The sequence below is a fragment of the Lactuca serriola genome, chromosome 8 (assembly GCF_051521515.1).
Source record: "Lactuca serriola cultivar US96UC23 chromosome 8, Lser_US96UC23_V15, whole genome shotgun sequence".
Classification (NCBI taxonomy): Eukaryota; Viridiplantae; Streptophyta; class Magnoliopsida; order Asterales; family Asteraceae; genus Lactuca; species Lactuca serriola.
This window is the reverse complement of record NC_136415.1, coordinates 92,941,749-93,013,837: the sequence shown is the minus strand read 5'-3', so window position 1 is coordinate 93,013,837 and position 72,089 is coordinate 92,941,749. Positions and strand designations below refer to the sequence as shown.

The 72,089-nt window shown below is 36.0% G+C and overlaps 3 protein-coding genes across 4 annotated transcripts in view; all 3 read left to right on the top strand.

Moving 5' to 3' along the window:
- Window positions 1–37,091: 37,091 nt before the first annotated feature.
- LOC145066310 (synaptotagmin-5-like) lies at window positions 37,092–42,701 on the top strand. 2 transcript variants are annotated; one of them, XM_079013532.1, is made up of 13 exons: window positions 37,092–37,453; window positions 37,863–38,009; window positions 38,078–38,128; window positions 38,199–38,319; window positions 40,291–40,412; window positions 40,599–40,700; window positions 40,796–40,870; window positions 41,056–41,135; window positions 41,242–41,392; window positions 41,462–41,692; window positions 41,776–42,060; window positions 42,178–42,291; window positions 42,387–42,701. In XM_079013532.1, exons 1-13 carry the CDS (start codon window positions 37,349–37,351, stop codon window positions 42,531–42,533), a joined length of 1,731 nt encoding a protein of 576 aa, XP_078869658.1. In that variant the 5' UTR covers window positions 37,092–37,348; the 3' UTR covers window positions 42,534–42,701. The 2 variants fall into 2 exon arrangements, with proteins under 2 accessions (XP_078869658.1, XP_078869657.1); XM_079013531.1 differs by lacking the exon at window positions 37,092–37,453 and having other exon boundaries at window positions 37,959–38,128; window positions 41,501–41,692.
- A 3,040-nt stretch (window positions 42,702–45,741) lies between these two features.
- On the top strand, window positions 45,742–48,190 carry LOC145066311 (synaptotagmin-5-like). The gene is made up of 5 exons (XM_079013533.1): window positions 45,742–45,929; window positions 46,238–46,409; window positions 46,483–46,974; window positions 47,224–47,337; window positions 47,451–48,190. The coding sequence occupies exons 2-5, from the start codon at window positions 46,278–46,280 to the stop codon at window positions 47,583–47,585; spliced, it is 873 nt and encodes a 290-aa protein (XP_078869659.1). The 5' UTR covers window positions 45,742–45,929; window positions 46,238–46,277; the 3' UTR covers window positions 47,586–48,190.
- Window positions 48,191–71,990: 23,800 nt separating this feature from the next.
- The window catches only part of LOC145069320 (synaptotagmin-5-like), a 2,200-nt gene continuing 2,101 nt past the window's right edge, over window positions 71,991–72,089 (top strand). Inside the window, exon 1 of the mRNA XM_079016252.1 lies at window positions 71,991–72,089. This exon is cut by the window's right edge and continues 154 nt beyond it. The gene's annotated coding sequence lies outside the window, so the exon portion shown is untranslated.

Sequence of the window (72,089 nt, the reverse complement as noted above, 5' to 3'; positions counted from 1 at the left end):
CTGTAGCTACAATAACATGAGTGGTAGTTGGTGTAAATGGCAAGCCTTGAGACAAGCTAGAATCCAGAGACCCGAACCTAGGATCTCTTCGTCTTCTTTTGGACGGAGGCTGTGAAATCTGGTATGTTGAGTGATCACCCTGAAGTGGTTCAGACGTAGGTGAGACAACGTCAAGGGGAGGAATCCCTGACGCTGTCACCATTGGAATTATAGAAACAACCACTTGTTCTGAAGTGATGGGAGTTGATTCGAGAGCGTATTCTGTATCCCTACTCTCCGTTGCCGTGTGAGCAACATCACTGAGATTATCTAGCAGCGAGTTGAGGTTGACATTTGACAGAAAATCATCATTAGTTCCAAAATTAGTTGGAATCTCATCTCTATCGAAACTTGTGAGATTAAGGTCTTCATATTGATCAGGCTCAACAGTATTCTTGGAAGACCCTTCATTGTAATCTCCTTCAACTTGAACTGTTTGTAGGTCATGCTCCTTGGCTACTGACACAGCAGGAGCAACAGTCTCTTATCCTTCTTGAGCTGACACGGTGATCACATCTCCTTCTGAGATCACCTTTTCCGACGAAGTGGGCTCCAAAGATATCTTATCTGAAGATCCATGAGACTCGGTGGCTTCATTCGGCTCAGCAAATCGTCAGAACTTAACCAATGATTACAACCACTGAAAGTTCACCTTCCCCTTGCGGTTTTGTTTAATGAGCCCAATGGTGCGAGGGCCCAAGGACTTCATATCGAGTGTTTCTCCCTCCTTTACCAAGTTAGGAAATTGTTTATTGATGAAGAGCTTAAAGAACCGAGGGTACATTAGGAAGGTATCCCGAGTAGTGACATTAATGTTGATGACAAACTCGTCCAGGATAAACCTAGAGAAGTTGAAGTTGATCCCCGCAACAAGAGAAACAATAGCACCAGTGTTTCTCAGGGATATCTCATCTAGACCGGACCTTCTACCAGAGATGCAGCTCACGAACACGTAGATTAGAAATCTCCAATAGGGCGGCAGAAGCTTCTTCATTGTAAGTGGAGAATCACCTTCGTACCGCATCTTCCTTAATATCCTTTGAGCATCTTCGATACCAATCTTCGTGGGAAAGCTCGGAAGGTCGTTGATCAGCAGGGTCTCTCTCACAAAAGGCTCATCGATAACAATCTTGCATCCTTGAACGATCGCATCCATAGTCACAACTCCATCATTGTCCCTTGTCATTTGGCAGTCTGCGAAAATTCCCGAATGATTTTCTGATAGACAACAATGTTCATAGTGATGGCAGAGGCCAGACAACATTCTCGTAATCCATGAATCATTGACTTGAAGTCCCCATGAGCCACCGGAGGATCAGCGAGAACCATCGCCAGGTTGTGCATATCTGCAAATTTTAATGTTGCCATCTTGTCTGCACTAAAACACACCAAGTAAGACAGCAGAAAAATTTGAGCAAATAATATTTTAATTTTGAGCCCAAGAGTGAATTATTAATTTTAAAATTAAATTTCAGGTCAATGGGGAGTTTACGGTCAACGAGAAGTTTACGGTCAACGGGAGTTTACGGCCGTAAACTCGTGACCGCAAGCCTGTGGCCCCAAACTGAGTTTATGGTCGTAAGCTCTTCACGACCGTAAGCTTGAGCCGTAAACTCCGACAACCCTTTTTCGTCGATTTTAGGCTTAAAAATTGTTTAATCACTGAAACAAACACATACTCACGGTCGAAAACATGATACCTTCGAAGCTATCCGAGCAATTTCACGAAAAAACGAAAAAAAATCGAAGAGGGAGAGAGAGAGAGAGGAGGAGAGTTTGCGGCCGGAAATCGAAAAGTGAGGATGATTCCGGTTGTAAACTCCTTAAATATCCAAGATTCTTTTCCTGCTGGCCACACAGTGTAAGACAGTCCAAGATTTTCAAAAATTTTAAAAACAAAACTTTTGAGGATTAAAATTAAAACTAAAACTAAAAATAAAATAAAATTAAATTAATTATCCAAATTTAAAAATTAAAAATTAACGGTTAAATTTTAACAATTAACAAAATAAAATTAAAAATAAAAAATAAAAATAAAAATAAAAAATAAAAAATAAAAATAAAATAAAATAAAATACACAACAAGACCAAAGAATCTAATTACTGAATTTTTTGATACTGTGATCAAAGTTGTTGGACAGCCTTATTCCACTTGTTGGTACCCTTATTTTCACGTCTTCGTCTGATCGATCGTCGGTATTGTGGTCCACTTAAGCACGAAACATTTGTGAAAAAATTTGGACAATTTACCAATAACATGACATTTTTAGCCCTTATTCTTAAATAAATTTCCTTGTGGCCATTTAACTAACTACAACCAGGGATATTGTTGTCCACCTAAATTGAGCAGCGAGATCTACAGACAATCTGTATGTGTTCAATTTTAATTGTACTAGAACGTGTTTCCCGCTTCCTGATATGCTCCAGCCATCAAGGACTTCCAGAATACTCCTTACACCGGGTGAGCAGACAATTATTGAGAGAGAAGATAGATTTAAAATGCATATGCTATACATCCAGGTCGGATCTCTTCCAATCACGCAGAGGATGAAACATATGACTAACTGAATTTTAGAGGGATTGAGAAGAGAATGTTACATATACTGTGTACTAGGTCGGATTATGAGTCACGCAGAGGAGACAATATATGACTAACAGATAGAAAGAATTGCATAGAGAGAAGATGCAGAGAGACATAACTGCATATGTTACAGTCCAGGTCGGATCTCTCGATCACGCAGAAGAGGCAACATATGACTAACAGACAGAAAGCAAAAAAATAACCTTCTACAGACCTAGTTTATCGGAATTCCCCAGTCACCCCATCAAAACCGGAATTAAGGACAGAATCCGCACATCAAGGAAAAGTTAATCGACAGTTCTAGATACGGGTTCTTTTAATTTGACCGGTAGATTCTCATGTATATATCCCTGCTCAACCTATCCGAGCGTCGTAATGTCAGGCTAAACGGATCTAACTAGATCAATGTTTGTCAAGTCCTTGAATTCCTTAAGTTCAACTCTCCCTAGTCAAGTCCATTTAAAATCTTTCGTGCCTACCAGCGCATCGAGCACAAAGCGTAGACAATTCAATTTAGGTACATTACACAGATTCAGATTGCCCGTTATCACTTACTAATATCATTTCCCGTCACAACACCTACAAACAAAATTATCATCAATATTATTAATTTTCTGGATTTTTATTGTTTTTGGATTTTTGGAATTTTATTGTTTTTGGATTTTTGATTATTTCCCCCCCTAAATTTGTGCATGGGTGAGAATAAAAATAAAAAGAGATAAAATGCACAAATTTAAACTAACCTACCTACAGAAACAAAAATAAAATTTAAAAATTAAGAAGAATTAAGAAAACAAAAAAAAATAAAACAGAAAAACTTAATCCTCAAAACGAATCATTTTTAGAAATCCCACAAGCACATCGAAGCGAGCTTTGTTAAAGGGCTTGGTGAACAGATCCGCCACATTATTAGCAGTGGGAACCTGTTCCAGCCGAATAAGTGAACGTTCATAACAATCTCTGACGAAATGAATTTTAATGTCGATGTGCTTGGTTTTAGAATGTTGGACAGGATTTTTGGCAATTTGAATTGCGGCCTCATTATCACAGTAGATGGGGGTTTCTAAGTAATTCAAACCGTAGTCCAACAACTGATGTTGGATCCAGATAACTTGAGAACAACAGGCAGATGCAACAACGTATTCCGCCTCCGCTGTTGAGGTTGAGACAGTGTGTTGCTTCTTGCACTGCCATGACACTAGTCTGTCACCAAGATATTAACACCCTCCTGAAGTAGATTTCCTGTCAAGCTCACATCCTCCATAATTACTGTCAGCAAAAGCATCTAAATCAATTTCAGAATTCTTAGGATACCAAAGACCTAATTTTAGGCTACCTTTGATATACTGAAAAATTCTTTTGACATCAATAAGATGTGAAAGTTTAGGATTAGCCTGATAACGTGCGCATTGACAAATTGCAAACATAAAGTCTGGACGGCTTGTAGTAAGATACATCAAAGATCCGATCATCGATCTGTAGAGAGTCTGATCTACGGAGTCGCCATCAGCATCTGGAGTCAGAAGAGGTCTTTCAGCCATTGGTGTCGATGCAGATTTAGCGTCGTGAAACCCGAACTTCTCAAGAATATCCTCCACATACTTGGCTTGATGTATCAGGATTTCGGTTGAATTTTGTTTGACCTGAAACCCCAAAAACATGGTCATTTCCCCCAATGAACTCATTTCTAACCTCTTTTTTCATAACACCTTCGAATTCCTTGCAAAGCTGCGGACTGGTCGACCAAAAGATAATGTCGTCAACATAGATTTGAACCAGAATTTGATCACTACCGACATGCTTAATAAACAAATTTTGATCGATAGTTCCATGAGAGTATCCATGCTCGAGCAAGTGCTTTGTTAGAGTCGCATACCACGCTCGAGGAGCTTGATGTAACCCATACAATGCATTGTCCAACTTGTAGACATGATTAGGAAAATTCGAGTCAACGAACCCAGTGGGCTGATCAACGTAGATTTCTTCCTTCTCCTTGTCATACAAAAAGGCAGTCTTGACGTCCATTTGGTAAACGGTGAAGTTCATGTAAGAGGCATATGCAAGGAAGATACGAATAGCCTCCAAGCGAGCTATTGGAGCATAAACTTCAGTGTAATCAAGACCCTCGACTTGTCGAAACCCGCGAACCACCAATCTAGCTTTATTTCCTACAATAACCCTTGAATCATCATGCTTGTTTCGATAGACCCATCGTGTGTCAAGAGACTTTTTTCCCTTTGGCAACTCAACTAACTTCTAAGCCCCGAGTTTTTAAAATTGATGTAATTCTTCATGCATTACATCTACCCAACTGGGCTCATTCAGAGCCATTTCAACATTCTTGGGCTCTATTTGAGAGATAAAGCAAGAGTAAAGACAGGTATTGACATCTCCACTTTGACTTCTGGTTTTAACGTCGTCTCCCAGCTGACCAATGATGTTTTCGATCGGATGATCGCGTTGAATCCTTGAGGTATCTCTTGGCTGATATCATTAAGCGAGACATGAAGATTGTGAATAGTGACACCTCCTTCATTTGCTGATTGAGACGCGCCAGACGACTTTGCTACAAACTCATTTGAAATGTTTTCAGGAAAAAGTAGTTCCATAAAGGTTGAAGTAACAACGGAAACATCTTTAGACATGAACGCTCTTTCTATAGGAGTGAGTGGTGTAGTTTCAGCATCAGGAGTATCATTCTGAACTGGAGATTTTGGACTATCAGGATGTACAGATGACTCCCCCTCAGGTTGTGAAGAGGATACCGTTGGAGGTCTGTAGACAACTTCTTCGTCTTCGTCTTCAGAAGCATTCTTCAAACCAGAGACAGATCCAGACGAGCTACCCGAAAACACGTTTATGGATTTGAAAATAGATGTGTAATCAAATAACCAATCCGGACCCACACGAGCATCCGTCTCATTTTCTTCCAACCAACGCACGTCATAAGATTCCACAATCTTCTTTGTCTTCTTATTGTAGACCCTATAAGCGCTGCGAGCAGCATACCCTACGAAGTAACAATCATCAACTTTAGCAAGAAACTTCGGGTCGGTCTCTCGGTGAAGAAAGGTGCAAGGGAAATCAAAAACACGGAAATGACTGACTGAAGGCTTGTGACCATATAAAATCACATACGGGGTCTTCATCTGAGCTTTGTTAATCAACACGCTATTCTAAACGTAGCAAGCAGTGTTTATCGCCTCGGCCCAAAAGAAAACTGGTAGTTTGGAGTCACAAAGCATCGTCCTTGTAGCATCTTTTAAAGTTATGTTTCTCCTCTCAGCAACACCATTTTGTTGAGGTGTGTGATTGGAGCTGTATTGACGCATAATACCCTTTTCTGCCCAAAAATGATTGAGTACAGAATTCTTGAACTCTGTTCCGTTTTCGGTACAAAGCGCCTTCACCCGGTAGTTAGTTTGGTTCTCAATCAACACAATGAATTTCTTAATAAGATCAGCAACCCCAACTTTGTTGGATAGAAAGAAAACCCACGTAAAACGAGAGAAATCATCAATCACAACCAGACAATATGAATTTCTGTTGATGTTGAGAATGTTTACTGGTCCAAACAGATTCATATGTAGCAATTGAAGCACCTGACTAATTGAGTTGACCTGTTTTGGCATGTGTGGTTTTCTGTGATGCTTACCTTGGGCACATGACACACACTTTTCAAACATGATAAAGTCTTAGACAGGCAAACCACGAACCATCTCATTCTTTGCAAGACGATTCAAGTTCTTGACGTTAGCATGACCGAGTCTTCGGTGCCATAGCATTGCATTTTGTTTTGAGATCTTTGAAAAGAGGCACGTAACTTGTTCTAGAAGATTGATATTCATATCAATGATGTAAGCATTCCCATCCCTTTTAGATTTTACAAGAATCCACTCTTCTGGGATGACAAAGCCTAGCTTGAGAATCATGCATTCCTTTTCAGTGAAATGTGTAGAATAACCTTTGTCGCATATCTGAGACACAGTCAACAGACTATGCTTCAATTCGGGTAAAAAGTTGACATTCTCGAAACTTAACACCCCATTTGTGATGGTTCCTCTTTGAGTGATTTTGCCACCTTCTCCACCCGCAAAGGAAATATACACCCCATTAAAAGATTGAATGTTATGCAGTTGGGCGATATCTCCTGTTATATGCCGGGGGCAGCCGCTGTCTACGAACCAAGGTCTGACGACATTCCCCCGCAACTGTCCCTGCAAAATGTGCGGGTTTATTTAGATTTGGGAACCCAGGTCAATATTTCCTGGGCTGTCCCGATGCCTTTTCAGATCTATCATTATATAATATCTTTTCAGAGGACACAGATGATGGATTGGAGGCTAATTTGGGCAACCATTGATAATTAGGTTTTCTAACAGTCCCGGGTGGTTTTGAAATTGGATTTTTATCAGTTTGCATGGAGCACTTGGGTTATCTACCAGAATTGGTTGAAGACCCATTGCTGCTTCTTGATGAAACCGACCTTGGCTTGGCCATGTTCGGTTTTGGCAAACTGTTTGGGACTTTGTTATGAATAACCTTTTTATGCTTTTGAAAAACAACCCGTTTTCTACTCCGATCGTCCTTCCAGTCATCATTCCGAGAACGATTTCTAGAGGACTTTCTAGTTAAAGACCTTACTCTAAATTCGTTCTCTCCTCTTGGTGACTCAAAATGTACAAACATTCGATTATGACAATTCCTAGCTATATGACCACCAATACCACAATTGAAACAAATCTGTTTGTTATTGTTAAAACTTTAACTACATTGTTCAGATTTGTTTTCCATATCGACGCCCTTGCTTTTCTCACATGAACAAGAACAAGAATTAGGTTGTGAGACAAGTGAGGGTGAATCGGATGGAGAAGCTTGTGAAATTGGTGGTTTTTCATTATTATCATCACAAACATTAGAATTGGCAACCACATCATCAAACACTTTAAAACATTGTCACTTGCAACATCAGAAAAATTATTGTCTTTATTTAAAACTAAATCTTCAGGTTCAGACTCAGTTTTATTTTCAGAATCAGATCCTTCAAGTTCGTGCTTTGACTAATTTAAGGATTGATCTGCAGGAGAAGTACAGATGTTAGTACTTTCAACATTAATAAATCCTCCCAAAACAAAACCAGATGGCTAGCCATAAACCATTGATGGTTCATTGGCAATCTCTTCTTTGGACAAAGGTTGAAACTGATATGAATGATTGAAAGGAGGAGGCACTTGATGATGGGTTTGTAGGATTAATGTCTAAGTCCATAACTATAATTGGTAAGACTTGACCCGACCCGGCATGGTCCATTTGGGTTGCATGGCATCATGCACTTGGATAGACTATAATGAGAGAAATAAGACACTTATGGTTATTAATATATTATAAGTTCTAGTATATTAATAATAAGAATAATAAGATTATTTAATTAGTGTTGATCAAGAATTAATCTAGGATTAATTAAGTGATCAAAAGAAGACTAATTAAATATATGGGTTGATTGTGTAAATCATCCATACTTGTATAGTGGGCTAATGCTCCATGGATAATCAAGTTGGGTAAAAACCCATAGGATGGTCCATGGATGATCCATGGTGTATTTGAACCCATGGATCCAAGGAAATGGAAAGTCATGACAATTAGGGTTTACCCTAATTGTAACACTATATAAAGATCTTATTCTTGACAAAATCGGTCACTAGTGTGAGTAATAGAAGGGCTAGCCGATTTCATGAAGTGTGGATTTCTCTCAAGTTATTCCAAGTGTATTTGGTGTTGTGTGAACCATTTGAGGTGTCACACTTGGGGCACTTGGCACTCAAGCTTCATGAAGACTTTCTACATGAAAGAGTTATGTATTCTATGTTGTTATATTCATTAATTTATATGCTAGATTAGGATAATACCTTGGATGTTCATATTTGTATGTATAATAGAGAAAACATAGATCCAAGGTATTTGGGGTTGCATGTACACTTAGGAGTGTTAGAATGCTCAAAACCCAACAGTGGTATCAGAGCCTAGGCTTGTTTTCTTGTTATACTTGCAAAAGTAGCTAAAAAATCGAGTTTTGATGCTGTCTGCCCAGCAGACTCGCCAAGTCCATGAATGGACTCACCGAGTCCAAGGCAAAATGCATCCAACTCGCTGAGTTGGTTCGTGCACTCGACGAGTTGGACCCCCAGACAGCATAAATTCGACTTTTTTGGCTGGAATTGGACTAGGAACATTACCCTAAGATGTTTTTGGACTTATAAACTTGTTTTTGATGTGGTAATGTTCATGCTAATCCAATTTCAAAGATAATTATCAATAGATTCATGTTTTGTATTAGTTTAAGGTTTAGACTAATTACATGAAAAAGTTTGATTTGAATTATCTTGTTCTTATGAGTTGCTTAGATTAATAGAAAAGTTGAGTGAAATAGTTGTTTTCAATCCAAATTAATCTAAGAGTTGATTCTAAAATGTGTTTTTGTAACTTGTCCTCAAGTTATATGAAAAGTCACATTTAAGTTTCATAAAACTCATAAAAGTTGGCAAAGGTTACAAAAATGAAGAGTCTAGTTCTAATTAAATGGTTTTATGACTCCATGACTTGTCCTCAAGTTATGGAGGACCAAGAGTCTCTTCATTAAATAATAAAAAAAAACAAAAAAAGTGTAACCTTAATTAATTCCATAAGTTATAAAATAAAGAAAAGTTAATTCTTTTATTAGTTTAAAGTCTTCCATAACTTGTCCTCAAGTTATGGAACTTGAAGAGTTTTTGGATTAAAACTACTTTAAACACATAAGTTATGGAATTAATTAGTTTTGAATAGTTTCAAAACTTGCCCTCAAGTTTTGGAATTTGTAAAGTTTTCTCTTATGAATACTTTAATTCCAAGTTAGCCCTTAGAATTTTAAAAGTTAAATTTCAACCATTATACTTTATAATATTATAAGTTAATAATATATATATATATATATATATATATATATATATGTATAAGAGTAAAGTCAGTCTTACCGCTAGTACGCCTCATTCACGAAGCCAGTCTATAAGGTGGGTATAAGGTTGTTGCCTATAAAATGGCAACTTAATGGGTGTCCACTCTCACCCACCGCTTGCTTGACTGGTGGAGGGTCGTTAGCCGAACGGGTTTGACAAGACTATAATTCTCCCTTCATTAAAAGTATTAATGATAAATACTAAGTAACTAAACTCTTAATAATACCCAATCTTAGTTACTTAGGAAAATGTGAATAAGGTGCTAATCCATGAAATTACACTTTGCACTTTGTTTAAGTCGGTTAGTGGAGCGTGTGTGGTTAACCGGCACACTAACGCGTATTTAACAAGGTAGGCAAAGGGTAACTTGATGTTTATCATAGTATCGATGGAGCGTGTGTGGTTAATCGGCACATCGACTGAGGGGTAAACACTTAAGGGTACCAAGTAATTTGTAAGGTTACTTCACACCTTGTTTTGTGATCCTCGGCATCCCAGTCACAAAACCTGAAGGGCACACTCGAGATTGAAACATGCCATTGAACAGTTCAATGAATCTCAAAAGATCTAGGAGTTTCAAAACCAATTAAAACCTAATAATACATTTCGTTTATCTTGGTGGAAATTGGTGAATCTTCATTCACCTACCTTCAAATATTTTATAGCTTGGATTACAGCATACCTCTTCTAAGTTATAAAATAGTTTGTTGGGTCCTAGCCTTAATATTTCATATTGGGTGTCATATTAAGGACTTAAGATCAACTATCTTGAATATCTCCCAAAAGATGTCTGGTTTAGACATTTATGATCTTCCCAAATCTCTTGAAACAAGCTTTCCTAAATGAAGATGATGTCCCATGGAAATCATACTTCTTTCACCTCCTCCAGTTATTCTCCCTAACCCATAAGTTCAAGGTCACTCAAGCCTTATTGGCAAGGCAAGGTCTAGGTGTGATCACATCTTGGAGATGTAGTCAAATATTGACAAGCCGGGAGAGTTGGGTGTCAAAGTCTTGAGAAAGTTGGTGGTTCAACTACTTTCTAAGTCACATAGTGAGTTCTTTTGGAACACCTATGAAACAGACTATGACAAGACCCTTAATGATCTTATCTATTTGTTAAGATCAACTTCCTTAAAACTTGATGGACATTGACAATAGTGACACAGGAAATCCAGGAAAGCTCTCTCTTCCCAGTGGAAAGGGATCGACCATAGTCAACTCGGTTGACCAAATGGTAAAGAGAAAAGCTAAGAATGTGATAGTCCCGTGTACCATTATCAAAGGGTCCATATGTTTATATTGCCAAAGAAAGGGGCATTGGTTGCGAAGCTGCCAAATTTACCTAAGGATGTTAAAGTCAATAAGTTTGACTCTACTTCAGGTAAAGTCCACTATCTCTATTAAGTTTCTATTATGAGATTCTTGATACATGATGTGACTGGGTCACATGGTGATGTTTTAAGAATCAAAGAAAAAGTGAAGAAACTTAAAGGAAGAATATGCTGAATCTGATCGCATAGATGGATTTCTATCGCGTAGTTTGAAGATCGGATTCTTGAGCTACTTCTTAGGAGTTATGAGATATTGCTTAGGAATAGATAACAACAAATTTTCATATGGATTGTAAGGATAAGTTTTTCCGCATAGTTTTAAAATAAAAGAAAATTTTTGATTTTATTTATTTTAAAATATCCTTACAATGGCATTTGAGGAAAAAATTGTTGCTTATATGATTCCATTAATAGCAATAGTGGAAATATGAAATTGATTCTTTCATTTGTGATAATGTCAAAATTTACCAAATAAGGAAAGATTCTCATCACCCAAGTTTCAATTGGACCGGAACTTGGAATCATGCAAGTTGTATAGCATGATGAATGAGAACTTTCAAGTATTGGAAAAATTAAGACTAATTACTCGGTCAAATGGATGTGTGAGTCAAGTAAAGGACTAAGTGATCGAGTACACATTCTTGTGCACTGATTAAGTCCACCACAAAATTCGTCATAGTTTACTAAAGCTCAGTAAACATGATTATACTTACAAGCTTAAGTGTAACTCTGAGACATTGGAAAAGGTTCCAATGTATGGCAAAGCGAATAAGAAGAATCAAATTAGGCAGAAGGATAAAAGTTTCTCAAATCTGAAAAGATGGGAGAGTACTTTAGTATCAGTTTTGTGATCATCTTAATGATTAAGAAACCATAGCACAATTAGTTCTCTAAGGAAATCTTAGTGCATTCTTATGACTAAGAAGAGGGATCTTGAATTGTTGAAATGGTTAAATCAAGAAGATGAGTCATACTTCGTTCCAATACAAGTCTTAGAGTCAGACTCCAAGATTGTAACTTGAGTGACATGTTTTAAAGAAGGTTTAAAACACTTGTCAAATGTAAGAGTAAAAGTTTTCTACTCTTGTATATTTGAAATTGGTAAGTTGTGATGTTTTGGATAAAACAAAGACCAACTTAGGCCAATTGTGTGAAGTGTTTGTCTTGATTAGAATCCACACTATCTCTTGAATATCTGACAAGAAAGTCTTATATGTCAAGAGGACAGTGGGAGTCTTAAAAGTCTTGAAATTCTCAAGAACTAATCAAGAATAAAACCTGAAGTTCTTCACTAGCACACGACTTGAGGTTTATAACCTATCGTGTTGACATATTCTGTGCCCATTCCAGTTAAAGTTGGCTTTGCATATGAGTTCTTAGAGTTCTCAATTAGTTGCACAACAACTTGGAAGCAATGGCAGGCCCTTGAGCTGCCAGGTGGCAAGAAATTAAGATTGAGTTCAGTCCATATGAGTTTGGATCTGTCATTATCCTTGTCTTGTGACTATGGTTTTGACAATTCACATGGATAAGAACACATACACCATTAAATCTAAGTGTCATAAGGTTTCTCTCTGATTCATGAAAATGATGGTGACGAAACACTCTCACTAAGTAGATTTTAGCTAGATAGCAATTGTAATATTTGCATTCTCAAAGTCGTTAGTGGAGCGTGTGTGGTTTACTGGCACACTAACCTGGACTTGTGAGAAGTGGCAAAAAGGTCTAACCATTATGATTACGGCATCCCTCTTCATAATTGTTTAGACACACAAGTGTGCTATCTAAGGGAAGGTGTATGATTTTGATAAAGTCTTATCAAAACAATCTAGTATCAGAAATCTAAACTTTGGTAAGAAAGTCAATGAAGTATTGATTTCTAGAAGTCCAGCTGATTTCTGAGTACATGTCAAAGCTAGTGGGAGCATAAGTGTTATGCTAATAATCATCATGTTAGTGGGTGCATGATAATTATGATAAGTATTGCAAGTAAGCAATGTTAATTATAGAAAACAAAAGTTTCAATTGGGAAAGAGTTGTTTTGCTATAATTAAGGGAGAGGAAATTATACTTCATCTCAAATCTATAAGCTTAGATCGTGAGGTTTTAATCATTTAGTCAAGGAAATATATATGAATTTCATGTTGGAATGGCTCAACATAAGGAAATTCTGTATATGGGTCCATTATTTGCGTTCTAAAATTCGATTATGATTACGGCATCCCTTTTCATAATCTGAATTATGAGAACTTGGCAAATTGAAATGGACATATTATAGCAAAAGACTTGTTTAGTCTTTATGTGAGACATCATGAATCGTGTCCCATATGCTTCGGATATAGGATCGATTACATGTGTTATATTCATCCTTTCTAAAATTTTCCAAATGCCTGGGGCATTAAGAAGGGAAAAGGTTTAGAACTGGATATGACTAAAAGGATTAAACAATTGTCGAGGAAAATCTAAGGTTTACCAAAGATTGGTTGCTCAAGGACAGTTGGAAGTATAGTGATAATTCTGGAAGGACCATATTGACATAATCTGGAAGGAGGCAACTCTTGTTCAGAAGTGATAGTCAAAATGGAATATGGAAATGTTTCAAGGTTAGAAATTATTCAATCTGTGTAAGATTAGGAAACTTAATGCAAGAAGGATGTTTCCAAGGAGCTGATCTCCTTTGGAATGCTCTGTAATGTTTGTTGTCAAGTCTTTCTGACTTTGTGCATAATCATTACAAGAGGATCAATGCATATAAGTTTAGAATCTAACAGATTTCAGTAAATGACATGAATTTGGAATTCTTGTATTTGCAGTAAGGATTTGGGAGTGTGAAAAGAGAATCATTGAAGTTATGTTCAATGGATCTAGTTCACAAAGTAAAGATCATAGACAAACATAGTATGCATACTTGGTGTATGGCATGACTAGTGTTTAGAAAACATAGTGTACATGCTTGGAGCATGGGACAACTATTGTTTTAAATTCAAGAATAAAGTTGATAGCTGAAACAGTATACAATGAATAATGTGTAATCATATGGTGATAAATAAAAGGTGTTTTATTTATGTTCATAGGTTTTGATACCATATTGGATTCAATTATTCTTGTGTTTCACTTTGCATGTTTTGACTTCCCGAATAAACTGGGTTATTCATCCAGAATGACTAAGTTATTCAAACCATCCACAGTCGGTCATATGTTGGAAGTAGATATGAATTAAGACTGTCATGGGTTGGCTTGTAGAGGTCTAAGGTGTTGGAAAAAGGGCTACAACACTCATGAGTGCTCATAAGTTCTGAGTATTGGATTCAACCCGCGCTCATTGGAATCACTTCATGGATTTTATCACGAGTGATCATGAGACGATAATATCTTATATTCTTCAAACCTAGAGATATGAGTTGTTACTATGAGTTGATAGTACATTGATTGCACGAAAACGCATTTTGCAACTCGGTGCTATAAAACGTATCTTTGTGTATGATTCAACAAGTAGTAGAACAAGCCATATGAGTCGAAGTTTATCCATTCCTTTTACCTTCGGGATAAAAGCGATATCTGTGGTCCCCTCGATGATTTGATGATGACAAATGGAAGTGCTCGGCCGGGCCAGGACTGATTTGATTTGTTCAATTAGTCAGTCATCATAAATCGGAAATCGGGAAACAACAAATGGACAGAGAGAATGATTATAATCCATGTCTCAGTTCATATGATATCTAGAATGGAGGAATATATGATCCCCTATCTAATGGACAAGTCACTGACAAAGGTCAGAGTTCATCTACAAGGTCAGAGTTCGACAAAAGCTTTTGAGAGCTACAATTGCCAGTCGGTTCCTGAAGTCATACACAATATTAGTTTTAGACTTATCCAAGTGGGAGACTGTAGGATTAATGTCTAAGTCCATAACTATAATTGGTAAGACTTGACCCGACCCGGCATGGTCCATTTGGGTTGCATGGCATCATGCACTTGGATAGACTATAATGAGAGAAATAAGACACTTATGGTTATTAATATATTATAAGTTCTAGTATATTAATAATAAGAATAATAAGATTATTTAATTAGTGTTGATCAAGAATTAATCTAGGATTAATTAAGTGATCAAAAGAAGACTAATTAAATATATGGGTTGATTGTGTAAATCATCCATACTTGTATAGTGGGCTAATGCTCCATGGATAATCAAGTTGGGCTAAAACCCATAGGATGGTCCATGGATGCTCCATGGTGTATTTGAACCCATGGATCCAAGGAAATGGAAAGTCATGACAATTAGGGTTTACCCTAATTGTAACACTATATAAAGATCTTATTCTTGACAAAATCGGTCACTAGTGTGAGTAATAGAAGGGCTAGCCGATTTAATGAAGTGTGGATTTCTCTCAAGTTATTCCAAGTGTATTTGGTGTTGTGTGAACCATTTGAGGTGTCACACTTGGGGCACTTGGCACTCAAGCTTCATGAAGACTTTCTACATGAAATAGGTATGTATTCTATGTTGTTATATTCATTATTTTATATGCTAGATTAGGATAATACCTTGGATGTTCATATTTGTATGTATAATAGAGAAAACATAGATCCAAGGTATTTAGGGTTGCATGTACACTTAGGAGTGTTAGAATGCTCAAAACCCAACAGGGTTTTGGTCATAAGACATCCTATGTGCTCAGACAAACCCTAATGCTTGGATCTAGGTTTCTCTATTGTACATGCAAGTTATCCAAGGCTATAAACCCTAATTCTAGCATATGGGAATCAATATTAACATATAATTAGGTTTAAGATATTACCTTGATTATTATGTAGCAATAACAATCCCAAATCTCCTTGAATTGACTTTGGAAGGCTTAGAGTCACAAGTGTCACTCCTCTAATGGCTTACAAACACCATAAGCAAGTGGAGAAGGTATAAAGATAGAGGAGAGAGGTAGAAATTCGTCCTTAGATGCTCTAGGGATCAAGTGTACGAAATCCTAAGGCCTTAGGGGTCTTTATATAGGGTTGAGATTAGGGTTTCAGTCCTTATCCTTATCTAGTTACTTGCCCATCAAGCAACCATAAGATAAGCCTATGAAAATCCCTATCTCTTGGACCTTGAACGATTTTAAGGATATCCTTATCCTTGAATCCGTCCATCCTTCAACAAGGATAACCATTGCCCTATTTTGCAACTATCACATAATTACAATTCAACCCCTCTAGTTTAATTAATTACATTTGATCACAAAATTAATTCTTAATTAATTATTGACCATTATTAATTAAACAAATATGATTTCTCCTTTAATATATTATTCTTATAACATATTAATAAATCATAATAACCTCTCTCTCTATTTATTTCTCCAATCAAGTTGCTTTGGTGAAGGCAACCCAAAAGGACCATGCACCATCGGGTCAAGTACATACCAAAATAGTTATGGACTTAGACACTAATCCAACAGTCTCCCACTTGGATAAGTCTAATAACTATTATGCGTATGACTTCGGATCCTAATCTGCAATCGTAGCTTTCCAAAGCCGCTGTCAACTCTGATCATATCAGATACGCGTGTCCTTAGATAAGGGATCATATATTTCTCCATTCTAGATATCATATGAGATATGATTTCAAATCATTCTCTTTGTACTATATCTCGATTCCTGATTTATGACGACTGACTAATTGAACAAATCAAATTAGCCCTAGCCCGGCCGAGCATTTACGTTTGTCGTCACTAAATCATCGAGGGGCCCAAAGATATCGCTTTTATCCTACTTTGGATAAAAGGAACGGATAAACTTTGATACAATGCTCGCTTGCACTTACTAACTGAATCACACACAACAATATGTTTTATAACACTAAGTTACTAGTGCGTTTACATATTATCAATGTGCAACCGATTCGCAAGATACAACTCACACATCTCGGTTTCAAGAATATAAGATGTTATCGTCTCACCAATCACTCGTGATACAATTCATGGAGTGATCCAAGTGAGCGTGGGTTTAATCCAATGCTCAAATCACATTCATAAGCACTCATGAACGTTGCAGCAAACATTTGCTTATGTCTAATGCTCTTTAGACAATCCACACACCAATTCACGACAGTCTTCATTCATATCTACTTCCAACATAGGAACGACTGTGGCCCGTTGGAATAATTCGATTATTCTTAATAAACTCAATTATTCTGGAAGTCAAAACATGCAATGTGAAACACAAGAATAATACTAATCCCATATGGCCTCAAACCCTTGAGCATAAATAAAACACCTTTCATTTATCACCATATCGATTACTCATTATTTTTCGTTTCGGGTAATCAACTTCTTACTTGAATTATTACACTTGTCGCATGCTCCTAGCATGTACACAATGTTTACCTATGGTTCTTACTTTGCGAAATAGACCAAATTGAGCACATTCCCAATCATTCTCATTTCACAACTCCAAATCCTTTTTCCATAAGTGAAAGAATATCAAATTCTTGCTACTTATAGAATATGCTAGATTCTAACATTTTATGCAATGATCCTTTCGAAATGTCACTGCACCAAAGTCACAAAGACTATTGCCAATGATATTACAAAGTACTCTATCGGAGATTGTTACAAGACAATTCCATAGACGTGATGTCTCTCACTTAAAGTGCATTCTTTGAACATCCTTTTGCATAGAAGTTTCTAATCTAGTCATAGATTTCTCAATATTCAGTTCCTAATATGGACACACTTCCATATGTTCCATATGACAACTCATTCTTAATAGAATCTTTTCTATTCATAATAACGTCGATATTGTCCATCCAATACCATGCTTCCAACTACTCACAAGCGACCAATCCTCGTCAAACTTTGGATTGTCCTTTGATAGTTGTTTAATTATTTTAGTCAAAACCAATTCTACTCCCTTTTCCCTCTAAATGCGCTCGACATTTGGAAAATTTTAGAATGGTCAAACATTAAAGCATTTGCAATCGATCCTATACCCGAAGCGTATGGGACACGATGCATAATGTTTTATTTGGTATGTTCTCAAAATTCGAATTGTGAAGAGGAATGCCGTAATCATAATCGAAGTTTTAAGAACACACTATGTACCCTTGACTAAATTTATTAACATTTCTCAACCTAATCCTTTAGATTTTAAATGAAGCATAATATTCTCTCCCTTAATTATAGCAAAACAACTTTACAACCCTTACGACTTTGCAAGGTATAACTCTTGTTTTCTATAATTAATATTGTCAACTTGCAATATGTACCTTAATAATCATACAATCATAACATTTATGCTCCCACTATCATGATGATTATTATAAACATAACACTTATGCTCCCACTAGCTTCGACATGTATTCAGAAACATCTTAACTTTTCAAAAAAACAATGCTTATTGAATTTCTTAAGTTCATGTTTCTAATACTTAATGCTTTGATAATCTTTTATCAAGGCTTCTTGAACTTATACACCTTTGCCATAGATAGTTCATATGAGTGTCTAAACATTTAAGACTAATTGCCAAACCTCACAATTCAAATCATGGAAAGGGATACCGTAACCATAATTGAATTCGAGAATGCAGTTTTACAATCACTATCTTCTTAAAATCTTTCTTAGTGAAAGCATTTCCTCACAATCATTTTCATGAAGGAGGAAATCTTATGACACTTAGATTTAAACGGTGTATTTGTTCCTATCCATGTGAATTTGTCAAACCCAAAGTTTACGACAAATTCAAACTCATATGGATCGAACTTTCTTGATCTCGATTTCTTGCCTTTATGGTAGCACAGCTGCCCACCATGTCTTCCAAGTAGTTAAGCAGCTCGCCTTTTCTTATCAATGTACTTTCCATTGATCAAGATCCTTGCCTTTTATGCATTCAAATGAGAACTCATAGGACTCACATGCATAATTAACTCGATTGGATTGGCACATAAACTAAATAATGTCAACACGATAGGTTGTAAACCTCAACTCGTGTGCTAGTGATGATCGATAAGGTTTATTTGATTTGTTCTTGAAACCTTTCAAGACCAATAAGACTCCCACTGACTCCTTGACATATAAGATTCTCTTGTCAAAACATTTCTTGATAAACAAATATTCAAGAGTTAGTGTAGCTTTTATCAAAACTCTTCATAAATTGGTCCTAGTTGGTCTTTGTCTTATCCAAGACATCACAACCTTCCACATTTGATGAATGTTATAAACCTTCTTAATACTTTTCCACTCAATGTCACAATCTTAACTCTAAGACTTGTTTTAGAACGATCTATGATTGACTTCTTGATTTAACCATTTCTTCAATCCTTGATTCCTTTTCTTAAACATACAATTGTACTAAGACTCACTTAGAGGATCAATTCAGATATAGTTCTTAATCATTAAGACCTATCATAAAGCATAAAAGGTATTCTCCCTTCTTCTTAGAATGGAGAAACTTTTATCTTTCTGCCTACTTGATTCTTCTTATTCGTTCTACTATTGATTTAAACCTTTTTCAATCAATCTAGAATTACACTTAATCTTGTAATATAATCACATTTACTAAACCTTTAGCAAATCATGACGAATATCTTTATTACTCTTATGGTGGACTTGATCGACACGCAACTTTGTGTGCTCGATCTCCTAGTCCTTCACTTGACACTTTGTCAATGAATTAGTCCAATTTCCAAATATGAAATTTCTCATTCATCGCGCAACCAAGTTGCATGATTCCAAGTTTCTTTCCAATTGAACCTTAAGCGATGAGAAACTCTCCCTATTTGGTAAATTCTCGACTTTCCATAAATAACATGATAAGAACCAAATCCATTATTGCTAATAATAGAACCATTCAAACATCAATTTTTCATATACGCTATTGCAAGGATAAATAAATAATATAAAATCAAAATTTATTTTATTGCGGAAAAATTTGTCCTTACAATGCAACTCATTGAAAAACTATGCTAATACATATTTCTTAGCAATCTAATTCTAACTCTAAGTAGTAGCTCAAGAATCTAATCTTCGAGAAATGCGATTGAAATCCATTCCTTCACGGTTAGATTCTGCTCACTTCTTCCCTTAAGCTTCCTTTCTTTTCTTCGATCCTACAAAACATCAATTGTAATCTTATCACATTATGTATCTAGAATAGAAGCTTAAAAGAGTTAATGGATTTTACCTATATTAGAGCCATACGTTTCGACTCTCCTGTCTCTTAGATCTCTTAGGTAAATGGGGCAGCTTCGTCTCCAATGCCCTTTCTCTTGGCAATAAAAGCAAATTGACTCTTTTGGAACATGACATGGAACTACTTCAGATATTGCCTTTCTCTTATGATCAAACTTTTCGATCATAGCATGTATTTCGTTGCCATTATGTATATCCATAGAGGTCTTGAAGGCAGATTCACCAATCAACTTTGCTTTTCTATTGCGCCAAACCATTTCTGATTCAGCAACAATAAGCATATAGGTGAGATCTATAAGGGTCACGTCGCGGTTCATCATATAGTACTCTCTTACGAACTCACTATATGAGTTAGGAAGTGACTGAAGAACCCAATCAACAGCCATTTCCTCACAGACAACGGATCCCAACATTCTTAACCTATCAATGTGTGACTTCATCCCTAGGACGTGTGCACACACCGGTTTTCCTTCTTTATGTTTACTTGCCAAAAGGGCTTGAGTGATCTTGAACTTTTCATGCCTTTGAACTTGTGGGTTAGGGAGAATAATTGGAGGAGGAGGAGGAAGTGAAGTATGATCTCTTGTTCCTCGATCGAATCGTGGAATATCATCTTCATGTGGAATGCTTGTTCCACGGGATTTGGGAAGACCATAGTTGTCGAACTTTGACATCTACAAAACGGGAGAAAACGAACTCAAGTTAGTTGATTGATTGAGTCCTTAGTAAATCACCCAAATGAGATACTAAGGCTAGGACCCAACACAATATTTCACAACTCGAGAGAGGGATGTCGTAACCCTAATTGCAGAATATTTGAAGGTAAGTGAATGATGATTCACTAATTTCCACCATGAAAAACAAAAAAAAAATTTAAGTTTTAAAATCTATGAAAACTCCTAGATCCTTTGAGATTCATTGAACTTTCAATGGCATGTTTAAATCTCGATATGCCCCTCTAGTTTGTGACTAGGATGCCGAGGATCACAAAGCGGGTACCATGCAAACTTACATGGTGCCCTCACATGTTACAGTCACCTATTAGATGTGCCGGTAAACCACACACGCTCCACCGAACTATGACAAACATTGAGTCACCCTTTGCTACCTTTGCTTAGACCCATTTAGTGTGCCGGTAAACCACACACGCTCCACTAACGTCTTCGTAAGGGCACAAAGTGTAATTTCATGGAATTGCATCAATTCACTTTTGCCCAAGTAACTAAGATTGGGAATTTTATGAAAACATTTAGTTACTTTAATAATTCATTATACTTATAATGGAAGGTTTCGTCCTATCCTACCCGTTCGGCTAACGACCCTCCACTAGTCAAGAGTGCGGTGGGTAAGAGTGGATACCCATTCAATCGCCATTTTATAGGCAATTTCCTTAAACACCCCTTATAGACCAGCTTCGTGAATAAGGCCTACTAACGGTAAGACTGACTTTTACTCATACATATATATATATATATATATATATATATATATATATATATATATATATATAATGTTAGACTTTTAATGCTGTATAGGGTGTATTTTATACTTTCAAAATACTAGGTGGTCAAATTTAACAATTATACTTTTAATTCAATTAAATTGTAAACCAAAACTTTTATGGATTTATTAAACCTCTTTTAATAATACACCTTAATTAATTAATAAAACCATAAGGGTGTGATTTGAACTTTTTCAAAACTATACTAGAGTTTTAGAATTTCACATTCCTAATTAAACTTTTAATCAACTTTTAAGTTCCAAAACTTGAGGGCAAGTTTTGAAACATTCCAACAGTTTAGGGTTTAGAATTTAAATATACATCAAAATTAAACCATTTAATCAAAATTTAAATTCCAAAACTTGAGGGCAAGTTTTGAAACCTTTTTCAAAACATTAGGGTTTTAACTATTTAAATTTCAAAACAACAAAACTTTTGGGTTCAAATTTAAACTATAAAACCTATGGGGAAAATATGAAACTTTTCATAACAACAAGGATCAAATAACAAATAATTTAAATTAACATTTAATCACATAATTATCCATATTTGATTTATTTAATGATTTCTTGCAAAACAATTTATCAATTTAGTCAAAATAATTAAACAATTATCATATAAGGAAACAATTATCTTATTAATTGATAAATATCTCCAATTAGATCAAGAATATACTCAAATATATTATAAAATCGGATTTATATTGATCTAACATGATAAGGTAACTATCCATAATCAAAAACAGCAAGAAATCGCGAAAATATCCCCATCTGATGAGTTGACTCGTCGAGTCAGGCTTGGACTCGTCGAGTCTGCATGGACTCGGCGAGTTCAGCTATGGACTCGGCGAGTCCAGCCTCCAGAACATCAAAAAACGAATTTTTCAGATATACAATGCATCAATACAATTGAAACCAGTCTAGGCTCTGATACCACTGATGGGTTTTGGTCATAAGACATCCTATGTGCTCATACAAACCCTAATGCTTGGATCTAGGTTTCTCTATTGTACATGCAAGTTATCCAAGGCTATAGACCCTAATTCTAGCATATGGGAATCAATATTAACATATAATTAGGTTTAAGATATTACCTTGATTGTTATGTAGCAATAACAATCCCAAATCTCCTTGAATTGACTTTGGAAGGCTTAGAGTCACAAGTGTCACTCCTCTAATGGCTTACAAACACCATAAGCAAGTGGAGAAGGTATAAAGAGAGACGAGAGAGGTAGAAATTCGTCCTTATATGCTCTAGGGATCAAGTGTACGAAATCCTAAGGCCTTAAGGGTCTTTATATAGGGTTGGGATTAGGGTTTCAGTCCTTATCCTTATCTAGTTACTTGCCCATCAAGCAACCATAAGATAAGCCTATGAAAATCCCTATCTCTTGGACCTTGAACGATTTTAAGGATATCCTTATCCTTGAATTCTTCCATCCTTCAACAAGGATAACCATTGCCCTATTTTGCAACTATCACATAATTACAATTCAACCCCTCTAGTTTAATTAATTACATTTGATCACAAAATTAATTCTTAATTAATTATTGACCAATATTAATTAAACAAATATGATTTCTCCTTTAATATATTATTCTTATAAGATATTAATAAATCATAATAACCTCTCTCTATTTATTTCTCCAATCAAGTTGCTTTGGTGAAGGCAACCCAAAAGGACCATGCACCATCGGGTCAAGTACATACCAAAATAGTTATGGACTTAGACACTAATCCAACACTTGATTATACCCTATAACCTTTGACTGATTATGTTTAAATTGCATGCAGTGCTCTATCATATTGGCAACTACCTCACTTGATACATCATATTTTCGAAAATCAAAATCAGCAGTTTCAAATTTGCCCTTTAATGTTTCAATTTCAGCCACTAACTCAGCGTTCTGTTTCTTTATGTAGTCATAATTTTCACATTTATTACTATAGTCTTCCTGAAGTCTCCTAAAGTCCTTTATTTTAGATTCTAACTGGGCCTTAAGATGTTTTTGTCCTTTTCTAAGTTGGTAACCTTCATACCTAAGGTCCTCTACTTCCCTTTTGAGCAAGTCATTGTGTTCACGAAGAACTGTAAGATTCTCTACTTCTCTACTTAGTGTCTCAATTTCCTCATGGAGAATTTTAACATAATCAACACAAGCTTGAGAGCATTAGGGTAGACTTACCTCGTTTTTATTTGGTTCATGAGAAGAGGATATCATCAACGCAAACTGCAGCTCCATCATTTGATCTTCAGCTGCAACAATCTTCGCGAGAGCATCATCACTAACCTGTTCCAAATGAGCATTTTCAGGTCCTGATATGTTCAGGGCCTGCATCTGATCCTCCCATTCAAACGATTGCGCAACCATGACCTTCTCGCTATTGACCTGAGCACCGCTTCGATTGTTTCCAACTGCAACCATTGTCCGGTCATTATTCAATCTTCTATCCGGCTGCGGGCACTCACGAGCAAAATGCCCTGGCTTGTGGCAGTTGAAACAACGTAGCTTTCCCTTGCTGAACCCTACCTTCTTGTCAGCACTCATCCCCCAGTTGTTTTTCCCGGTCTTCTTTGCAAACTGTTTCACCCTGAAAAATTCCATGGCGATTTGCCATGCAATATCCATTTCTTCTACGTCTTTAGGGTGAATTTGATCAAGATCAGCAAATGACAATTGGGGAGAAAGATCTCCAGCTACAAGTGCATTGTAGCAGTTAACAAGCCCTATAGCAAGAGCAAGATTTTCATCACCCTCCTTTCCATTTGATGAGGAAGCCACATTGGAGAGGGAAGCAGCTTGAGCAGCCACGAATGATTGGTTCTGAGAGAAAGGCATGGCTGATGCAGCAGGAAGAGAAAAAGCTGATGGAGTGGAAAAAGACTGAATCTGAGCTTGCTGAGCAGCAAAGGGTTGACCTGCAGAAGAAAAAGTGAGAGATGAAAGAGCATTGTTAGAAGAAATCCCAAGGTTTGCAACTGAGTATGAATTCACATGATTTATCTCCCGCTGTTTGTCATCAATATCACAGGCCTTGATGACTGCCATCACTTCAGCAAGAGAGAGTCGGCTTAGATCCTTAGTTTTCTTTATAACAGCTACATTCATGCCCCATGAATTTGGGAGAACATTCAGTAGCTTCTTGTTTATTTCAGGCTTGGTGTAAAAGATCCCGACTACAGTCATCTCAGTGGTAAGATTTGTGAATTGTAACGCCCGTAGATCCAGGCTAGTCAATTTAGGGATAATATGGGTCGAAAACGTTTTATCGGCAAAAGATTATTTAGAATAAATAATCTTAACCAAGTTGTAGTATATGTTACAAGGTTTCCGTACATATAAAGAGCGCCGAAATCTGAGTTATAACGAAGAAGTTATGACTCGTCGAAGTTTCGCGACGGAACCGACACGACACGACACCGGGAAGCGTAAACCTTGGCGACTATGCAGACTTAGTGCCTAAGCCCTGGCGACTATGCAGACTTAGTGCCTGTTGTGTAAACCTTGGCAATGATGGACTTCGTGCCGATTCCTTAGGATGATACTTAGGAATGAATGAACGAGGAATAGCTGATTCTTAAGGTAGATCCTTAAGACTAAAGATGATAATGAGGATGGGTAATTGGGTTGATTGTTTGATTGTTTAAACATAATAATTATATTATTGTGGGTTGAAAACCCTATGTACTCACCAGGTTTCCCAACCTGACCCACTCAGTTTATTTATATCACAAGTATCGATATGAAGTGACATTACACTGAGAGATTAATGAGATATAGACCACTAGTGATAATGAATGTAAGTTCTGTTTATGCTTATGTTTCTGTATTGACGATGACATCCCAAATGTTTTCAATTGAATAAAAATACTTTTCTTCGGAAATGCTTTGATAGCTTATTTATCTTGTTTTACTGGGAATAAATTCCGCAACATTTTTATTAAAAGAGGTACTCTGATTTTTATAAAGCATAAACAAAAAAATCGGTCTTTTCTGGCCATGAAAATGGGGATGTCACAGTTGGTATCAGAGCATTAGTTTAAGCGAACTAGGAATATGGATTTATTTCTAGACTTAAACTTAGAATGCTAAGCGATGATTGTGAGGTGTGGGCACTAGATTATTTTAGGGATTGTGCTTAAAATGCTTTTATGTGCTAAATGATTTGTGCATGATATGCTGTTATTTGTTCGGATCTATGGTCTATTGCCGACTGGATCTGGAAACCTTATGTGTTTAGGATTCTAAGCGTTTAACTACGATATTAGAACTAGCATATAAACGTTTCGGAGTGATAAGGACGATTTAAACGTCAATCCTAAATAAAGATCTAGATTCACCTTATTCGGTATATAGATCAAGATGGCAAGGACCCGTAGCGGAAACGTGAATGCAAATGGGAACCGAAACCAAACCCCAGTGATTGAGCAAATACCGGTTGTGGTAGCTGCTGCTGAGCCAATAACAATGGTCGGAGTGCAAGTGATGATCCAGGCGATGTTGGATCGTCAAATGGAGGAAACCAGACGTTTGCTCCAGCAAAATTGAGAGGAAGCGGCCATACAGATCGAACAGCCCGAGTTAAACGAAGGGCAGATTGAGGAGGGAAACTACAGTGGGACTGTTGGCTAAGCCAACCCACCAATAGTTAGCAAAACCACCAGGATGGAGGAAATGACGGACGTGGATGCAAATAAAAGGATTTCATGGCATCCAAACCACCAAGTCTATCCGGAAGCCCGACGCCGTGGAAGTCATGAACTGGATCTCTGAGATGGAGACGATGTTTGAGAGTTGCGAGTGTAGCAACAGACAAAAGACCACTCTCTTCCTCTGTTGAAATCTGGAGTACTAAGCTGGTGGAAGCTACTAGCCGATTCGATGCCCAAAGGAGAAGCAAGCAAGATGTCATGGGAAGATTTTCTGGTGCAGTTAAAGATGCAGTACTGCTCTGAGCAGGATCTTCTGCAGATCAACAATGAGTTCCAGAATCTAAAGAAGGGAAGGATGAGTGTCATCGAGTATGCTGCAAGTTTTACGGAGAAAATGAAGCTTCTTCCTTACCTAGTTCCAACTGAGCTCTCCAAGGTCAACAAGTTTTCCCATGGATTACCAGTAGACTTTGGACCAATGGTCAAGCAAGCAACCACTTTGAAAGGAGCCATCTGGGCAGCCAGGAATGTTGAAACCCAGATTAGGGAAAAGGGTCTGGAGAGAGCGGAAGTTGGCGAGAAAAGGAAGCATGAAGGATCTTCAAAATCCAACAAAGAAAGGAAATTCTCAAAGACTGAAGGAGGAGGAGGAGGTGAAACCAAATGGTGCGAGAAGTGTAAAAAGAAGCACTTCGGGAAATGTAGCGACGAGGTGACTTGCTACAAATGTGGAAAGACAGGGCATGACGCCAGCAAGTGTGCGTCCAACAAGAAGGTGTGCTATAGATGTAACAAAGAAGGTCATATTTCTAGGGACTGCCTAAAGAAAAACGAGGCAGCAAGGCCAAACACGCCACCAAGGCCAAGGGCATTCCATATGATCCTCGACGAAGCAGAAAACAATGCGAGAAACCAAGGATGAGGAATTCATACCCGAAGATCAAGCTATGAGGTAGCCAAAGAGATAGAACCATATGATGTAGCCTATTAGAGGCATAGTCTAGGGTGAACTTGAAAACCTATGTAATAGTTTCAAGAAATAATAAAACCTTCGTTTTGTTATCTGATGTGTTAAACTGTTATGTGATTTTCCTATATGGTGACTTGGGGACTGCGAGACAATACTTGGGACGAGTATGAGTAGGTGTGAAAGGTAGTAGATGCATATACTACCGGAAGCACAGGACTCACGCTTGGATCAGGGAAAGTCAAAAGGTTACCAAGAAGCCAATAATTAAGTCCGTTTTATTCAAGCATGTTGTTACCATCGTTTCGGTAATGACTAAGAAGATTGTTGTTATTCAGATCCTAGTGGTCATATCAAATTGAGTTCGACTACGATGAGTATGTTACGTCGTTCAGAGAACCAAGTTCGATGTAGCATCTGACTTAAGCCAGAACATTGAAGTGAGAGATAATCAAAGCGATTAATAGAAGTATCACGCTCGTTGTTAAAGAAGTTAGTAGCTAGAAATGTTACATGTTAAAATGTGATTCTATCACATTAGATCATGAAGGAAGGTATATTACATTCTGGAATTTGACTCTAAGAGAACTGAGTCTGAGCGTTGCAACATACGATGAGTGGTCATTAGAATATGACACGTCGATCCATGATAGTAATAAAAGAACTTATCTTAAGTTCGCATCTAGTGAGGATCGAGATTTTGACTTAAAGGTCATAATTTGGAGTCTAACGTGAGACAGGTAGCAAGTGCAAGATCGAGCACCGCCTGCAGTCAGGAAGTCTTAGAGTTAGATACTCGTTCGAAGAAACATCAAAGTTACGGTTATAACTTAGGATGAAGAGATAACGTATGGAGTCATCATGTGAGCCATGTTTCTTTGATGATTCCGGGACGTAATCATCCTAAGGGGGAGATAATTGTGACGCCCGTAGATCCGGGCTAGTCAATTTAGGGATAATAGGGGTCGAAAACGATTTTTCGGAAAAAGATTATTTAAAATAAATAATCTTAACCAAGTTGTATTATATGTTACAAGGTTTCCGTACATATAAAGAGCGCCGAAATCTGAGTTATAACGAAGAAGTTATGACCCGTCGAAGTTTCGCGACGGAACCGACACGACATCGGGAAGCGTAAATAGTGAATTTATGATAGAGCGGGATTTAGCCTTAGCCCTCTAAACAAAAGTCATAAAATATGTTAAACTAAGAACATCGATAAAAAGAACGCCCAAATCTGACTTCGTATGAGGAAGTTATGATTTTTCTAAGATTTAGCATAGCAGTGCACAGCCTGAAATCTGAATTTTAGATCGGTCGATTTTTAGCCGAAGGGATCTAAATGAAAGTTTTAGTACTCATAAATACCAACGCGTGGATATAAATAACGTCGATAATAGAGCTCGTATGCGAAAGATATGGACGAAGCTTAGTCCCTACTTTTCGAGCGCGGCGAATTCGATACAGTTTTGTAAATCCGAGATAAAATAAGAATTAGCCAACGAGGTCTAAATGAGAGTTGAAGATCTCATTAATAGGAACTCAATGGTAAAAAGACAGACAAAAACGGAGCTCGTATGTGAAAGTTATGGACGAAGCTTAGTCTCTACTTTTCGAGTGCGGCGAATTCGATACAGTTTTGTAAATCCGAGATAGAATGAGAATTAGCTAGCAAGGTCTAAATGAAAGTTGAAGATCTCATTAATAGGAACTCAACGGTAAAAAGACAGACAAAAACGGAGCTCGTATGCAAAAGTTACGGACGAAGCTTGGAGACTACTTTACTATACACTTCCTATAAATAAGAGATGAACTCTTCATTATTTCCTCACACCTTCAAACCTTTCTTTCTCTCTCTAACTTCTCTCTAACCTCCTTAAACCCCTCCCAAGTCTAGGGAACCTCCCTATCACGAGAAGAAAGCCTCGGAGCGCCCGACGGCTCCGAGAAGAAAAGCTTTCGGCTCAGAAACGCTGCTCCAGCGAATCCCGGTTTTTAATAAAAACTTGTTGTAAGTGAGTTACGCCTATACTATATTTAATATAGCTTTTATTTAATTATAGTAACATTATTAGGACCTTAAAATAATTATCTGGGCTATTATTATGAGTTATATTGAGTGTTATTTAACGCTTATATAATAGTAATAATAGCTAGACTATTAATTAGTCGCGATTAATGTTAAAACTAAACTATAGTGGTATTAATACTAGGTTTTGGTCAAGGAAAAATTGTTTTAAGAAGTAACGAAGTGCTGTCCGAGTGTCGAGTCACCACCTTACCAGGTGAGTGCATGGTCCCTTTCATCTTACACATAGATATGAAGTATTTTATATAAATTACGTGCTATGTGTACATATTATCTGAGTACTTGCTGTCTATGCTAGATGAACGATTTTATACATGTTTTAAATGATTTAAACTATATATGTATTTTATATCTACGATAATGTTGGGGTAAAACATGGGTAGATGTAATAGATGGAATATGAGTTGGATGATGAGATGAGAGGTGTTATAGACCACGAGGTGAGGGTGAGAGGTGGACGATGTGAGAAGCCTTTCCCAAATGATGGTCCCGTCATTCAGCAGAGTATGGATGACAACCACGGACTATTCTAGACAGTCCAGTGGAACACTAGCAGGCTCGCAACCTGTACGTGTTGTGAACGATGTGTTCACCCGGTGTACTCTAAACCATGGCGTCCATGCAGACTTGGTGCCTAAACCTTGGTGATCATGCAGACTTGATGCCCAAACCGTGGTGATCATGCAGACTTGATACCTAAACCTTGGTGATCATGCAGACTTGATGCCTAAACCCTGGCGACTATGCAGACTTAGTGCCTAAACCCTGGCGACTATGCAGACTTAGTGCCTAAACCCCGTCGACTATGCAGACTTAGTGCCTAAACCCCGGTGACTATGCAGGCTTAGTGCCTAAGCCCTGGCGACTATGCAGACTTAGTGCCCGTTGTGTAAACCGTGGCAACGATGGACTTCATGCCGATTCCTTAGGATGATACTTAGGAATGAATGAACGAGGAATAACTGATTCTTAGGGTAGATCCTTAAGACTAAAGATGATAATGGGGATGGGTAATTGGGTTGATTGTTTGATTGTTTAAACATAATAATTATATTATCGTGGGTTGAAAACCCTATGTACTCACCAGGTTTCCCAACCTGACCCATTCAGTTTATTTATATCACAGGTGTCAATATGAAGTGACATTACACTGAGAGATTAAGGAGATATAGATCACTAGTGATAATGAATGTAAGTTCTGTTTATGCTTATGTTTCTGTATTGACGATGACATCCCAAATGTTTTCAATTGAATAAAAATACTTTTCTTCGGAAATGCTTTGATAGCTTATTTATCTTGTTTTACTGGGAATAAATTCCGCAACATTTTTATTAAAAGAGGTACTCTGATTTTTATAAAGCATAAACAAAAAAATCGGTCTTTTCTGGCCGTGAAAATGGGGATGTCACATGAATCACTGCAGTTATGCTTCAAGAGTCTCTCCAGGAACGTAGTTGAACATGTTAAACCGTTGTCGCAACATATCTTGGTGACTCTCCTTCATGTCTTGATTCCCTTCATAAACCTCGATTAGGGCTTCCCACAAAGCCTTAGCAAAAGTGTACTCCCTAAAACCTTAAGTTATATCAGGAGACAGGGCCATAGTCAGAGTGGCCAAAGCCCTTTCTGGCTCTTCAACCTTCTCAAAGTCTTCATCTGTGTAATTCTCAATCTTCTTGTCAACCACTTGCCCTGTAACAGTGGTGGTTATTCTGGCAGGATCATTTATGATGCTTCTCCAAATTTTGAAGTCCTTCATCTTGATGTACTTCTCAATCCTATACTTCCATTCAGGGGAACCTTCAGCGGACAACAATCTTGGAATTCGAGTGGTTGTGCCCATTACAGTATCCAGCTCGTGGTGGTGTGTTTGACTTTGTGAATCCATTAATATTAAATAGAAATTAAATTATTTAAAAAATAAATTAAGTTTCCGGTCAGACAAAGGTTCACGGTCAAAAACGAGTTTACGACTGTAAACTCTATTCACGGTCCGGAGTTTACGGTTGTAAAGTGTTTGCGGTCTAAGTTTACGGTCCAAGAATCTAAGTTTCCGGTTGTTGAAAAATCCTTATTCACGACCTAAGAACCAGGTTTACAGTTCAAGAACTGAATCGAGATTGCGGCTGTAATCTGTGTTTACGGTCGTAAGCTATGGCCGTAATCTCCCAGAAATTCGAGAAAAACGTAGTTTTTGAATTAAGCTTGAAACCCTTTCACAGCAAACACCAACTTCAGTTGTAAACATTGAGGAATACAATCAAAAATTCGATTGTAGAAAGCTTTGACACTGGTCTCGCTCTGATACCAATTGTGAGGTCCTGAAACGGATCTTACCAGTGATCAAACAACAAACACAATCGATAAATATAAAGAACCAGTAGAAACAAGAATGAAAACAAGCTTGCACACGCTTTCTATTAGGAATAACGTCTGGTACAACTTGTGGAATAGCAGCCGTGAACTCTGTGGCATCAACAACTGATAAAAGACCTAGCACATATCTATATATACTGGACCTGGGCCGGCCTTGGGTTTACGGCCGTAAACTCATAGTTGGCCGTAAACTACACAAAAGCTACCAAAAACTGCATATTGACTCAAAAGAACCTATTACATTGAAAGCCTAGACCAAACCATTAATTAGACCCTTCATCTACCCTTACGACTAGAGTCTCCTGGAGGGAGAGCGTGAGTTTATATATAGATCTATACGAGATTGACAATCCCGCACCTCCCTGTTAGTTACATCCGGACCAGCAGGTCTGCAGGTGACAAATGTCATATTTTTCGATGTCTACAATACGTCGTGCTTTACACTAGTCAAATTAGTATGGTCATAAAACTCACAATAGATAACAACGATATATTTACATAGTAATATACTTTTCATGAACAATCTCAAGGGATAATAACTATGTGATTACTCAGTATCTACCATAGGGTTAGATAAAACTGAAATCCGATAGACAGTGGAATGTGTGACTTCCACCTCACTTCCTGTTCCTTGTTTGGTTGTAGGCTTGGGGTAGATTCACCCATTTAACTGTCTGTTCGGTCTTGGTTATATACAACTCGTATGTATTAAGTGATCATGGGAGGCTGGTATCGTTGTATCAGGTTCTCAGGGTAAACAAGTATTTATTTAGTTTAACATATCAACAAAACTAGATACCATTGAAGTAAGTATATTGAGAATACTTGTGCTTTTCAATCTTGGAACAACATAAACAACCAATCGGTTTTTATAGAAAATATAGGATTTTCTATGGTAAACATCATTCTTTTAAGATAAACAGTTTTCGATAGAACTTTCTGAAAACAATAACATTTATTACCGAAAACAATGTTTCATAATAGAGTTAGTGAAACTAGAAACTTATTTATAAGAGGTTTAATTCGTATTATTAAACAAGTTTAATATAAGGACCTTAAATGGTTAATCCTATAATTCTTTAGTTTATACATCAGGGTTATATATAATTAATATCCGATAGGCAGTGGAATGTGTGGCTTCCGGCTTATCTCTTGTTCCTTGTTTGGTTGTGGGCTTAGGGCAAATTCACACATTTAACTGTACGTTCGATATTAGATTATATATAGCTAGTATAAACTAAGTGATTATAGAATAAACTATTGTGGTTTCCATTTTATTAAATAAAATATATGATTTTCTTAAGGAATGTTTTCATCAAATATAAAATAACTATTACAGTTAACTCCATAAGCACCTACTGAATACGCCAGGGTTATATACAATGAAGATCTAACAAACAATGGGATGTGTGACTTCCGCCTCATTTCTTGTTCCTTTTTTGGTTGTGGACTTAGGGCAGTTTCACACAATCAATTGTCTATTTGATCTGGATTGTATATAACTTGTATTCATTAAGTACTCATAGAAGGAATTGTAGAGTCAGTTTTACTTATCATATTATCATATCAAAAAATATATGATTTTCTGGAGGAGCAGGCGAACTTTTCTAAAAGAACTTAGGGTATACTTTTTATAACAATATTACTTATGAACTCACCAGTTTAAATGTTGATCTACTCTTTCAAAATAACTTGTATTCTCAGGAAACTAGTAGACAGATACACACAGGGATTCAGAAGATGGAGCATAGTAGCTTCATGTCTTTGTTTTGTTATTTACTTTTGGAGTAAATGTTTTGTGAATCAAATTGATGTTAACACTTTAATATTTATACAATGGTTGTGGTTGCTTGTTTTATTATTCTACATTTGTTGTGATATTGAGCATGACGTCCTCCGCTCCCGAACGTTTCCGCCGTTCCAGTTTGTGGGTGCGACAAGAACCACCTGAAACGACATAAAAAGTATGGAAATGAAGTGTCCCAAATTTTGTCCCTAAAATAAGTAAAGTGCATTGATTGTTATTGGATTGAAATGCAAAAGAGTAAATTAAACGTGCTAAAATAGTGCATAAAATGCACCTAACAGGAATTCATGCAATTCTCAGCTATGGTTGATTTGGTGGGTATTATGCATTTTAATAGATATTGTGACAGATGGTAGTGGATAGAGGATTCCAAAAACAATTTTTTTTGTTAAAGCATTAAGGCAGTTAATTGATAATTCTAGTAAGTAGCAAGTCACATGACAACTTGATGGTGTGGATGAATTCGATTCCACTCAAGATCAATTGTTTTATTTGGAGATTGTTTAAAAATCGAATTCCTACATTTTCTAATCTAATAAAGTGTGGTATTGGCATTTATTCATGTCTTTGTGCCTTTTGTCTTTCCTATGAGGAAAGTATCGATCATACATTTTTCTCATGTTCCTTTATTGTGTCTCTGGAGTGGTCGGGTATCTTCATGAATCAACCTTTTTCTTACACAAGTCTTATGGATATGGTCAATTTGAATACAAGTGACAAGCATGATTGTAAATTAATTTTGTCGCTTGTTTACTCTACTTTATGGATGATTTAGAAGGCGTGCAATGAAATTGTCATCAGAAATGAAAAAAACGATTAGTTATGCTTTTGGGGATGATATTAGCATTAACACTTTCAAGTGGATTAAGAATAGATCCAAATTTTGTAATATTGCTCGGTTTTTATGGTGCATGTCACATTTATCGAAATTTCTTCTATTTGATTTAAGCTTCTCACTTAAGCATTTTTTTATGCTAATATATTTGATTGTCATTCAAAAAAGTCAATAACAACATAATTACCTATAGGGCGTGTTTGGAAAAAGTAGTTGTTAGTTGGAAGCGTGTAGCGGTTAGCTGGTAGCGTGTAACTGGTAGCTGATAGCGGGAAGCCGTAGCTTTTATTTGTTATATGAATGTTTGGCAAAAGTAGCTGGAAGCTTTTGAAATATATAAAATTACATAAAAGGACAATTGATTAAAAATAAAAAATATATATAAATATATTTTTAAGGGTAATTATGGAAATTGATTTCAAAAGCTCCGGAGCGTTTTGTTAAAAGCTACATGAAGTAGCTTTTAGAATCGGAGCGTTTTGTTAAAACTAAAAGCTAAACGCTCGTACTGCCAAACGAAGCTTTTTGTTTAAACTAGAGCGTTTTGTCAAAAGCTAAAAGCTAGAAGCTCCCAAATGCTTCCAAAAGCTCCGTGCCAAACACGCCCTTTATAAAATGCAAAAACGAGATTTATTGGGACTAATATTTTGGGTTGTGTCATTGAAGTGATGTTAATGCAAAGAGTCATTCCATTGCCTTTATTAGCAACATTGTATTGTAACACCGTAAAAATTAAAACAATTTTCCACTTTTGAAAACACATTTTTAATTAAACAATTCGTTCACAAAACGTCATAACATCAAGTTTTCAAATCACAATGTCTCCCAAGATCAAAATACATCCAATTCCCATATGTGTGTACGAATCAAGCCGGCGTCTTCCCGCGGTCATCACTGGTACCTGAAACACATAACACTGAACACTGTAAGCATAAGCTTAGTGAGTTTCCCCAAAATACCACAATAATCACATAATAGCCACTCGAGGCTGTAACTCTGTTGACCCTCTGGTCAAAGTGTCTCAGTGGGGCCCTCCAGCCCCAACTCTCTGTGGGCCCTCTGGCCCTAACTCTAGGGACCCGAAAGTCCCAACTCCGTAACTCGGAATCATGCATATCACATATCACAATAAATCACAACACATAATAACATGCAATCACACTGGCATATAACTCTATAATACTCTGTCTCTTAACTCTGTTACCACACTAGGTAAAGTATAGTGGGAAGACTCACCTCGCGTATATCGATAACTCGCAAATCCCGGAAATCACTCGCGCTCGATCCCTCGAGCTATAATCCTCCTATAACACAATATATCTCTAATTAACACTTTCACAACTAAGGTTGACTACCCATATCAAGTCAACACTGGTCAACTCTAGTCAACGGTCAACTTGACCGGACTCGGCGAGTGCACTAGAGCGACTTGGTGAGTCTATACGTGTCCACTGATTCCCTGGGATCCTCTCTCGACACGTCGAGTATTTTCCCAACTCGACGAGTTCCACCTGGCATGAGTTGCGGGGCCACCACGACTCAACTCGCCGAGTCTTAAGAACAACTCGGCGAGTTCCAGCTTGACTCAGTCCACCTGTCAACCCTCTCCGACTCTCCCTGACTCACTGAGTCAACCCCTTAACTCGGCAAGACCACTCGCTGAGTGGTTATGGACCATCTTCATGCTACTCGCCGAGTCTGTTCTTCGGACTCGGCGAGTCTATGCCATGCATACACTCAAACTCACTCCTGAGGTCAGATCCGTTCCAACAACTCATAGATCCAGTCCTTCCAAGCACATACATCACGTAAAGTTACAATCTTGGTGCTCATGCAAAGGTCCAAAGGCCTTATTTGATTATATGGTCTCTAGAATGCTATTCCAAGCTCATGGCCTCCATTAACACTCATAAAGCTTGAGGGAAAAGAGTCTCTGGACCTCTTTGGGTCCAGATCTAGAGCACCAACACAAGAAGGGGCCAATTACTCCATGGATCATTCCACAAAGAAACCCTAACTCTTAGATTTACACCAAGGACTGAGAAAGGAATGAATGGTTACCTCAAATGAAGTCTCTAAGCTTAGGAATCACTGGATGAACACCCTCTTTGGTCTCCTCTTGCCTTGATCCTTTTCTATATGCAAAAACACCCACAAATAGTCAAGGATCTTCCTCTTCTCTCTCACAAAACGCTCAAAGACTCTTTAGGGTTCTCTCTGGGGTTGGTGGCCGCAAATGACGGCCATAAGCCCCTTTAAATAGGTCTCATACCCTGAAAATTAGGGTTTCATTAAACAACGTGGACTCGCCGAGTCCACCTTTTGGACTCGCCGAATCCGGACGCGAACCGGGCCCAAACCGCGATCATACTCGGCGAGTTTGAGCTCCAACTCGCCGAGTCTCCTCACAAATCACCAAAATTTAAAAGAATAAATAATACCTGGGAATCCGGGCTGTTACAATTCTCCCCCACTAGAACTAGACTTCGCCCTCGAAGTCTCGCCATCATTTCCAAAACCCTTTGTAGTACTGATTTCATGAGAGTCAAGAAAGGTAAAAATGCCGTCTTTGCCGGCCAATGCCATCTTTTCCGGTAGGGTTCCTTTTCTTATAAAAAAGTTGTTAAGTTATAATGCATTACTTTTAGATTTTTAATTATGTAATTAGTTGTCAATTACGGCTTAAAAAAAATATTTGGACAGTTCCCTTGTTCTATTGCCGTATGTTATTCGCCGCCTAAAATCCTCGGTTGATTCGCCAATACAACTTTTTTTGGACCGCTTCCTTTATTCCTAGTTTTTAATTCATCTTACCTCGTACTTCCTTTCCCTTGTACACAACAACAACCTTACAACAACCAAATCTGCACTAAAAGGTCAACCAACATTCATCCATTGTGATACTGCGTATGAACAACTCCTTCTGTGATTATTCCTGCTAGATTTAAGCTAGCTCTTCATCAAAATCTGTTGAGCTTTGTTGAAGGATGTCGTTCGTTGTGGGATTGATAATCGGAATTGCGATTGGGTTTGCATTGATTATTGGATTTGTTCGATCCGAAAATGGTCGATCCAAGCGTCGTTTTGCACTTGTAAGTTGAAAAACTTCGAATTGAATTGCTGAATCTTTATAATTCCGTACGCACCCTGGTATGTGTAAAGTGATTGTCATGTTGGTCCTACATCAGAGGTAAAATCGTTTAGTTGTAGTAGAACGTATAATCACAGGTCACATCAACTTTAAGCTACTTGGTTTTGATTTGATTTTGGGGTCCATCAGAATCCTGGATGCATGATGCATTCAATCCTGCCCCGACCCGTTTATGCCTCAGAAAAGCTAAGCTCCATATGCAGACATATTAGTAATAGAACAAATAATTTTATCGATAAATCCGAGAACATAAAGATTTACATTTTTCGGCTATCAATTTGTAATATGTCGAATTTACATGCACAAAAACACATTAACTCAACTGATTTGGTGTTAAATGTGCTATGGAGGCAACAACGATTGCTGCGCTTGCAAGAATGACTCGTGAAGATTCACAAAAATTGCTCACCAAAGAGTATTACCCTTCATGGGTTGTTTTCTCACAGAAACAAAAGTTAAGTTATATCCCTAATTTTACATTTTTACAGCTTATTTATGTTTTCACTATGTCACTTGCCATATAAAAATGGGGATTGATTGTTCATTGTTTTGCTTATTTTTCCAGTTGGCTTGGCTTAACGCTCATCTTACAAAGATCTGGCCCTATGTTGATGAGGTCAGACTGGTTTAATATCTTAATTTTACACCATTTGTGACACTAAAGTTACATAATTTATAATTTGTAGGCAGCTTCTGAGCTTATAAAGGCTAATGTGGAGCCAATTCTTGAGCAATATAGACCAATTGTACTTTCTTCTTTGACTTTCTCCAAGCTTACTCTTGGCACTGTTGCACCACAATTTACAGGTTACATTAATTGATTCATTTTTTTTTTTACTCTGTTTTCATGTTTCAGCTATTTGTAGTGGTTAGTAACCTTTTATTAAGGGATAATCACGAAAATGACGACTTTATGATGTGATATTTAACAAATTGACCACCTTTTTTACTAATAGCACAAAATGACTACCAATTTTGCTACGTATGAGTTGCAAATTTGGGAAATTAATTTCTGAATGGTCCCCACTCACCACCACAAAGAAATTGAAAAAAAAAAAAAAACCTATTTTGTGAAATTGTTAAAGAAATGTTTTTTTGCAACCTTTTGTTAGTAAATGGTAATTTTGTATTGGTAGTGGTTTTGTGCTATTAGTTAAAAGGAAACCTTTAGAAAAGTCCTAATATTTGGGGAATTTTTTTAATAAAATGCTTTTTTTAACATAAAAGTCCGGACTATTTAACTTTTTGAATAAAAAACCTAAAAACCGGCTAATTTATTCACTTTAGTCCTTTTTAACTTATTCTGCAGATGATGAGACCAAATCGTTAATTTTTCTAGAATAATAAGATTTTTCTGCAGATTTCGTCAAAATTTATATATAATGTATACATGTATTTTTGTAATGTATTTAAATCTATTTTTATGCATTTATGTTTTTTTAAAGTTTTTATATGTATATGTTTACGTAGTTTTACGTGTTTTAAATGTATAAACGTAATTTTTTTTACATATTTTTATGTATTTTTTAAGTATTTTACATATTTTTTATGTATTTTTATGTGTTGTTTTTCTTATTTATTATGTATTTATATGTATTTTTACGTATTTAGGTATTTTTTAAAGTTTTTATATAGATGTTTATGTAATTTTATGTATTTTAAATGTATAAACGTATTTTTTACGTATTTATATGTATTTTACATATTTTTTTATGTGTTCTTTATGTATTACGTATTTACATGTATTTTTACATATTTATGTATTTTATGTAAGTTTTTTATATAGATGTTTATGTATTTGAAATGTATAACCATATTATTTTCACGTATTTATGTATTTTTTATTTCAAGTCGTGTTCACCATTTCATCTAATTCCCACAACTTCTTCGATTACGTCTAGATGGTTTTCCTACATACCCACATATTTTAAGTTGTCCCCATTCGTTTACCTTGAAATTAAACATCAAATTAAAAAAAAAAAAAAACAAAATAATAATTTATGCACATACGAAAACTTCACCGGTCTCATGTGGCCTCAAAGGAACCCCTAGTTTTCGTATGTGCATAAATTATTATTTTGTTTTTTTTTTTTAATTCGATGTTTAATTTCAAGATAAGCGAATGGGAAAAACTTAAAATCTGTAGGTATGTAGGAAAACCATCTCGACGTACTCAAAGAAGCGGTGGGAATTAGATGAAATGGTGAACACGACTTGAAGTAAAAAATACATAAATACGTAAAATATAATACGGTTATACATTTAAAATACATAAACATCTATATAAAAAAAACTTTAAAAAATACATAAATACATAAAAACACATAAAAAACATGTAAAATACATATAAATACATAAAAAATATGTTTATACATTTAAAATATATAAACATCTATATAAAAAACTTAAAAAATACCTAAATACATAAAAATACATATAAATATGTAATACATAAAAAATAACACATAAAATACATAAAAAAATATTTAAAATACTTAAATTAACCGGTTTCTTGGGCTTTTCTATTAAAAAAGTTAAATGATCGAGAGTTTTCTGTTCAAAAAAATAAAATTAGGACTTCATTAAATTTTTTTCCAAAATATTGAGACTTTTCTTGAGATTTCCCTTAGTTAAAAGGGTGGTAAATTTGTTAAATTTCACGTCATACGGTGGTCATTTTTGTGACAATTCCTTTTATTTATGAGGGAAATCTTTATCGTAACAAATTAATTTAATTATAATATAACATGGGCGTTGTTAATTGGTTATGATTTTCAGGAGTTTGTGTTATTGAAGATGAAAGTGATGGAATAACTTTGGAATTGGAGATGAATTGGGATGGAAACCCAAGTATAATACTTGATGTCAAGACTAGACTTGGTCTAGGATTGCCTGTGCAGGTAATATAAAGGGTAAAAATGTAATATACCTCAAAGATTATGAAGTAAATTTAGTATTGAAAACTTGATTTTTGATCAAATATCCCCACCATAATAAACATTTACACCATGCTTTGGGCTTTTATGCCAATATATGAAAGGAGTGGTAGCGAAATATAAATATGATGATTTTTTTTTCTTGTATAGGTGAAGGATATAGCATTTACAGGGGTTTTTAGGTTAATTTTCAAGCCACTTGTGAATGAATTTCCTTGCTTTGGAGCTGTGTCATTTTCTTTGAGAAAGAAGGTATTTCAATTCTTTTCTCCTTCAAGATATTACTTTTAAAATATTAAGTTAATAAATATTTCTTCTAAACATTTCTATACTTTTGAAATTTACAGACAAAGATGGATTTTACTCTGAAAGTAATTGGTGGTGACATATCTGCTATTCCTGGTGTTGCTGATGCTCTTGAGGTAAAACAACTTCACTATTATTATCATTATCATCATTATTATATTCAAGTATAATATGTAGGTTTCCTTCTATGACATGTTGAGGGACTAAAAATGTAAAAAAAGGAATTCTTGAGGGACTAAAGTTGACATTTCGGATAGTTGGTGGGTTTAAAACAAAATGAACCCTTTCTTTGTTTATGCAGAGTACCATACATGATGCTGTTGAGGATTCAATCACATGGCCTGTTCGAAAAGTTATTCCGATTCTCCCTGGTGATTACAGGTACAAATTATTGTAGGGAATTAAAAAAAATACAAAATATCATCATTATATATTTTTTTTAAATAACTTGTTAACTTCATATTACTTATTATTTTTTAATTGTTAGTGATCTTGAATTAAAGCCCATGGGGATATTGGAGGTGAAACTTGTACAAGCACATGGTTTAACTAATAAAGATTTAATCGGAAAATCAGATCCATTTGCAAAATTATATATACGCCCTTTACGTAGTAAAATGAAAACCAGCAAAGTTATTGTAAGTTTATTTATTATTCCATTATTTTTTTTCAAAAGAACAAATAAGAACTTGTTTTCTTTTATTCAGGATAATGATTTGAATCCAGTTTGGAATGAACATTTTGAGTTTGTAGTTGAAGATATTTCCACCCAACATTTGACTGTAAAAATATATGATGATGACGGGATTCAAGCTTCAGAACTCATTGGATGTGGTCAAGTGAAGTTAAGTGAACTTAACCCTGGTAAAGTGAAGGATGTGTGGTTAAAATTGGTAAAAGATTTGGAGATCCATAGAGATAATAAAGATAGAGGAAAGGTGAATAACTGAATACTCTGTGACCCCATTGGCAAAAAGACGTGAATGCCCTTTAATTACATTGTTTATTTGGCTTGAATTAGGTGCACTTGGAGTTGTTATATTACCCACATGGAGTGGGAAACGAGTTTATCAACCCGTTTAATTCCACGTATTCAATGACATCTTTGGAGAAGGTTCTAGAAGATGGTTCAGGGGGTGAAAATGGTAATTTTGTCGATAACCAAAGAAAAATGGTAATTACAAGAGGAGTGTTATCTGTGACTGTAATATCTGCTGAAGATTTACCACCTGCAGACTTAATGGGGAAAGCCGATCCTTTTGTGGTTCTCACTATGAAAAAAACCGGAACCAAAAACAAAACCAGGGTATGTTGTTCTATGCGTTTTTTTTTCTTTAAAATAAAAGGTAAAATGCAAGAAATTAACTTTTTTCTTTTGTTAGTTTTTTTTGTAAATTTACACAATTATATCCGATACTTGTAGGTGGTAAATGAAAATTTGAATCCAATTTGGAATCAGACATTTGACTTTGTTGTTGAAGACGGTTTACACGATATGCTCATTGTGGAAGTATGGGACCATGATACATTTGGGAAGGTATGAAAAGGGGAAAAAACTAAACTTTTGTTCCATATGCGAAAAATGTAATGTAAAACAGGGACCAAAATTGTAATTTACTTTTTTTTTTTTAGGATTTCATGGGGAGATGCATTTTGACGCTAACAAGGGTTATATTAGAAGGGGAATATAAAGACAATTTTCAAGTTGAGGGTGCCAAATCTGGAAAACTTAGCTTAAATCTCAAATGGGCACCTCAGCCTATTTTTCGCAGATCTTAGCAATTTTTTGTGTGGGTGTATATTTTCTATAAACTTGAGAAATCTATGGTCAATTTTGGAGTGACGATGTTGTTGTGCTATTCTAACGTTGGTTAAGAAGTTAATTAAAATGACATTTGAGTTTACAAACGATAATTACACTTTATAAAATGCAAAAACGAGATTTATTGGGACTAATATTTTGGGTTGTGTCATTGAAGTGATGTTAATGCAAAGAGTCATTCCATTGCCTTTATTAGCAACATTGTATTTTCAATAACTTACTACTAGTGTTAGTGATGGATATATTTTTATTGCTTACTTTATACACAATTGCAAAGGGGCTAGGGCCATTTTGAACTTTAGAAAGTTTCTTGTTTCTTTACCAGAAAAACTTTTCCATGTAAATGTAACACAAACCACATATTTTATAAAAGCAATTCTTTTTAAGAAATAGTAACCGATAAGTAGCTTTTCAAAAAGCTAGCTTATAAGCTACTTTTTGGCTTACCAAACACGACAACATAAAAAAGATCGAAAAATAAGCTAGCTTATCAGCTAGTTGTGGCGAGCCAAACACAACATTAATAAAACTTCTATTTATAATAAGAATTTATACTTACAAGTTACATGAGATGAGCATATAAAATACGAAGAAAAAGACTGTTCATTTAAAATAAAATTTATGAAAAACTTTTAGGTAAAACCTATCTATTGGCACACATAACAATACATAAAGAGGTATAAATATCAATAATAAAATCTATTTATTGTGGCACCATTTTATATAAAAATCTTGGCCAAAGTCAAAATGGAAAAATTGTTAATCAATTATATTTGAAAAATCTATATAATTATTTATCATTAAGAAAAGACGTTATTATTTATATAATTATTATTTATTATTTTTAATTAATATGATAGTGTTAATTGTGGCCGATGATGTGGATGGTGTCATCCGTTGAATTCTTTCAGCATCAACATCTAAGTTTATGTGTTTGGATTGCTTTTTAACTTAAAAAGTTATTTTCAACGAAAAATACTTTTTGACTTATAGCTTTTCCCAAAAGTAGATTTTAAAATGTGTTTGGATTAATTTTTATAGGAACAAAGACTAAGGCTTGAAGGAGTGGACTGCGGTTCCAAACCGCACCCATGCCACATGGACCGCAAACACCGCCCCTAGGGTGCGGTTTCCTGCGGTTTTGGCCACAACGCGGCTAGAAATGGCCGCACCCACTTTCTTCTTTCTCTTTATTTATGTGTCTTTCTTTCTCTTTTCCTTTCTCTCACCTCTCTCTTTCTCTACCATGGTTTCCACTCCCTGGGTGTGGTAAAGAGCCATACTTTACGTGGTAAAAATGATGTGGCTCCTATGTGTCAAAGAAGGAAGTGCGACTTCGTGGCACCACTCCCTCCAATCTAAAAAGCCAAAAGTCACAAAAAATCACAAATTGTGACTTTTAAAACCATAACTTTTTTCTTCTTACCAAAAAGTCATTTTAAAATGACTTTTATAATTGCCAAACAATTTTTCAAACTTTTATAGCTTTTTGAAAAAGCCAAAAGTCCAAAAAATCATTTTAAAAGTTTTTCCAAGCACCCTCTTAATATATTTGAATTAAGTTCAATAACCATGAAACATTTTTAATGATAATTTTTTTCATAATTATTAAATAAATATTTAAATATGTTTTATTGAAATTTATAGATTGATAATTTTTTTTCATAATTCTTCAATGAATATTTAAATATGCTTTTTTGAAATTTATAGAGCCAGTGCATTGCAAAAATAATAATAATAATAATAATAATAAATCTGTATGAAATATCAAATGATAATGTGATAATTTATTAAACTTTATAAATTTCAATATATTGTGAATGTTATTGCTTTTTATAAAAAAAAAATATAGTATAGTTGATGATTTTTTTTCCTTTTGATATGTTTAAAGAGGAAAAAGAAATGACAGAGACTGTCATGCATATTATCAGAACATATTTAACGCCAAGTGAAATTGTGAAAAAATAACATTTGTTTTTTTATCCACAATTGAAAATTTGGAAACTTGAAATCTTATATCATCTTTTCAAGATGAAATTGAAAACCCATTTTGCACAACAATTATTGCATCTACACGCATTGCTCCCGAACATCAACACGTATTCAAATTCAGACTCAGTTACATGCTTGCTGATACCAATAAATAATCAACACCTTGCTACACCATAACCATGACTTTAATATTCCAATGTTCTTCCAAAAACCCCAACGAATTGAAGGCTTCAGTTTTGGCCTCAAAATCCCACTAACTTTAGGTAAACGTAAATTTCCTAGATATATATCACATGCATAACCAAATCATTAATATATTGGACTAGAACTCACTTATTATGCAATTAATTTTCATGACATCTCACTTAATGGGAGGTTGTTGAATATTGATGAATGAATGTCTCCAAAATAGAGTTGATTCATAAATTTCTCCTTCATTAAAGCCATTGCTAGATCTAGATGAGAATTGCTTCTTGGATCAATATGGGACAAGTGCATGCAACAATGGAGACAAGATTTAACTACTACCCTCCATGTCCATTGTCATGGAAGTAAGATTAGAAATCGTCGATAGCAACATTAATTAATGCTCAAATTATGTACTTATGTATGTATATGCTATGGCCTATGTGTATATATGTATATGTATGTATCTACTCTAATAAATGAGAATGATTTTGCCAAATGTTATTCTCTCATGCAATTAGCCACATGTCATTTTGTTATAATTTTGAAATATATTTATTTTCCACTTGTCAATTACTTCAATTTTCATTTATAAATATATCATTAATTTAGTTTCCATAAATGAAACCTACCATAATGACTATTAATTTCAAATTTTAGATATTAAAATTAAATTAAATTTACAGTTTAAACATTTGTGTTTAACCTTTTGTTATAATTAATTCGTTTAGTACACAGGTCTGATAACTAAATATATAATTTTAATTTTTGCATTTTTTTTCTCATAATTTTCATTTATTTCAAATTTCAAATTCAAATAAACTTTTTAATCGTTCATACTTAATATTTTGTTTTAATCAACCCGTATAATATACGGGTTTCATAACTAGTATCATACAATTGTACATGAATGATACATATAAGTATGCGATAACTGCAAAAATGATACTCGATGGTTATTAAAACTGGATAGCAAAATTTCATGATCCACGAAAAACATGTAACCACAGCCACCAAAAATGGAATTATTTACCCTAATTTACCCTAATATTAGATTAATATCCTATCCCCTTTCTCTCTGAAAAATCCCAATTCCGACAACCCAAACTGGTGGATGCCAAATGACACCAATTCCTCGATCACATTCCGATATCCTCCATTCATGCAATCCACAGGTTCACTTTCTCATTGAAATCGATTGATTTATGCGTATCTATCTATGTACGAAGAGGAAGAACCCCTTTTTTTCTCCAACACAATTTGATTCAAATTCACTGTGATCGTTGTGTTTGCTTTTTGGGGGGTAAATGTTATGCAACCGAGATACAACCCATTCCTGCAATAAAATGCGGCTTGTGCCCCCTTCTTCAATCGTTTTTCTTTCGATTAAATTACAGAAATAGCAAATGGGGATTGGTAGTACCTTATCATCAAACTGCGCAACGATATGATCATAGTTTCTTACCCGTCTCAATTCTTACAGCATCTGGTTTGGATTTGACATCGACCTTGAACTAAAGCACATGGGGACATTGGAGGTGAAGCTTATACAGGCACAAGGTCTGACTAATAAAGATCTTATCGGGAAATCCGATCCATTTGCCAAGTTGTATACACGCAATTTGCATAGTATGATGCAAACCAGCAAAGTTATTGTAAGTTCTCTTCTTTCTTCCATGTATGACTATGTCTGCAAAGAAAAGAACAAAGCTGATTACCTTTTATCAGGACAATCATTTGAATCCAATTTGGAACGAACATTTCGAGTTTGTAGTTGAAGATACTTCCATCCAACACTTGACAATAGAAATACATGATGAAGATAAGCTTCAAACTGCAGAACTCATTGGTTGTGCTCAAGTGAAGTTGAGTGAACTTGAGCCTGGTAACGTGAAGGATGTGTGGTTAAAATTGGTAAAAAATTTGGAGAGTTATAGAGACAATGAAGACCAAGGGAAGGTGCATTTGGAGCTATTATATTGCCCAGATGGTGTTATTAACCCATTTTCTTCCAACTTTTCAATGACATTTTTGGAAAAAGTTCCCAAAGATACTTCAGGGGTTGAAAATGGTGATGAAAAAAGAATGATAATTACAAAAGGAGTGTTATGTGTAACAGTAATATCTGCTGAAGATTTACCATCTGCAGATCTGATGGGGAAAGCCGATCCTTTTGTGGTTCTCACTATGAAAAAAACCGGAACCAAAAACAAGACTAGGGTATGTTAAAATCTCTAATTTGGTAGATTTTTCAAACTATAATGTCCTATAAGTAATAAAAAAAAGTTTACTTTTTGAAATACAATGTCTTTAATAAGAAAGTGATTAAAAGTATATAATAGTGTAATGCAAAGAAGTGAAAGTAAGATGCTTTAAGACATAGATAAATGAAATTATATTGCTATTTCTTGTATTTATCCAAAAAAGCATGAACTTTATGTTTATGTTTGCTTGATGGATTAATTGTAGGTCATAAATGAAGATTTGAATCCAATTTGGAATGAGAGTTTTGAGTTTGTTGTTGAGGAAGGTTTACATGATTTGCTTATTGCTGAAGTATGGGACCATGACACATTTGGGAAGGTATGAAGATTATATAGGGACAAAAAATGCAACAAAGTAAAATTTTGTATCTTATCCGAAAAAATGATATAACATGGGGACTAAAATTGTAATTTACTTTTTTTCTTTTGTAGGACTACATGGGGAGATGCATTTTGACACTAACAAGAGTTATATTAGAAGGGGAATATGAAGACAGTATTCAAGTTGAGGGTGCCAAATCGGGAAAACTTAACTTAAATCTCAAATGGTTAGCCCAACCAAATTGATACAACTTAACATCATTTAAGGGTTGTTTCATAAAACTGAACCATTTAATGCTCAATGATTCAAACTTCTTAATGGTTAAGAGAAAGTAGGGTTCCTTATTTGTTTAGAGGATTTTGGTGTAGAGGTTGTTCAGAGGCCGTATTAAATGTGTTGAATGCTGACAGATTCAGAGGTGACATCTGAATGGTTCTATTTGGATGTGAGATGACACCTAAATGGTTCAATTCAAAGGTTATCAAACAACCTCTTAGTTTAACAATAGTTCATAACATAATTGTTGGATGTGGTAAATACAATATAAAAACAATTCTTTAATTTATATACCTTGAATAGTATAAGGTCAAGGCTTGTTGTGGAATAAACAATGTTTTACAAATTGGTTCGAAGCGGGACCAAAGTATATGAGCGGTTCAACTATCACATGTTTTATCTCAATTTCTAGACCTGAATCGAACGATTTTTTAAAAACCTGGGTTGAACTTGTGTGATAGAACTGGTAAAAACCTGTTTGGATTTGGATGGTTGGATTCCACTTATCCCCTTAAAAAACTCATTTACAAAAAAGAAAAAAAAAAGAAAAGAAAAATTGAATAGCTCGATCGATGTAAAATTTATTGTTATGTGTTTTTTTAATGTAATTGGATTGATCTACCACTTGTTATTTGTATTTTTAAGGTTTGAACTTGTAGATGTCAAATTCTTGGTTTTTATATATATGTACGCAGGAAAATAAACAATACATAGTACATCTTGTGGACATCGTGTTAGAACCGGTCACCAGCAATTAAAATCTGATTTGTAAAACGTTTGGAATAAAAACTTTAACACAACTATGCTAAGCACTAAGCAAGTAATATGTAACGCCTCATTTCTGGTATGTTGCTTCCGTGGCATTTATTTAGAAGTTTTCGAGAGGGACTCAGCGAGTCTATGGCCCGACTCGTCGAGTAGGGACGAGTTTTCGAGCACGTGTTAGTCGGCGACTTGGCGAGTCCATATTCGGGACTCGGCGAGTCTGCCTGCCAGGTAGAAACCCTAAATCCCCGGGTTTGCACCCTATTTAAACCACCTTATGAGCCCCCAAACTCGTCCCCTTCACCCTCAGAGCATCATTTAGCAAACCCTAATCATTCCCTTGAGTATTTGAGCATTTCTTGTGTGAATCTTGAAGTTTTGAAGAGAAGAAGGAGGCTAGATCCAAAGGAGAAGAAGAAGATCCAAGGTCTTGCACCCATTTCAGAGTTTATTGAGGTATTAACCGAATTCCTTCTGTTTTTATGATTGATTTCTCTTTAACAAGCATATTTAGCCTCTTTTAGCCATTTCTTAGCTTGTTCTTAGTAGAGAGATCACATTAGATTGATTAGCCTTCGGATCTAGCCATGTTTCAGTTCCAAAATCGTAGATCTATCACCTTTACAGAGCCATTTTGCATGATAGCCCTAGATCTACTCTTCTAAGTGCCTTTTTAGCCTTTATATCCCTTTTCATGTGTATGTACACGTAAAGTTGGAAACTTTACGTGGTAAATCAGCCTTAGAAACTCAGATCTATAAATTGTATGCGGTGGTTTTGATCAGAATCGAGTTTTTAGGATCTGCATGCATGTGACTCAGCGAGTCGTTCTTCGGACTCGGCGAGTCAGGTCGCGAGTCCCCGGTCTTTACCCTTTGAGTGATTCCGAGTGGAGGCCAGTGAGTAGTAGGATGGACTCAGTGAGTCGGAGGTTAGACTCAGTAATGGAGGGACTCGATGAGTTGTTCATACAACTCGGTGAGTCCAAGACAATCTTCTTAGATCGAAGAACAACTCGTCGAGTTGTTCATATGACTCGACGAGTCGGATGCAGATTGCCTGAGCTTTTGAATCAAGAGGGTACTCGTCAAGTCGATGCCATGCTCGACGAGTAGCCACGAGTAGGGTTGAGAAGTGAGACTAGGGACTCGGCGAGTTGGCGGCCCAACTCGGCGAGTCAGGTCAACTGTAGGTTGACTTTGACCGGGAGAGTTGACTTTGACTAGTGGTAAAAGAGTCATTTTACCCAATGCAGTGATTAGCATCTGATTGAGTGTGTTTATGGATTTGTAGTCGGGGAGATACCGGAGCTGCAACAGTTAGCTTCCAGAGCCATACACACAGCAGCCTGTTCACAAGGTGAGTTTCCTTCCAGTAGGAACGGGTCTAAGGCCACAATGTCGGCCCGTTCAGTTAGCAGTAGCTTCTGGACTACGGTCCAATGCAGTAGTTAGTGTGTTTGACGCCTCCGTGGCTTAGACAGGATTTATGTGTTTATGCTAGATGATATGTTATGCTATGCCGAGTTCAGTTAGTCCGGACTTCGGTCCGATGCAGGGGACGGGGTCCCAGTTAGTTTCAGACTTCGGTCCGATGTAGGGGACGGGGTCCCAGATAGTTAGTTTCGGACTTCGGTCCGATGCAGGGGACGGGGTCCCAGTCAGTGGGCAAGGCCCAGTATGTGCTTTTTATGTATTGTATGGTATGTGTTAGTTTGGGGAAGCTCACTAAGCTTTGTGCTTACAGTTTCAGTTTTGGTTTCAGGTACTTCCGCAAGCAAAGGGAAGAGCTCGGGATGATGGCATCGCACACACCACAACTTCAGTTTTTGTCCTGGGAGTTGATTCAGTTTCTTGTTATGTTTGGATACAGTTGTGTTACAGTTTTTCTCACAGTATTTTATTATGGTTTTTGAAACACGCAACGTATGGTTTCATTATGTGATACTCGGTTTCATGGTTTTTGTTATAATAAAAATTGAAAATTTTTGGGTCGTTACATAATAATGTTCTATAAATTCCGTATTTATTTAGTTTTTAAATCATATAGTTAATTAATAATAAATGTTGATTTTTTAGCTATCTTTTTAAGTTATTAAGAAAATTATTAGTTTTCCTCAATTTAGAATACAATGGTTGATTAGCTTATAGTGATTGGTGAATACTGAATATTAAGGCGGTGAAGGACTAGATTGGAATGCCACTTTGCAAAGAGTCATTTAGCTTGGTCAAAATTCGTCTTTTACCTCACTTGCTGCCAAGACAAAAGACCCACTATCTCTAAACGATTATAGACCAATAAGTCTCATTGGTGCTTTATATAAGATTCTCGCCAAAACATTGGCGATCCGGGTGAGGAAACATATTGGTACGTGCATTGATGATGTTCAATCGGCGTTTGTGGAAGGGAGAAATATATTAGAAGGTCCCTTGATAATAAACGAGGTGTGTTCTTGGGCGAAAAAAATTGACAGGAAAATATTACTATTCAAAGCAGATTTTAACAAGGCGTTTGATTCCGTAAATTGAGAGTATATTGACTCGATTATGGAGCAGATGAACTTTGGCGAAAGATGGAGAAGATCGATAAACGGATGCCTTAAGTCAGCGAGGGCGTCGGTACTGGTTAATGGCAGCCCAACGGCAAAATTCCCACTATCTAAAGGAGTTAGACAAGGAGATCCGTTATCTCCTTTCCTTTTTATAATGGCGATGGAAGGCCTTAACATTATGATGAAAGCGGCTAAGGAAAAAGGCATATTTGATGGTATCTTCATTCCAAATACTAACATTTCACTTTCCCATTTATTCTATGCAGATGACGCCTTATTTATTGGTGATTGGTCAACAAAAAATGTCTCCAATCTTGCTAGAATACTTCGATGTTTCCATGTTTTATCGGGACTAAAGGTGAACTTTAACAAGTCAAAGGTCTTTGGTATCGGGGCTGACTTTGAGGAGGTATGTCGTTGGGCGGGGCAATTAGGATTTGCTCCTTCTTCCCTCCCTTTTATCTACCTTGGAGTACCAGTAGGAGAAAACATGAATAGAAAAAAAAAAGCATGGAAACCAATTATTGACAAATTTCGATCCAAACTATCCTTGTGGAAGGCAAAGTCAATAAGTTTTAGCGGGAGAATGACTTTGGTAAAGTCGGTTCTTGGGAATCTTCCAACTTTTTACCTTTCATTATTTCCTGCCCCTGTTGGAATCATAGAAGAACTTGAAAAAATCCAAAGGCGGTTCTTATGGAGGTGTGATTACGAAAAGCAGACTGTGCATTGGGTTGCTTGGGACAAACTAAAAGCCCCAAAGGAGGTTGGCGGGGCAGGAGTGGGTTCTCTATGGAATCTAAATCTGGCCCTTCTTGCCAAATGGTGGTGGAAGTTCAAAACTAGCCCGCAATCTCTATGGGCCCAAATCATAAGCGGGTTTCATAACACTACAAACAGCCCTTGGTATTGTTTTGCAAAACCGAAGAGGAGTGGGGTATGGTTAAGTATTGACCAAGTTAAGAATAGATTTTAGAAAATGAATATTGAAGTAAATGAGATATTGAATACGTATGACGGGGACTTAACTTGGAGATCGGACTATGCGGTGGAAGGGAAATTCTGTGTGGCAAGGCTACAGAATAGACTAGACAAAGCACACCACCCTGTTAGTGATGGTGAATTTTGGTGGTTGAACTCGATCCCAAAAAATGTGACAAGTTTTGTATGGCGCGCTAAACAGGGGAGGATCCCATCTGGTAAGGCTTTAGAGAGAAGGAACATTCCTGTTACTTCCTCGATGTGCGGTCTATGTGCAGATCAAATTGAATCTGCAGACCATATTTTAACCTCCTGCAGTACGGCGAAGGAAACCTTATGTATGGTGCTTAATTGGTGTGGAATTCCCCTTGAGTATTTCTCTAGAGTAAATGAGATGCTAGAGTTTGCGAGGAACTGGGGGCATTGTCCAAAGAAGAAAGAGACTCTTACTTATATTCTATACGGAACTATCTGGAGCTTGTGGAAGGCTAGGAATGATCGAATTTTTCGTGGCGAGATATCAAAACCGGCGAAAATTGTGGATTTCATCAAAGCCACAGTATTTACGATGAGAAAATATAGAACAAAAATATGTGACAAAATGGATTGGGATAAGTGGTGTGTCTCACCCCTAAACTGTACATAATGTATGATTTCTTCTTTGAAGACTATTTTTGTACTCTTTGCCCCTAGTATCTTGCTAGGGCGCATTTTAATAAAAATTGTCGGTTCAAAAAAAATTTTAGCTTGGTCAAACCTAGTAACTAGGTGGTCAATTAGTCCTTAATAACTTCTTATGGTAGAAGACATGGTTTAGTATTTTAAACAATTTGATACGTATCCATGAAAATATCAAAGTACACACGCTGAGGATTAGAAATGTTATGATCAAAATTGGTGTATGAGCTTTAAAGAATTGATCCCCATCACTAAAGGATCAACATAGAACAATTTGAATATTGTTTATTCCTTTAAGACATTGAGGTGTATTCTTGAGCTTCAGTGTGTTCAATTCATATTTGGGATTAGGGTGTAAATAAACAATGCAAGTCACTAATTAAGTATGGAATGATGTTGGGAATAACTAGGGAGCAATAGGTAATCAAGTACATACGAGCTGTACTTTTTTGGTATTAAATTAGCGATTTATGGAGCTTTCGGTAGAATTTCTTCATGCTTAGGTTAAAGGTGAAAATATGGTTAATGAGTGGTGATGTTGTAAGTTGTAACGCTACAAAAAGAGTTTAAAAGCGTCATGTTTTTAATCCTCCAAGCTATCGAAAAATTAACTATATGAGCCAAATATTACAATTACGGAGTGTCTTATTTATTAAAATGCATAACTAGGATCATAATTAGAAGTCACTAGGTTAGAAATGGTGGAAAGTGTTTGAATATCTGCATGTGCATAAAAAAGTTGGCCTTACTCCTATAGTCATCTATGAGTCACTTAAATAGGAGTAGTAAACAATTTAAGCATTGCAACTCGCAAGATCATTATGGAATCTTATAAGCGTTATAAGAAGCAGTACCCAAAGACTACAAATCACTATGGTCTATGGACTAGAGATGATCGAGCCACATTGCTAGCAGATTTCGTATTTTTGTTCTTTTTGTTTTGGTTTATGTGCTTGTTTATTTAGATATATTCATATATTTGAGATATAAGATAAATTTCCTAATTTAATATACATTAGTAGTATATGCCCATGGACTTATAAGTTAAATCTATGCATATATGATTTGCTTTTGATGCGACAATGTTTTTTTCACTTTATTTTGGAAGTAATAGTAATAGTTGTGCGGTTTGCATATCGTTTCCTATTGTTACATAGTTGTGACATACTGATATATTAGACTCTGATTTTATGTTTTCTCATTGTTATATAGTTATGACATATTAGACTTGATTTTATGTTTATTTACTTAATAAAAGTAGGATTGCATCAAAGAGAATGCCAAAAACGGAAAAAAGAATCCATACCGTAACACGGAGAAGATAGTATTTGTGAGAGCATAAATATAAACGGTTATTTTTGTCTTTTTCATTTTTTGTTCACTTTTGGTTTATGAGTATCTTGGAAAAGTGTACAAAATCCAAATCAACCTTTATTTGTATCAATAATGATGGTGTTCATTTTGGTTATATGGAAAATCAGAAACCACAAAGCACACACGAATGATCTCAAAAATCACGTGGAGGTACAAACTTTAAGTCACAAAGCGACTAATTTGAGAAGGAAAAGAGGCAACAAGATTAGATGGTCAAAATGGTGAGCATTAGGGATGAGATTTAGAACCGGAAAACCGGACCGGAACCGAACCGTTAGAACCGAAATATATAGAACCGGTTCCGGTTCCGGGTTTAAAAATTGGCTTTATCCGAGTTACGGGTAATCCGGGTTGGGTCCATCGGGTCCGGGTAAACCGGGTCTAAAAACCGGAACCGGTTTTTGGAACCTGAACCACTTTTAAGGCCGGAACCGGTTTTTTGTGAAACGTTTAAAAGATGCATATCTCATTCGTTTCAACTCCGATTGACATACGGTTTTTTCTAACATGTAGTTTAGAGTTTGTACATGATTTAAGAGTATAAATTTGCCATTTTTAGTTTTATATTCATTGACTTACAATCCCCCCAAGTTGATATATCAAAGCTGGAAGTTTTTAGTTTTTCAGTTTTTTGTATTCGGTGAAAGTTTTAAAACATTCATATCTAATTCGTTTGAAGTCGGATTGACATGTGGTTTTTTCCAACTTGTAGTTTACAGATTATAGATGATTTTAGACTATAATTTTGTCATTTTTGGTTTAACATTCAATGATTTACAGTCCTCCGAAATCGGGATATCAAAACTGAAAATTTTCAACTTTCAGCTATTTGTTTTTGTACTTTGTATTATGGAAAATGTTAACACATGCATATCACATTCGTTTAAAGTCGGATTGACATGCGGTTTTTTCTAGAGTTCATTTTAAAGTTTGTACATGATTTTAGACTATAATTTTGTTAATTTTGGTTTCATATTCAATGAGTTACAATCCCCCAAAGTCGGGATATCAATATGAAAATTTTCAAAGTTCAACCCACTACGTAGTAAGTAATTACCAAAAAATTCCGATTTTTCCGGGTTTTCCGGTTCTAAACCCACTTTATCCGGTTCCAACCTACCCACTTCGATGTTTCCGGGTTTTCCGGTTCTAGACCCACTTTACCCGGAACCGGTTCCTATATACCGGTCCGGTTTCCGGTTCTACAAAATCCCGTTAACTAGTTCCGAGTTTTCCGGGTCCGGTTCCATCCGGTCCGGGTTTGGACCCACTTTCATCCCTAGTGAGCATCCGACCCTTGAATTCAAATCTAAATTACAATTGCTGGTCTTGTCAATGCTTTGTTTTTGTTTTCTCGTTTTTGTATTTATACATCCCAACTTCTTGATATATATATATATATATATATATATATATATATATATATATATATATATAATAGAGCTAAATTCAAATGTGGGTTAACATCTATTGTGCGCACGTGTAGACAGTGCTATTATGTGATAATGATAAAGAAAATATGTTGTTTGATAATGTGAATACATTCAATCTTACATAACTATTGTCATTATCACGCATTCTCACTAATTAAATCGTCTATAAGGTTATTATAGACTTTTTTTTATTATTCTCATTCTGTCAGAATGTTTATTGAGTCGTATTTTGTGAGAATGAAAATGAGTAAAAAACGATGTGTGAGAACAAAAATGAATAAGAGTTGGTGAGAATGCATGCAAATGACGATAGTTGTGTAAGATTGAATGTATTCAGATTAGCAAACAACTTATTCTCTTAGTAAATCTCATAGAATAGCATTGTCCAACACGTCCGCACAATAGTTGTCAATCCACATTATAACCTCTCTCTCTCTCTCTCTCTCTCTCTCTATATATATATATATATATATATATATATATATATATGTGTGTGTGTGTGTGTGTGTGCGTGCGTGTGCGTGTGTGTGTGTGTGTCCTTTTAAAAAGAAACGCAAAATAAAAAAATAAATGCAAAAATTTAAGACACTTAATATTTATATAAACTCTTTTTTTTTTGTGGTTCTGCCAAATAACCATGTTCTCTTTGTTTTTGCGAATGTCATAATCTTCAACAATAACAACTCTATATAATTAGCTTTCAGGAACGATTCCTTTTGATTTTTAAAAATATTTTGGTTGGTACCACTAGATATTGTGAGTTTGTGAATTGTGAGTGTTATGTTAGAGTTTGATATTTGGGTGATAATCAAATCACGATGAAATCCCGAAAGTATTTTTTTTGTTAATAATTATATGAAATTTGATTTTAGTTTTAAATTTAGTGTTTTAAATCTTATATTGGATTCTTGAAAGACAAAATTGCAAATTTGGTCCCTGTGGTATGTCAAAACTAGCAAGTTTGGTCCAAAATGGGTTTGGCTCGCAAGGATGGTCCAATAGTTTCGCTTTATTGCAAGTTTGGTCCAATGACTTAACAGTCGTTACCAAGCTCCCGTTAATTTACCCATGCCCCTCTCACTTGAGGGTATTTGAGTCCATTCACCCCTGTAACCGTTCCCGCTAAAGCTCAATAAAAGCAGTTCGTCTCCTCAATAAAGTAGATCGTTGTTGTTTAACCAAGATCAATAAAAGCCCTAGACACAAAATATGTTATGTTAGTTAAGTTGCGATTTGTAGAGATTAACAGTGGATGAACATACCAATGTGGCACATAAGGTTGTTAAACAAACCCTTCAACCCCAAGGTTGTTTATGGTACGTAATTTGCGCTTTTGCCTCTTTTGATTTCTTGAATTTTTTTGAAGTAGCTCCACCCGAGGTGGTTTTTTTTCTTTTTTTGAAGATGGACACCCAACATTGTTTACCATTAAGCTGTACCATGGATGTGAGTTCACCAAGTACCCTGATGTCTGTTACATCGACGGAACTGTAAACTATGTTGACATGGTAGATATAGATGAGTTTTCAGTTGATGAGCTCGATGCAATCATGAAAGGTTTTAGATACGGGGTTCCTCCTGTTATATACTACCATTTTCTTGTGCCTGGTGAAGACTTCCACTTTGGTCTTCGCCCTTTAGGAAATGTTGAAGATGTTGCAAACTTTTCTCAGTATGCCAGTGAGCACAAAGTGATGAAGGTATACACAGAACATGGTGAAACACGACTACTCACCTATTTCTTGAACCCTAAACCCGTTACGAAGGTTACCCTTATACAATTAGATGAACCATATGAGTATGTACAACACATTGATGAAGCTCCTAATGACCAATCAAAGGAAACACATGTGATGACTACACCTACTGATAATTTAGTTGATGTGGTGCCCACTCAACCAAACCAAACTGAAATCCAAGTCAATGTAATAGTTCAAGTCATATCCTTATCACTTGAGTATAATAGAAGAATGGTTATGAGCAAGGATGGAGTGATGGCATCTTGCAGTAAGAAAATATACTTTGATGATATTGGTGAGACTGAGCAGATAGTCAAAGACTTTGTTGAGGCAACTAGTGATTTTGATATTGCAGTAAGAAAATATACTTGATGATATTGGTGAGACTGAGCAGATAGTCAAAGACTTTGTTGAGGCAACTAGTGATTTTGATATTGGACTCTACCAACAAATACTACAAAGCAATGTTGATGGTGTCAATGACCCTCACATGCATGATGTCAATGAACCTCAGATGGATGAAGAAAACCAACCTCATATGAATGACTTTTAGGATATTGACTTTCAAACTGATGCTTGTGTCTAAGATGGAAGTGAAAACCAACCTCAATCTAACATGGATAGTAGTGGAAAACAAAATGTAAGTGAGGTTGAAAGTAAAGAAGGAAGTGAAACAAAGCAGGAAGACGATAGCGATTATTGGGTGGATGAAGATAATGTAATTAAAGAAAAAAAACAGGTATCCCTTGCAGATATGTGATTTATGTGTTGTATAACAAAGCAGATCACGGTGAGTGTGTACACAAGCTCCATACTTATGTCTACAAATTGCACTGGCTACAAACTTGGAAAAATGCATATGGGTATAAGGTGGATCCAATTAAAGGTCAGGCACTGTGGCCTAGAAGTGAGTGTCCAATGCATATCACATCCCCCCCCCCCCCCCACACACACACACAATGTAATCAACATGGGTGACCCAAGAGGAAGAGAAGGCAATCTGTGGAGGAGAGAAGTCAAAGCAAGAGTTAGAGGCAGAGTCAAAGGTCATATGCTGGTCCCAGTGATATTCATGGTCATGGCCCACATGGTAGTGGGAAACTAACAAGAAAGTTTGTATGTGTGACTTGTAGTAAGTGTGGAAACATAGGTCACAACTACAAGACAAGCAAAGGTCAGGGTGGGAGTTGATAGACTATGTTGGTTTTATCTTTTGGATTGACTATGTTGATGTGTTATTTTGAACAACTTTGTATTTGTTGGTTTGATTCCTAGATGTAGGATGTCTTTTGTTGCAATGACTTTGTTTTCAATTAACTTATGACATGTATTTTGAAGATGGTAATAGGTATTATGTCTTTAGTATGCTTTTGTGTTATCTACATATGGATGCATTCTATGTTATCTTTACAAGGTTAAGTATGAACAAATCCATAATTGGTCAATAGATACCAAATTTTCATTACCATTAATTTGCATTACAATAATGTTCTACATTTGCAAATAACTACCCAAACCAGATACATTTCCCAAACAACTTACATTACTTTGCATATACCCCTAACCTTTTACAAAAGATAATCATAAATTTGTGGACATTCAACAAGAACACCAACACAACAGTAAAAAGGAATATGAATGTCTACCCTGAGCCCAATATACATGTAAAAGGACACTAAGGCCCACTAAACATGTATATTATTTCGATGCCCAATAAGGATAAGAATATCGTTTTTAACCCGTTTGCTATTGTTTTGTTTATTTTAGCTCGATTATTTATAAAATTGATATAAAAAGCCAACTTTTTGTAAAAATGACGGTCTTGGCCCAATAAGCCACAAAATTTTCAATTGAGGCCCAATTATAGTAAAAATAACACTTTAGCCAACATTTTGTTCAAAACTTGTGTTTTTGACTAGTTTGTGGTAAAAATTAACATTTTAAACTCATTTTTTTTGTCAAAAATATCATTTTTGCTTGATTTTTGTGAATTACACATTTTTCTGGTTTTTGGCTTTTCTGAGCTAGCTGTTGGAAAATTTGTAGAAAAATCATCGTAAGTCGAAATTTGGATCTGTAAATTCTGGAAGTTTGGAAATTTTGTCTACTTTGTTCAAAATTTTTCTCATAATTTTTATTAGCCTCTAACAAGTGTGAAATTGCTCACCTTCACAGGTTGGTCCGAAATTATTTCAAATCTGATAGGCAGTTTTGTAAAATTCGCCAAAAATAGTAGAAAATCGTATGAAAATGTTGTTGGATTAGTGTCTAAGTCCATAACTATTTTGGTATGTACTTGACCCGATGGTGCATGGTCCTTTTGGGTTGCCTTCACCAAAGCAACTTGATTGGAGAAATAAATAAAGAGAGAGAGGTTATTATGATTTATTAATATGTTATAAGAATAATATATTAAAGGAGAAATCATATTTGTTTAATTAATATTGGTCAATAATTAATTAAGAATTAATTTTGTGATCAAGTGTAATTAATTAAACTAGAGGGGCTGAATTGTAATTATGTGATAGTTACAAAATAAGGTAAGAATTATCTTATATATATGGTGAACGAATTTGAGGTGTAAATCTCTTAGAATTTGACTAGGATAAGGGTTTCTAAGACTTATCTTATGGCTGCTTGGTGGGCAAGCAACTAGATAAGGATAAGGACTAAAACCCTAATCTTTACACCTATATAAACCCCCTAAGGCATAGGAATTCGTCTAACCCTTCCCAAGAGGTCATAAGGACGAATTCCTACCTCCCTCTTCTCTCCTTATACCTTCTCCACTTGCTTATGGTGTTTGTAAGCCATTAGAGGAGTGACACTTGTGACTCTCAGCTTTCCAAGGTCAATTCAAGGAGGAATTGGATTGTTATTGCTATATAACAATCAAGGTATGTTCTTAAACCTAATTACATGTTAATATTGATTTCCATATGCTAGAATTAGGGTTCAAAGTCTTGGATTCAAAGTATGTACAATAGAGAAATCTAGATCCGAGCTTTAGGGTTTGTATGAGCACATAGGATGTCTTATGACAAAAACCCATCAGTGGTATCAGAGCCATGATTGGTTTCTATTGTATTGATGCTTGATGTAACTAAAAATCGTGTTTTGGCCTCACTGTTCGACCTGACTCGGCGAGTCACTCTTGGACTCGGCGAGTCAGCACTACTCGGCGAGTTCCAGAGGGTGACTCGGCGAGTCGGTGCGTCAGACAATGCTTATCTCGGGATTTCTTGCTGTTTTTGCATTGGGATAATTACCTTATCATGTTAGATTAATATTAATCCGATTATATGATATATTTGACTATATTTTTAATCTAATTGAAGATATTTATCAATTAATAAGATAATTGTTTCCTTATAAGATAATTGATTAATTATTTTAAGTAAATTGATAAATTGTTTTGCAAGAAATCATCAAATATGGATAATTATGTGATTAAATGTTAATTTGAATTATTTGTTATTTGATCCTTGTTGTTGTGAAAAGTTTCATATTTGGCCCTTTAGGTTTTATAGTTTAAATTTGAACCCCAAAAGTTTTGTTGTTTTGAAATTTAAATAGTTGAAACCCTAATGTTTTGAAAAAGGTTTCAAAACTTGCCCTCAAGTTTTGGAATTTAAATTTTGATTAAATAGTTTAATTTTGATGCATATTTAAATTCTAAACCCTAATGTGTTGAAATGTTTCAAAACTTGCCCTCAAGTTTTGGAATTTAAAAGTTGATTAAATGTTTAATTAGGAATGTTAAATTCTAAAACTCTAAGAAGTTTTGAAAAGGTTCAAATCACACCCTTATGGTTTTATTAATTAATTAAGGTGTATAATTAAAAGAGATTTAATAAATCCATTAAAGTTTTTGGTTTAAAATTTAATTGAATTAAAGGTATAATTATTAAATTTAACCACATAGTATTTTAAAAGTGTTAAAATACACCTTATACTATATATATCATTAAAGGTCTAACATTATATATATGTATGAGTAAAAGTCAGTCTTACCGTTAGTAGGCCTCATTCACGAAGCTGGTCTATAAGGGGTGTTTAAGGAAATTGCCTATAAAATGACGATTGAATAGGTATCCACTCTTACCCACCGCACTCTTGACTAGTGGAGAGTCGTTAGCCGAACGGGTAGGATAGGACGAAATCTTCCATTATAAGTATAATGAATTATTAAAGTAACTAAATGTTTTTCAAAATTCCCAATCTTAGTTACTTAGGCAAAAGTGAATTGATGCAATCCCATGAAATTACACTTTGTGCCCTTGCGAAGACGTTAGTGGAGCGTGTGTGGTTTACCGGCACACTAAATGGTTCTAAGCAAAGGTAGCAAAGGGTGACTCAATGTTTGTCATAGTTCGGTGGAGCGTGTGTGGTTTACCGGCACATCGAATAGGTGATTGTAACATGTGAGGGCATCATGTAAGTTTGCATGGTTATTCACACCCGCTTTGTGATCCTCGGCATCCCAGTCACAAACAAGAGGGGCATATCGAGATTTAAACATGCCATTGAAATTTCAATGAATCTCAAAGGATCTAGGAGTTTTCATAGATTTAAAACTTAAAATTCTTTTTCGTTTTTCGTGGTGGAAATTAGTGAATCGTCATTCACTTACCTTCAAATATTCTGCAATTAGGGTTACGGCATCCCTCTCCCGAGTTGTAGAATATTGTGTTGGGTCCTAGCCTTAGTATCTCATTTGGGTGATTTACTAAGGACTCAATCTATCAACTAACTTGAATTCGTTTTCTCCCGTATTGTAGATGTCAAAGTTCGACAACTATGGTTTTCCCAAATCCCGTGGAACAAGCTTTCCACATGAAGATGGTATTCCACGATTCAATCGAGGAACAAGAAATCATGCTTCACTTCCTCCTCCTCCTCCTATTGTTCTCCCCAACCCACAAGATCGAAGAATTGAAAGGTTCAATATCACTAAAGCCCTATTGGAAATGAAACATGAAGATGGTAAACCCGTGTGTGCCCACGTTCTAGGAATGAAATCACACATTGATAGGTTGATAATGTTGGGTGTGTCATTCCTAGATGAGTTGGCTGTGAATTGGGTTTTGCAGTCACTTCCTGAATCATATAATGAGTTCAAAAGAAAGTATTATATGATGAATCATGACGACAACCTCATTGACCTAACTTACATGCTCATTGCTGCTGAATCAGAAATGATTTGGCGAAGCAGTGGAGCGTATTTGTTGGGAAAGTCAACCGACCATGCTTCCGAGGACGTTCTAGGAGAACCGACCTGCGTTTGCTGCCAAAAGAGAGGGCGTTGGATACAAGTCTGCCCAAAGAGCCTGAAGAGTCCAGAAGATGGGAGAGTCAAAGAGTATGGTTGTGCTTCAGGTAAAATCCACTATCTAACTCCATTAAGTTCCTATTCATTGATGCATAATGTGATAAGATTGCATTTGAATGTTTTACAGGATCGGTGAAAAGAAAGGAAGCTTGGTGAAAGAACAAGATGAATCTAATCACAAGGAATGGATCTTGATCGCATGGACTTGAAGATTAGATTTTGAGCTTAGATAGTTATGATAGAGTTGTTAGAAATTTTCTTTTGAAATACATAGTTTTCAATGGATTTTGCATTGTAAGGACAAATGTTTTCCGCTGCTTTTATAAATAAAATAAATTTTCGTTTGACTTATTTATTTATTTATTTCCTTGCAATGAAATCGTTATGAAAATTGGTGTTTGCATATTTCTACAACAAATGGATATGATTCTTATTTATGGTGTTTATGGAAAAGTCGAGAATTTACCAAATAGGGAGAGTTTCTCATCGCCCAAAGTTTCAATTGGACAGAAATTTGGAATCACGCAACTTGGTTGCACAATGAATGAGAAATTTCATATTTGGAAATTAGACAAATTCATTGACAAAGTGTCAAGTGAAGGACTAAGAAATCGAGCACACAATGTTGCGTGTTGATCAAGACCACCATAAGAGTAACAATGATATTCGTCATGATTTACTAAAGGTTTAGTAAATATGATTATACTTACAAGATTAAGTGTAATTTTGAATTGATTAAAGGGTTTAGATCAATAGCAGAACGAATAACAAGAATCAAGTAGGCAGAGAGATAAAAGTTTCTCCATTCTAAAAAGAAGGGAGAGTACCTTTTATGCTTTATGATAGGTCTTAATGATTAAGAACCATATCTCAATTGATCCTCTAAGTGAGTCTTGGTACAATTGTATGTCCGAGAAGAGGAATCAAGAATTGAAGAAATGGTTAAATCAAAAAGTCAATCATACTTCGTTCCAAAAACAAGTCTTAAAGTTAAGATTGTGGCATTGAGTGAAAAGGTATTAAGAAGGTTTGTAACTTTCATTAAATGTGGAAAGTTGTGATGTCTTGGATAAGACAAAGACCAACTAGGACCAATTTATGAAGTGTTTTGGTAAAAGCTACACTAACTCTTGAATATTTGTTTGTCAAGAAATGTTTTGGCAAGAGAGTCGTATATGTCAAGGAGTCAGTGGGAGTCTTAATGCTCTTGAAAGGTTTCAAGAACAAATCAAATAAACCTTATCGATCATCACTAGCACACGAGTTGAGGTTTACAACCTATCGTGATGACATCATTTTGTTTCTGTGCCAATCCAATCAAGTTAATTATGCATGAGAGCTCTATGAATTCTCATTTTGAACGCATAAAAGGCAAAGCACCTTAATCAATGAAAGGTACATTGATAAGAAAAGGTGAGCTGCTTAACTACTTGGAAGACATGGTGGGCAGCTGTGCTACCATAAGGCAAGAAATCAAGATTAAGAAAGTTCGGTCCATATGAGTTTGAATTTGTCGTAAACTTTAGTTTTAACAAATTCACATGGAAAAGAACATATACGCTGCTCAAATCTAAGTGTCATAAGATTTCCTCCTTCATGAAAATGATTGTTAAGAAATGCTTTCACTAAGAAATATTTTAAGAAGATAGTGATTGTAAAATTGCATTCTCGAATTCGATTATGGTTACGGTATCCCTTTCCATAATTTGAATTGTGAGGTTTGGCAATTAGTCTTAATTGTTTAGACACACATATGAACTATCGAAGGCAAATGTGTATAAGTTCAAGAACCATTGATAAAAGATTATCAAAGCACTAAGTATTAGAAACATGAACTTAAGAAATTCAATAAGCATTGTTTTTCTGAAAGTTAAGATGTTTATGAATACATGTCGAAGCTAGTGGGAGCATAAGTGTTATGTTTTATAATAATCATCAAGATAGTGGGAGCATAAAAGTTATGATTGTATGATTATTAAGGAAAATATTGCAAGATTAGCAATATTAATTATAGAAAACAAGAGTCATACTTTGCAAAGTCGCAATAGTTGAAGAGTTGTTTTGCTATAATTAAGGGAGAGAATATTATGCTTCATTTCAAATCTAAAGGTTTAGGTTGAGAAATGTTAATAAAATTTAGTCAAAGGTATAAAGTGTGTTCTTAAAATTTCGATTATGATTACGGCATCCCTCTTCACAATTCGAATTTTGAGAACATAGCAAATAAAACATTATGCGTCGTGTCCCATACGCTTCGGGTATAGGATCGATTGCAAATGTTTTAATGTTTGACCATTCTAAAATTTTCCAAATGTCGAGCGCATTTAGAGGGAAAAGGGACTAGAATTGGTTTTGACTAAAATAATTAAACAACTATCAAAGGACAATCCAAGTTCGACGAGGATTGGTCGCTTGTGAGTAGTTGGAAGTATAGTATTGGAAAATATGGAAATGTTTCCATATTGGATGGACCGTATCTACATCATTACGAATAGATAAGATTCTATTAAGAATGAGTTGTCATATGGAACATATGGAAGTGTGTCCATATTGGGAATTGAATATTGAGAAATCTATGACTAGATTAGAAACTTCTATGCAAAAGGATGTTCAAAGAATGTACTTTGAGTGAGAGACATCACATCTATGGAATTGTCTTGTAACAATCTCCGAAAGAAGACTTTGTAATATCATGGCAATAGTCTTAGTGACTTTGGGGCAGTGACATTACGAAAGGATCGTTGCATAAGAATGTTAGAATCTAGCATATTCTATAAGTAGCAAGAATTTGATATTCTTTTACTTATGAAAAAGGATTTGGAGTTGTGAAATGAGAATGATTGGAAATGTGTTCAATGTGATCTATTTCACAAAGTAAGAACCATAGGTAAACATTGTGTGCATGCTAGGAGCATGGGACAAGTGTAGTAATTCAAGTAAGAAGTTGATTACCCGAAACGACAAATAATGAGTAATCGATATGGTGATAAATAAAAGGAGTTTTATTTATACTCAAAGGTTTGAGGCCATATGAGATTAGTATTATTCTTGTGTTTCACATTTGCATGTTTTGACCTCCAGAATAATTGAGTTTATTAAGAATAATCGAATTATTCAAACGGGCCACAGTCGTTCATATGTTGGAAGTAGATATGAATGAAGACTGTCGTGAATTGGTGTGTGGATTGTCTAAAAGAGTATTAGACATAAGCAAATGTTTGCTGCAACGTTCATGAGTGCTTATGAATGTGATTTGAGCATTGGATTAGACCCACGCTCGCTTGGATCACTCCATGAATTGTATCACGAGTGATTAGTGAGACGATAACATCTTATATTCTTGAAACCGAGATGTGTGAGTTGTATCTTGCAAATCGGTTGCACATTGATAATATGTAAACGCACTAGTAACATGGTGTTATAAAACATATTGTTGTGTGTGATTCGGTGCGTGAGTGCAAGCAAGCATTGTATCAAAGTTTATCCGTTCCTTTTATCCAAAGTAGGATAAAAGCGATATCTTTGGGCCCCTCGATGGTTTAGTGATGACAAACGTAAATGCTCGGCCGGGCTAGGGCTAATTTGATTTGTTCAATTAGTCAGTCGTCATAAATTAGAAATCGAGATATAGTACAAAGAGAATGATTTGAAATCATATCTCATATGATATCTAGAATGGAGGAATATATGATCCCTTATCTAAGGACACGCGTATTTGATATGATCAGAGTTGACAGCGGCTTTGGAAAGCTACGATTGCAGATCAGGATCTGAAGTCATACGCAGAATAGTTGTTAGACTTATCCAAGTGGGAGACTGTTGGATTAGTGTCTAAGTCCATAACTATTTTGGTATGTACTTGACCCGATGGTGCATGGTCCTTTTGGGTTGCCTTCACCAAAGCAACTTGATTGGAGAAATAAATAAAGAGAGAGAGGTTATTATGATTTATTAATATGTTATAAGAATAATATATTAAAGGAGAAATCATATTTGTTTAATTAATATTGGTCAATAATTAATTAAGAATTAATTTTGTGATCAAGTGTAATTAATTAAACTAGAGGGGCTGAATTGTAATTATGTGATAGTTACAAAATAAGGTAAGAATTATCTTATATATATGGTGAACGAATTTGAGGTGTAAATCTCTTAGAATTTGACTAGGATAAGGGTTTCTAAGACTTATCTTATGGCTGCTTGGTGGGCAAGCAACTAGATAAGGATAAGGACTAAAACCCTAATCTTTACACCTATATAAACCCCCTAAGGCATAGGAATTCGTCTAACCCTTCCCAAGAGGTCCTAAGGACGAATTCCTACCTCCCTCCTCTCTCCTTATACCTTCTCCACTTGCTTATGGTGTTTGTAAGCCATTAGAGGAGTGACACTTGTGACTCTCAGCTTTCCAAGGTCAATTAAAGGAGGAATTGGATTGTTATTGCTATATAACAATCAAGTTATGTTCTTAAACCTAATTACATGTTAATATTGATTTCCATATGCTAGAATTAGGGTTCAAATTCTTGGATTCAAAGTATGTACAATAGAGAAACCTAGATCCGAGCTTTAGGGTTTGTATGAGCTTTAGGGTTTGTGGAGAGAGGGGAAAGGCTTTGGCCGAATTAAGAGGGAGAGAGAGAAGAGATTAATCCTTGAAGTATGTTGGCTAAAAGCTAATGCGTGGATGTATGTAGGGTATTAGCTTAGTTATTTGTGGTGTATTATTGAGGTGTCATCTCCTTTTTCCATTACATTCTCCTTTTTTTAAAGCCCAATGGGGTTCTCGGCCCAAATAGGAGCTCCAATAACAAATCATGGCCCATTAATGCTAAAATAAGGTTTTTCGGCCCATTAAAGCCTAAAGGAGGGGTTATCGGTCCATTTGAGCCCATTAAGAAAGTCTTGGTCCAATAAGGGTATTGGGTTGAGAATTTATGGGTTATGCCCCAAAAATTATTGGGCTTGGCTTATTGGATCTAGTTTTGGGTTTGAATCGCAATATATGAAAGTATGAACTTAAAGGGCGTTGTAGTTTGAATTTTTCTAGCTGGGTCCTTGTAAGTTTACATGGAGGAATCATCTTGTACACAGATTAAGATCTAACCCTACTTTGCTAGTTGTGACAAATCCACATGACGAATTTTTGAAAAAGAGAAGAAAGAAACATTAGATCACCAGGGACCAATGGTAAAAAACAAAGTGGAACATACTTACCGGGTCAGGACATCCCCAAAATCAGCGCCCTAGGTTGTTATATGTCCACGATGTTCGAACTATGGACCACTTTCTACAGAAGCACATCACCATTGTCGATGGAGAAGATGAAATCACAGAGGGGAGTGATCGATGGAGAAAATGAAATCACAGAGGGAGTGATCGTTAGGGCTTGTTGCTGGAGATGAGAATAAAGACGTTGTTGTCTCTTTATGGACTAAATAATAAAGGGGGATACATGAATGTACTAAAATACCCTCAAGTGATAGGGGTATGAGTAAATTAACGGGATCTTGGTAACGGCTGTTAAGTCATTGGACCAAACTCGCAACAAAACGAAACTATTGGACCATCCTTGCGAGCCAAACCCATTTTGGACCAAACTTGCTAGTTTTGACATACCACGTGGACCAAATTTGCAATTTTGTCTTCTTGAAAGGTTTTAGTTTATTTAGTTTTGAGGTTATGTTTCATATATTTGTTGAAAATATGAACGTAAAATAAATTAATAAGATATAGAAGATAAAGACATTAATCATTTTAAATAAACTTAATGGTTGAGACATAAGGACGTGTTCAACAATGAGCTTTTGAAAGTTTTTAGAAGCTTTTAGCTTTTTAATAAATTAACTTGAATTAAAGAAAAATTTCGTCCCGAAATACGAGTTTAAACATTTTATTTTAAACAAAAAACCTTAACCAAAAACTATTTCAAATAACATTTAAAAAAAGGGATAATGACTTGAGAGGGTAACGAACTTTCAATTTTTATCATATTTACTCACTGAGTTTTTTTCATGCTTGATTTACCCTTGAATTATTTGAAATTGTTCACATTTTACCCTTATGACCGGTAAAAATTTGTTACCCTTTCAAGTAATTATCCTGTAAATGGTTCTAAATGTTACTAAAAATCAGTACAAGCAAAATATGGAGGTCACAAAAGTGAGGATGTTGTAGTAATTGTGTGATATACCTTTATTGTATAAGGTATAAAAAAACAACACTTATAAATACAACATAATCGACTTCAATCACATTGAAACTGAAGGAAAAAAAGGTATAACTTTATTGTGGTGGTTTTAGACATATACTTAGGACATAGATGACGGTTTTCACTCCAGATGGTGGAGACGGTCGTTATAAATCGATACTTTTCTTCATAGTTATTACTTGCATCTATCTTTTCTATTTGTATGTTGGTTCTATATGTACTTCTCATTGTGCTCTTTTTGATTTTCAATCTTATTTTTAGTTTTATTGCTCGTATATGTGTACTTTTGCCTTTGTGAAACTTGTAGCACCTGATTCCTAGTACGTAAAAATTTATCTTAGTGTTTTCATTTTTAGCCTTGGACTCGGCGAGTTGTAGGTCCGACTCGCCGAGTAGAGACTGGATCCGGAACATGTTTAAGTTGGCGACTCGGCGAGTCCATATTCTGGACTCGGCGAGTCCCCGCTGTCTGATGAAACCCTAAATTTCAAGGGTTTGCACCCTATTTAAACCCTCTTATCTGCCCCCAAGCTCGCCCCCTTCACCCTCAGAGCTCTATACTTCGTTCAAACCTTGTTCATTGTGAGTTTGAAGCATTTTGGTGTGTTTTCTTGAAGATTTAGAGAGGAAAGGAGAGTAGATCAAGAAGAAGAGGAGGAGGCCAAGCATCTTTGAGCTATCTCAGTGTTTTCCTTAAGGTATAACTCGATTTCCCCTATGTTTTCATGCTTATAGTCCCTTTTAGCTCCATGGAAGTCCTCCTTGAGTTTTTCCCCAGGCTTGATTGTGCCTTATGGTTTGTAATAAGTTATTAGCCTCTAGATCTAGGTGTGATTGAGCTCCAGGAGCTTAGATCTACTGCCTTTATGGAGCCATATTGCATGAAAGCCCTAGATCTACTCTTTTGGTGCATTTTGAGCCCTAAAACCTTTATTGGTGATTATTTACATGTAAAGTTGGAAACTTTACGTGTTATTCGTGCCCTAGAAACCCAAATCTATGAATAGCATGAGCTGGATTCAAGCAGAATCGCGTGTATAGTATTTGCATGTGGCCGACTCGGCGAGTCGTTCATCTGACTCGGCGAGTCGAGTCGCGAGTCCCCGAGTTTTCCCCCTTTTTGTGTTTGCGGGGTGGAGTGGTGAGTCGTAGGATAGGACTCAGTGGGTCGGAAGCTAGACTCACTCGTGAAGTAACTCGACGAATCAATGCCATGATTCGGCGAGTTCAAGGCAATCTTCTTGCCTCAAGAACAACTCGGCGAGTCTCAACATAGAGTGTTCTTCGGATGAAGATGAACTCGGCGAGTTGTTCATACAACTCGGCGAGTAGGATGAAGGACTGGGGGCCTTGGGTATAGAAGGAGAACTCTTCGAGTCAACGCCTAACTCGACGAGTAGAGACGGATTTATGGTCAGGCTAAGGGAAAGGGACTCGGTGAGTTGGCAAGCCAACTCGGCGAGTCAGGTCAACTGGCAGTTGAGTTTGACTTGGACTCTTGGTTGATTAGGGGTAAAAGGTCATTTTACCCTGAAGTCGGTTAGCAGTATTTGACTAAGGGTTTTGTGGGAATTATAGCCGGAGGATTTCCGGAGCGGCGGCAGCAGCAGACAGTCAGTTCCCACACAGATCAGCAATTACTTTGAGGTGAGTTTCCTTCCAGTAGTAACGGGTCTAAGGCACCAAGGCCGGCCCGTATAGACGAGATGTTAGCTTTAGAGTGTGGGCCGAGCCCGTATCTCTTGGTTAAGTTGATTATGTTATATGCCAGCATGATAGAGTTGTCTATACTCGTTGTCTGTGTGATACTTGTATGTTATGGGTTAGCGGCTGAGTGTGGGCGAGGCTTGTATCTCTCCGAGAGTGGAGTGTGGGCGAGGCCCGTACCTCCCAGATAGTGGAGTGTGGTCGAGGCCCGTATCTCCTAGCTAGCGGAGTGTAGGCGAGGTCCGTATCTTCATGAGTGTCGGCGGGGCCCGTATCTCCTAGCTGTTCATTGTATGTTTGTATGGTATGAGGTATTATGGGGGAACTCACTAAGCTTCGTGCTTACAGTTTTCAGTTTTGGTTTCAGGTACCTCTTCTTCGAAGGGGAAGGAGCTGGCGCGGTAGCGGAACATCACACACATGCTTTACATTCCGCATTATGATATCACCTGGGGATTTGTACTCTGACACTTTTATGTTTTACAAAAATGTTTTCCAGACATGCAACATCTCTTGTGAAATGATATGATCGTTGAACGTTTTATTCCTAATATTTTGCTAAGTACATGTTCTTAAAAATGAAATTTTTGGCTCGTATTTTTGGGATGTTACAAAACTCTACTGATTATTTCTTCTTTGTGGGTTGGCGTTTCACTTATAGATGAATAAAGAAACTCTAGTTAAACGTTTATCTCATGAACTAGGATTTAAAGTCATGGACTAAAACATGGTTATGTGGTACGTATTCTATTCAGTAATACTCTTTACAAATACAATACAAAACAAATCGTAGTAAATGAAATCAAAATTATTAATCTAAGTAATTTCTACCGGCATGCAAAATAAACTAACTGATTATTACAAAAATGGATAATGACTTGAAAGGGTAATAAACTTTCAAATTTGTTCATATTTAGTCACTCAATTTTTTTTCGTGTTTGATTTACCCTTGAATTATTTGAAATTGTTCGCGTTTTACCCTTATGACCGGTTATAAGGGTAAAACGCGAATAATTTCAAATAATTCAAGGATAATTAAAACACAAAAAAATTTCTATGACTAAAAATAACCAAAATTGAAAATTGTTACGCTCTCAAATCATTATCCAAAAAAAATCCATGCATGTTATAACAAATTTACTTAATTACCTTTAATAATCATTATCCTATTCAAGTACTTTTTTTGGTATACTAATCGTATGTTTTTATATAGTCTTGTACATTTTAAAAGTTTTAAGCTAATTTAATACTCATATACAAATAAAAATTATAGCTTCTATCTTTAAGTAATTTTCTCAAAATCTCCTCCAAGAACCGATAATATGATAACCAAAACTTTGCATGAACCATCGATTGTAAAAATATAAAGGAATGGAAGGAATCTATTTAATGTATCTAAACACAGGACAAGGAATTTATTTTGATATTAAATTTAGATTCACCCGCCACCCCACCTCTTTCCTTTCTCCCTGAAATATCTCAAATCCTAATTCCGACTCCGACTCCTATGACCGGTGTTTCAAATCCGACAAAAAAATCGGTGGATGCCACAAACTCTTCTTAAATCACATTCCCATCTCCTCCATTCACGGAACCCTCAATTCCTCCTCCACAGATACACTTTCTCATCCATATCGATTGATATATGTTTATCTATCTATGTACGACGACGAGGAAGAACCCATTTGATCTCCAAGACGGT

Bases quoted from the DNA above. Each gene is read 5' to 3' on its own strand.
- LOC145066310 (XM_079013532.1), top strand. From the start codon at position 37,349: ATGTCGTTCGTTGTGGGATTGATAATCGGAATTGCGATTGGGTTTGCA. The intron at 38,010-38,077 runs GTTTTCACTATG...TTATTTTTCCAG, and splicing joins CATTTTTACAGCTTATTTAT to TTGGCTTGGCTTAACGCTCA. The intron at 40,871-41,055 runs GTAAAACAACTT...TTGTTTATGCAG, and splicing joins GTGTTGCTGATGCTCTTGAG to AGTACCATACATGATGCTGT.
- LOC145066311 (XM_079013533.1), top strand. From the start codon at position 46,278: ATGGGGACATTGGAGGTGAAGCTTATACAGGCACAAGGTCTGACTAAT. The intron at 46,975-47,223 runs GTATGTTAAAAT...GATTAATTGTAG, and splicing joins GAACCAAAAACAAGACTAGG to GTCATAAATGAAGATTTGAA. The intron at 47,338-47,450 runs GTATGAAGATTA...TTTCTTTTGTAG, and splicing joins ACCATGACACATTTGGGAAG to GACTACATGGGGAGATGCAT.